Raw genomic sequence first — 58,569 nt, 5'->3', positions numbered from 1 at the left:
CGCCACGTCAATCAAAGAATGAATGTTGATCTCCCTGGAGAGCGGGAAGAGCTGACGGAGAATTATCCACCTCCTTCTCTGCTGCAGAACTCACCGCTGCATTCAACCAACAAAAGCTTGGAAAAGCTCAAGGGCCTGATAATATCCGATCTGAATACCTTTCGCACGCTTAGACCTAATCGTTGACCCAAACTCCCTCAAGAACAAGCTGGCTTGCGACATGGAAAACTTACGTTTCAAAAATACTATAAATATGACCCCGTAGTTTTTATCCTATAAAGCGTGAAGTTCAGCACTCGCAAAAGCAATTATTTTTTTTGTATATTATAAATTGAAAAGTACAAAATGTTGTTGCCTGTATGTCGCCTGCGTCGTTGGTATTACTCCCGTTGGTTCTTCTATAAGTGTACTATGCTTTTTAACTAAATTTAACAAGAACGAAAAGCGTGTCATCTTACTTCCCCGATTTATGACGTTTAAAACCTACCGATAGGGAATTAATTTTTCAGTAATTATTTTCGCAACGTTTCATATTGTGATGAACCAAATCAAATTGTCAAACAAATTGTTACACGTTACAACCAATATGAAACGTTACGATTAAAGGTTATATACCTAAAATTTGAAATATCATTTGTTATTTCAAACCACCATATGGCATGTCAAAGACCTATCGTCTTACAGCTCTGGATTCGAATTAAATAAAAAAAAAGGTAAATAAACTGACTTGTGTTGCCTCTAGATGACAGCAAAGATATTTTTCATGTTTGCAGGATCAACATCGATCAATATCAATAGAAACAGCTTCAAGAGTAATGACGAATACTGCCGTTCATTTGACGTACGTGCGTGTGCAGCGAGAAGTCTCTCGGTCATGAAACCAGGTTCAATTTCACGTTTACAGCGAACCGTGACACCCATGACTATTAGTAACTATATACAGTGTGGCGTTGCCAGACGAATGTCACTAACCGATCGTTATGAAGCCACATTTATTTCCCCACAGTCAGACACCGACTAACCCCTGAAAAATACACGCAGAACGTTTATATATCTTCCGAAAATTCCAAACAAAGAGATGAAAGAAAGACACACAACATAGTAACTAATGAAACGTGAGCATCCCGCAAGTTCGTTACATGGACGCTATACGGACTATAAGGTTTATGTCGAAAATCTAGCATCTCTTTGCATTTTTATGCATTTATAAAGGTTTTCCTATCGGCAAACTTATTTCAGCATTTCAAACACTCCGTAACCTTGCTCCGGCAATTTACAGTATTAGAAATGAAAGGTTTAAAGCTGATAAGTAATTAGCTTAGTTTGTAATCGAAGGAAAATTTTTTCAGTGTGCTCTTTTACAGTGTAAGGTAATATTTGCAAATATTATTTTAAAGACATCTTAGTCGGGAGACGTTCAAATGAAAATAAAATACGTACAAACATAAACAAAAACATATAACAAAATTTTTCGCTTGCTGCGGTCGGGAAAAAGGCAGTTTAAGCTAAATTATATTCGGCGACTCAATTCATTATCGACGTACAGTAGGCAAAAGTAGGTGTTTTCCAACAATCTTTCAGCAACAACAAAATTCCTTTTCAAGCCCTTTCTTTTCTCTGCAGTAATTTTCAAGAAATATTTATTGGTTGGAAAAAGCAGATTAATCAAAATTAGCCTGCAGTAAAAGCTCGTTTATGCGTGTTGCGAAGGGGAGTGTATGAAAAGCTAAGCAAGCTATCAATATCAATAATTAACCCAGAAGCAAGGTTCGCTGCAGAGTAATTGCAGTTGCAGCAATCAAATGTTTCGCAAATATGTTGGTCAAAATAATGACACTTTTTTGTTTGTTCCTTCATGAATATACATCAAGCAAGTGAATGCTAACAACTTATATTTCTATTCACACTAAATAGTAAATTTTTACACTTGAAAGTTACTTACCGACCATCAGAAGGCATAGTGGCGACTGGCTGTGAAATAATGGTGCTTATACTTGCTTGGCAATTAGCAATCATTTGTTGCTTAACATAAAAGCTAAAACCAAAAATAATTTATTTTCAATAAAAAATAGTATTGCTTAAACGAATAAGTGGCTAGACCGTCGGCTAAAGCATCAGTGAGCTTACTTTTTGTTTTGGAACTAAAACTAAAAATACTGTAAGCAACAATTATTTCGTGGTTATACTTGAATTTATGTTGATTTTCTTTAATACATTGTTAAAAGTATGCAATGAATTATATTTAAGTGAATTAAAGTTGTTTTTAAATATGCTTAAAACAACCAGTGAAGTGTACATAGTCATTATTATGTTTAAAACTTCAAACTTGTGAGTGATTGTCAAACAACCTTTAAGTGAAGATAAATAAAATATTAGCCTATTGGCACTTCAAAGCACGTTTTTATTGTTTGTTCATTGATAACCGCCAAAAAAACCTTTCCAACGCCAAGCAGTTAGAAAAACATGGTAAAACCAACGTTATTTTCTGCTGTGTTCAATAGATGTTTCTTTGGTATGAGTTTCCGTTAAAAAGCATTTGTCTTTATCAAGAGAACCGACAGTTCTTCTTATCATGGATAGACTTGTAAAAGGAGACATATATCACTATAAACTTGTGGAAACGCTTATTTCAAAGGTTAGAGTATAAAATATTGAGTACTTATTTATAGGCAACCTGTGCTGCAATACTACTTTTACGAGTAAAACAAAAACATGTGAAAGATTGTCCTATTTCATCAGAATACATTGTTTATCCTAAATCCTCTCTTTGGATCCTTTTAGGTATAAAATTAAAAGTTATAACGTATTACATAGGTTAAACTTTATTTATTAAATATTTTTTATTTAAGTCAACTTTAATATTACTGTAATTACGTACAATCAACTTGTACTTATAACGTTCTCTATATTTAATTTACCGCCTTTCTATTTCATAATGACTTTACACTAACTGTACTATTGGTTACTTTAATTGAACTTAGAAATTTATGAATGAAGTGTATTGAGTTTTGCAGGGTGCAAATGGACAGGTGTCATATTATTACTAATACTTGAAACCATTATGATGACGATATCATAATATATTTATACTAACTTTTGGTTCCAGCAAAACAGAAAGATAGCCTTTAAAATTACCTAGCAGTTGCCATTTATAAGTATAACAACTTGACGTCATTCCCTACAGCAGTAATGAACAGATTTATCTCAATCGAAAGAGACAGATGTTTTCGTTAAATAGAAAAATATTTGTCTTACTTTTATACGATTTGTCTTCAGCTCAGAGTGAATCTTTCCGTTATCAAAGTGATTTATGAATGTTTTGATAAGAAGTTTCTGGCATAGTTTTCATTTCTTACTTGTTTTACTGCCCTATACCAGTATAGGACCAGTTTAACAACTTCAAACAACTTAATTTGTTACTAACCTATATATATATTCGTACTGTATGAATTACTCAGTTAGTTGAAATTGCAAAGCCTTAAAAACAAGCACAGCTCAGTAACCGCGCTTATCGTGGTAATTTGCAACACAAGTTTATTTTGGCCTTCAGCAAATAAAGAGATCTTTTTAAACTGTAAAATTTAGGTAGTGTGCTTAATTTGCAATAATTATGTTTCACCAAACTCTGATTTTGGGTTTGATTTTGTGGGTAAACGTGGAAGGAGTTCCACGCTGTCCTCCTCTTTACATCATAGAGAGATGTGACGCAGCGTCAAACGCCAACAACAACAACAACAATGCGCAGCCAAGTAGGGAATATCGTTATCAAGTGACAGCAACGACACAAAGCTGGTCAGCTAGTCGCAGAGCCTGCCAACAGCTAGGCGGAGATCTGGTAGTGGCCGGAGCCAAAGACTTTGAAGCAAGAAAGTAAGTTTTAGTGCAAATTTGTTGTGTACTCAAGTTGTTCAATTAATCTTTCAAAAAAGTTCCAAGCTGTCTTTTGTGTTTCGTCTAAACTAACACATTTGTTTATCATCGACGGTTAAAGTCCTAACTAATGTCCTTTTTTTAACAGAAAAATCTTCAGCAGCATTCCACAGGGAAGATGGTACTGGATCGGGCTTTCTGATCCTCAACACAACAGACGATGGACTTGGTTGGACCAAAGTCATGGCAACGAGCATTGGGCCGCCAACGAACCCAACAATTTCCATAGCTACAATGAGTACTGTGGTGAAGTAGACAGCTCACGCCTTTACAAGACGAACGATTACTCATGCTATGCTAACCTCTATGGAGTCTGCGAAATTCCAGTCAACCAGCAGTAGAAGCCTGGCCAACCAATTTCATGTACGACAGGTGATGTTATGAAATTGTAGCATACAGTGAATGGAAAATTGTTTTTCAAAAGCGGCGTAAATGAAGTATTATAGAAGCAACGTTTGACTTATGTGACGTATATGTAACTTGTGTGGGTTTGTGGTTTTCGTTGGATTTGAAAATGTTAATAAAAACATACTGTACTAACAACAACACGCGACTGAAAAGGGAAAAATGCCGTATGGTTGAATATATAGCAAATATACATCTTTCCCAAAATAGGTAAAACCTTTACGAATACGTTTGAGTAAACAGCACTGCGATTGTGTTGTATATTATAGGACGAATATTTGCATTTTGTGGTGAAGTTTTTCCTTGGAAAGCAAAATGGTGTAATAATAAAATTTTGACATACTATGCTACCCTAAGTTTGTCAATAAATAATTTGTCTTTATACAATAGTTTCCATTTGGGCACTTAATTATTTTAATTTTAGATATTTTAAAATCTATAACTCTCTTTTAATCTTAAAAATTCTGGAAACCTAAAAAACTTTCTATTTACGATTAAATCTGTCTCATCTCTCTATAAAACAAAGTTGACCCACACAGTTCAAAGCGCTCGTGTTTCAACGCTAAAAGTAACAAAAACGTAACATCAATCGAGCGATTTTATTTAGGTAATTAAACATTTTCAAGCTTTTTATTGCAATATTGAAAAGCCAATTGCCGCGAGTTCTATACCACAGATATATACAAACATCTTTACCTGACTATACCCACGTGTGAAGTATTGAACATTCTGTATTACATTTTCTCCATCCACAACGACAAACCCTGTATGACAAATATTGTATATACGTTAGTTAAGCTTATATCTGCATGGTGTCTTGCTTTTAAAAGGTATTTGAATGCAAGTTACAAGTTTGCTAAATATCTTCCTAATTAAACCACGTGACGGTTTTAGATTATTTTAACAATTATAAGTTATAAATTTGTATGATAAGCAGTTTGGTTTCTATATTAAACAATCTCCTTAAATTTCTGTTTCTTAAACTTTAAATAAATTAAAATCAAACCGTTGCCTGATCTTCTGTAAACCGTAATCTGTTATCGCATTAAAACATATCCTTGATAAAAATCAAGTTATGTTCAATAATTTCAATATTTTAATGAGTCATAACTAGGGCCATTTTTATTTTGACCTAAAAGACTTTATTTTTATCAAATTTTGACTTTATTTTGACCTAACGAAATTGCTTATTTGTAGAGGCCACAGTTCTTCCTCCAGTTACCCAAACATAATATTTTGTCGATTTCAGACCCAAACGTAATATTTTGTCGAAAAGTCAAGGTGTTTTATGGATTATAAAAAGTGCGTCGTGTTTTTTGGCGATAGATTTAGGTAGCTTGTGTTATTTTGTCCTTGTGAAAAGGGCACTTTGCCTCGATTTTCTCCGCATGGTAAATTCTAATAAACAGCAAATTAAACAGGGAAGAAGTAATGTAACCCCCTTCACGCGGCCTTAAAGAAATCACTACAGAAAAGTGTTTCAACTTATTTATTGTAATACAGCATCATGTAATTTTTAACATTTTCAGGCTTGAAATTTCTGTCTTTTCTCAATAGCTTTTTGAAATAAAAGTTACTGCTGATCCAAGTGGGCATTGTGACTTATTTCCTGCTTTTATGGGTTAATATGGTTTAATTGTGTCGCAGTTCCTGATTTACAATGCTTCCACGAGGATTTTTACAAAAATTACTCTCAAGAAACACAAAAACTTTGTAAAAAGCCATAATTTGACAAATTTTGACTTTATTGAAAATTTTGACTTTATTATAAATTTTGACTTTATTTTGACCTATAAACTTCTTAGAAACAATCCCCTAGGTGCTGAAAACAACTTTATTCTTTGATTCGTGGTCAGACGAGGTCCTTAAAAAATTTTGACTTTATTGACTTTTGCGGGCCCTAGTCATAACTCAATGCTTGAGACAGGTGAAGACTTGAATGCCTTAACATTTGACAATGATGTTAAAAGATTCTGATTTGTTGCGACCCAACTCTTGTCTTGCCTTTTTCTTCCTCTAAAATCACCTGCCCCCGGAAAACTAAGCTTAAACTAGCAAACTTCTCGAGTGCTAAAACGCTGTAAAAACAACCAGCTCTTTAACTGAAAGGTTTGACAAAATACACTTTGCAAGTCCAGTGAAGTGGTTTAATTTTTGAAGCCGCTTTAAGTAAGTGAGGTTCAAAAAGTTCAGGTTATGCCAACTTGTTAACAAGCAGTTGTTTTAACAAGATTTAATATTTTTTTTACTTTTAAGCCTTACATTTGAAACAAAATTTAAATAAGCCTACATGCATTGTGCAAAGATAACCTTAGTCTAATATTGGCACAGCCCCTGACGAATATCAGCTACAAAGAGAACCTAAAGTAAATGCACGCAGTTGCATTACAATTATTACCAGCTGGTGTTTACCTTTGCAAATATATTTTTTTATTTTCTGGTTAAATCAAACAAACACATCAGAGTTACAAACACAGTATGCCAAACGCATAAAGAATACATTTCATGAAGAAGAGATATGGATTTTAACTATTGAACGGCCATTAACTGCTTTGCGTGACACTATTAACAGACTGGGTGCCTATAGCAACCCAGTTTTTAAAAATCCTTCATTATTGCTGATATTGACGCAGATGCATTTGAAATGGCTCAGGTGCTCTAAGACAATGCTATTTGTTAGTGTAGCTAAGATACAAGTAATCAGCATGACTTGAAGATAAAAGCTTTTACCGACAAAATTTAACAGTAACCATTTTATGTTGTAATACAGTCAACCGTTGAATGAACACTAAACCATGCCTAAGAATTCATGATTAAACCCTCGCACAAGACTAATAAAGACTGTTTATGTAATGTTATGTTTAAAGATAGGCGGTTAGGTTAGAAAAATTGTATACAAAAAGTTAATTTCGTTGAGCCCGTTTCAAGTTAAATTTAAATTAGAAGGAAGATATAGGATAGATTTAGAATATTACGTTATAAATTTTCAGTTAAGTTAACAAGAAACTGTGAAAAAAGCTTCAACCGTTCGATTTTTTTCCAGTAGAACAGTGAAGCCTATAATTAAAACAACAAATAAAAAACAATCAAACTTCATTAGGTCGCTATAGATATAACTTTTGTGTCAAAAACATAACATTTTGCACAACGTTTGTTGAAGACAGTGCAAATTTGAAACAAAACTATAATAGGAAAATACTGAATGAGTTTCGAGTAAATTTCCCCGAGTTTATTGAGATATAAGCAGACAAAGATGGTTTCAGGTCGCTAAAGACTCAGCTAGACGTTTAAAAATTAAAATAAGGATACCATAGTCATTCTGACTTACTAGTTCGAGGAAGTAATACAAAATTTAACATCAACAAACGTGTATAGCGGTAGTCTCGTGATCACATTTGGTCTTGTGATTACGTTTTTAATTCACGGGGTAATCAGTTAAATAAGCGTCATTATAATAACAACGTCACAAGAGCGGGATACAGTAACAATTGTTAATGATGTTTATTTAGCCGTCACGTTGTATATTCATCGGACTTCGGCCATCAAAGCTGCTTTCTGCAAGTGAACGCTTTGATGTATTTACCGTAGATTCTTCGAAGGACTTTCTTATATTTCACTATAAAACAAATTTTATTTACTTTTAATTGGGAATGCTAGAGTTTTACGTTTCATTTATTATGCTTGTCTGAATTAAGACAAGTATATAGCCTACTCAAAAGTGGTCTAACGTTTTGATAACTAATCAAAATGAACCTTGAACCTTTATATAAAAGCCAATTTTGTCATGTTGTAAATTGCATGAGATGATTGACCAGGACTGACAAGCTGTGTAAAGTGCGAAAACATAGCCCGAGTCTGTCCAAGTTTTACATATTGTAAAGAATAGAGTTCACAGTGTCATCTGTATTAGGTCGTCAATCAAAATGCTCCGAGAAAACTTACGAAAAAATTGAAATGTATTTCTTTACAATTCTCTTTTGTAACAGCATCAAGGCTTTGAGTTCAAAACAAAACTTTCTGCTTCATTTGAAAGTTTTTCTTGTCGAATTTAACCTCATGTATTTTCTTTGGTATAAAATCTGTTTTTAATTTACCGAAAATACTGCACGGTAGCAGTCTTACAGTGACACGCCATGATGGGTAAACAATGTAGTTTACATGGTCATATTAAAACTGCAATTAAAGTAAATAATAACGGTTTTTGTTGAACAAAAATATCTAAGCTATATTTATAAAACGTAAACCTTGGGAAATTTACCTGTTAAAGGGCAAACAAAATCTCACCAAACATTTTGTTACATATCGACTACAAGCCAAGAGCTATACAAGATTCTTTAAAATAATATATGCACAATGAAACGTATGTTCATTTGCAAGGTAGCCAATGTTTAAATATATCTTTGGCAACAATCGTCATTTGTGATTTTCAACTATGATCTCTTGCAAAACAGACACGATTATTAGGAAATCAAAGTTAAAATGTTAAAACCTTGACCGTGAGTTGAGCTACTCAAAGATTTTCATCAAATTTTTTTACATTTCACTTTATCCTTATCAATTCGCTTATTACGTGAGGCGAATATTGTAATACTATACAACAGGAATTATTTTAAACCCATGGAAAGGCTGCGAAATTTATTGACAGCACAATCTCTTCTAATAACCGGTTTTTCATCAAAATCGATTTGGTAACTTATACTTTATTGTGTTTTATTATACAAAAACAAAAAAATAACAGTTACCGCGTGTACCTCTCACATTTCGAATAAAAATAAGTTTAATATCCTTAAGATGAGCAGCACATTTACTTGTATATTTGCTCAAAAATGTTTGAGAAGACTGTAATTTTGCCTTAATTTTAATCAAACTTAATCAGGAACAAATGAAATTTCAAAGTCAAAAATTACAAAAAAACCATCATTACGTGAAAAATATTACTCGAAGTGCAAAAAAGATTTCCGATCAAAACAAAAGATCACATGACTAATTTATGATAAATGTTTTCTTTTCGTCACCGTTAACACTGCAAACATTGGCAGAGATGGACTGCTAAGTTGAGTCCTTAAGGGTCTTATGCTAATCACAAAATCATAATAGAAACAGTCGTTAAGGCAAAAACTCATAACACTCACAATGCTTATGTTGATCCATGCACTGCACTAGAATGCATAAGTGGTACTTTGGTAAGAAGAATAGAGACGGAAAACATACAGTGTACCAACCGAATACGTATAAATAGCCATGATCCAGTACAAACTCCAGTTTTCACTTGCAGAGTCGAACGTTGGTGAAAAAAAACATGAAGCTCTTGTTAGTTCTCTTGGCGTGCGTTGCCGTAAGTGTTAATTTCGAGATTTGTGCAATACTTCCAAATGAACTAGATTTTTATTGATCTGAAACTAGATATTTTGACTTGTTCTTTTTCAGGCTGCCAATGCTTACTCTTACAGCTACTGGTGTGGACAGCATTTCTATGTCTACCCTTCAAGCTATTGTCTCCGTTACCGTGTTGCCTTCAACCCATATTGGTGCTCCCTCAGTTACTACTCCAAGGTTTTGAAGACCTACCCCGGTGAAAAATGCGGCGAAGCTGGATGGACAGGTGAAACATTGAACAAATTAAAAATAATACAAGTTGATCTAAAACCATATTGAAAATGAATGAAACCAAACGTTTTAAAATCAATGTTTAACTCGTTACAACCCAATGCAATCGGGAAAAAGTATTCAAAAACGCACCAATACTTTTGCCAGAAACTCCCGTCGCCACTTTGACCGGTCAGGTTTCTAGCGCTTTGAAAGCTGAACTCACCAAGATCACCGGTGATCTTAACGCTGCCAGAACCAAGTGGTACAACGAAGTTACCGGCGTCTACAACAACTTCATTGCTGAACACCAGAAGTACATCACCATCTACTACAACTGGCTGTAAGTTCAGAAAGGTTTGCCCTGCGTAAATACAGTGTTGTATTCATAACTTTCTCAAACACTTGATAAATCAACTTGTCGTTTTTGGCTTGTCACAGTAAAGTGAAGTTCCCCGCCGAAGCTGCCAAATACAACACTGAAATGCAAAAGAAGTGCGCCGAATACAAGAAGAAGCTCGATGATCAAAAGGCAACAGCCGATGCCGCCTACAGAAAGGCCATTACCGATAAGATCAGCAGCGTCGCTGAATACCACAAGAAGGTCGTCAAGGCGTAAGTGGGCTTTGCAATAAATAAACAAACTCATAAAGCATTGTAAACAAAGCTCTATACAAGCTACCGCGGTTTCACGATCGGATTATTTTGTTTAGTTTCTCTGACTGTTTGACCACTCGTGCCACCAAGCTTAGCGATTACAAGGACGCCTCTGCTAAAAAGATTCAGGAATACGTCAAGAAATTCGTCACTGCCAAGTTTGCCATCATTGAAAAGAACAAGGAAAACTACAAGAAGGCTTTGGTTAAACTTTTCGGTAAGGTTAAAACATCAACTAGATGACATTTGATAACAAATCATAATCATGCTAAACTTACAATAAATTGGAATAACCATTGTTTCAAACGTATGATTTATTACAGTTTGTGTTTAAACAAATAGCTCATGATACGCTGAAAGCCTATTCTGTCAAACGTTTTGTACAGCAATTGGTGTATTAATATTGGTACAAGCTATTTTTCACATAAGGCTATAACGAATGATCATGATGACATTTTTTATAAGATACATGCTTTTGTGTGACAATTATAAAAATGTTTCCTCAAACCCATTGATATTATCATCACATAACACTTTAACATGTTCAGATGCCCAGCCCGCTGCTGTCGACCACGCCACCACCTATTACAGGGAACAAATGAAGATCAAGGTCTACGGTGAAAGCAGAAAATACCTCGACAATCTTACCAAGTACTACGCCGCTCTTGTCAAGGCTTACACTTGCGCTTACAGCTGTTCCGTCGGTGGTTGCCTCGGTTTCTCCAAGCGCAGCTACTACAGTGGATGGTAAGAAAATATTTTCAAAAAAGTTTGACTAATTTCATTAAACAAACATGATTTACTACATAAAATTTTTATAAGTATTTATTTAAGTTCCTTAGTTAATGAATGAACGCATCATATACTCGATACTTGAAGCACATTTGTATTTATAGCACTAGATTGGCTACTTTCAAGTCCGCTATTGGCTGCAAGTACTACGGTTTGGGTGCCTACAACTACAAGGTCCGTTGCGGAACCTACAAGAACTTGAAGACCTGCGACCTCGGTAGAAAACTGACTTGCTTACTCTGAAGAGAAGCATGATAATTTTTCAATATACTTTTGTTTATGGACGCAAAAACATATTTTCCTTCAAATATATTTTTGGAAACATAAATCTGTACCTGTAAATGATTACCCGGTCTTAACCACTTTTCAAAATGTTATCATTCTATTCTTTATAAAGCCGCCGTTGCCAAGGGTAACATCGATCAAGTTGTCGCTGATTTGGAAAAGAAGAGGGATGACACCGTCACCGCCCGCACTACCGCTTTCAACACCTGGAAGAGCAAGCAACAAGGTTTGAACACCCAATACCTTGCCGCTTACAGGAAGATTGTCTGCGACAGGCACACCTGGTACATCAATTACCTCACCAGCAGAGCTAACTGCGAGTAAGTTATAATGGCATTTGCATCACCTTTTTAGATCGTACCTTCATCTACAGATGGAGTGAAATATCTTTTTTTGATTTTGTGCAGCGGAGTCACCACATCTGCCGAACAAACTGAAATCAACCAAGAACGCAGCAGACTTGCCGGTGAAAAGACCAAGTTGTACAACGCATACAAGGCTAAGCTCGACAAGATCATCACTGACGCCCAAACCAGCTTCAACAAGAGAATGGCCGACTACAAGAAAGCTGTCGGTGACCTTATCACCAAGATTAAAGGTTACTTCAATGCCTGCACTACCAAGCGTACCAAGGCCATCAGCGATTACAAGAAAAAGCTCGAAGACAAACGTGACGCTTACAAAGTTGAACTTAACAAGAAGCTCGTTGCTGTAAGTTATTGCAGTGACTTATAATAAAAATATAAAGTAAGCCAGAGAAATTAAGCTTTAAAAACATCCTTGTTATTAATTAATTTCGTAATCTTGGTTCTATAGTCCAGGACTGCCCACTTGGCCCATTTCCAGAAGATGCTTGATTGTTACCACGGTGAAGGCTCCACAGCTTCTGCTGTCACTCAGTTGAAATCCGCTTACACAAACTACATCGTCGGTAAAACCAACACCATGGTCAGAAACTTCTGCACCGAATATCAAAAGAAGATCGACAACCTTGTCAACCATTACTCCTGCAGCTACAAATGCAGAGTCAGTGCCTGCTACAGTTTGCCCAGTTACCACTGCGGCAGCTACTACAGCTGGCACTTTTCCGCCCCCAAGGCTAGCTGCTACACCTTCAAGTACAGCCTTTATTGGTAAGTTTGCTCAACTTTCGGCAAAACCGATTTGCTTTTTAGTTGGCACAAGACTAATGCTTTCCTTTTTTGTTTACAGCAACAGGTTTTACTGTTAACTGACTACAAGAGAATAAAACCAACTTTCCATGAAAATGTAGTGGAACAGTAGTTGTCATAAAATATAACTAAAATAAACTCATGAAAGAATTGGTTTGTGATATAAATTGCCTGTCGAAGAATTTAGGACCTGATCGAGTTAGATAGAAGGAAAATTTAAAAAAAGTTTAAACCGTCGCTTAAATGCAGTTGCAATTATAGTCAGACAGTTGCATTTAAAATAAAACGTTATTACCCAAAACCAATGTTTTACCAAGAGTCTCCCTGCTTAGATTGTTGTTCTCGCAACTACATCACCAACATTAATATAGAAATCGAAAGTATAGGATTTTTGACTAATCTAACTTTGGCAATGGACTGTTTAACAATTCAATAACTTTTTAAAATAAGGAAATGGTAGGTCGATTGAAAGATTGGCAACAATGCAAATGTTTTTTTTATTTGTACACCTTAACCCCAAAGACCTAATAAAATTAATCTTTATATGCATGTAGCATTCTTTCTGTTATATTCTACCCCAATAGCCAATACCAACAAAAAACAAATCATCATCAGTTAAATTAATCCTTATTATTGTTAGTTATTTTCAGTTAATTCTAAATTTTTCCTTTGTTCTTTTTCGTGTTTGGGATTATTCCGGTTCATATATGTATTTTGTACATATGGTATACACCAGTTTCCGAAAAGTCAAGTTTAAAAATTTTACCAAAGCTAGTGAATAAAAAAAACTAAAAATACTAATAAAAATGCTATCGATTTATTTTAAAAAAGAAAACAAGCATGGATAAGGGAACATTTCAGCCGAAAATATTTAAATTGCCGATGTATATATGTGAAATTGATTGTTTTGTAGAGTTATAGAAACATTTTCTCACCACAAACTTATAAAAATCGTTTTGTATAACCGGTGTTTTTAAGGCGTTTTGAGGAACCGAAACGATTTGTTGAATTTCTCCAACGGTCTCTCAAAAAATGTTTCTCTGCAACTATAGCAAAAAAATACCAATTACCGTATATGCCTTTCACATACTTAGATAACATAACTGCGGTCTATTGAAACTTCTCAGCGGTTGCCAAAGTCAACCTTTAAAAGAACGCTGTGTATAATCATCATGAGATTGTGGTACAATGCTATCCGGATAATTCTCAACAGTTATCAATGTGTTATAAACTACGAGTGTGTTGTAAACAATTATAAATGTGTAATGAACTCGTTTAATGTTTAAATCAATGGCGTAACAATTTCCGAACTGAAGCTCCAATTGAACATTTAACCTATTTATGGAAGAAAAATATAATAAGCACGAAAAACACGTCTGTTTATTTTTGCTCAGTTGTCGCTTTCTTTTTAATTAAAAAACTAGTGCACTAACAAATTACCTCTTAAGCTCGAAATAGAGATAACTATTTATATGAATCCTGACCGAAAGATATTATCCTGTGCAAATAAACACATCATGACATTAAATCGTTGTTGTCGTTGTGTTGGCCAGATGTCTTTAAACCACCTAGGTCATATATTTTTAGTAAATTTCACAAAAATTTATTATGAATACGTCGATAACCTTTGCTAATTGCATTGAAAAGATTCGAGACACGGATGGTGTGCTGTGCTTACTCGTATCTTGTGCTTTGCATAACTGCGTTCAGTTACCATCGGCCATGTCATAGATTATTTATATGCTCACTTTCTCTCTTTCTCTCGTTGCAAAATTTTCATTCATTCTCACAGGAGAGTTGTGGGAATAGTAGCTCTTGGAGCTCCTAAAACAAGATTATTTACTACGTCTACGGTTCGTCACGTCAGTTCAGACGTGACGAAAGAGACGCTAAAGGGATATCTAGTCGTGACCAGGCCAAGTCAGTGATGTAATTATGCCACTTGGTTCTTGGTCAACCGGTTGCTCTTTTGTCGGTTATTGTGGCAAACATAATTTGATTTGCAAGTCTTTCCTGGAGTATGTGACTGATTCTACTGCCTCCAATCAGAACAAACCGATCATCACAAAAGTTATGCCTGACTTTCCAATTCATGTAAACTATGACGAAAAGAGGTGACAGCACACACCCCTGGTGGATTTCCATATTCATAGTGAACGATTTTAACTTGACATTGTTAAAACTGACACTTCAAGAAAATTGTACACTGTGCACACTAGCGTATTTAGGGGGGCGGGGGCATTAGTTAACCCTTAGAACGCTACTTTACCTGTATATTCTAATTTTTATTTTAGGAAAAGTTTAGACAGCCTTAATTTTGAAATAAAAACCGTTGTGAGCAATGATTATTTTTCTTAATACTGTTTCAAATGGCCATTGGTTCAGCTTTGTAAAGAATACATTTATTTATTAGAAGTTTGTGCAGATAGCAACGTTTCAGTTTCAGTTCAGTGAAGTCGAAGCGAGGAATAGAATCTTATTTTTCAACGTCAAAGAAGCAGAAAAAATAGTAAAAAATATGCCACATGTTTATCGGATGCAGTGTCGCAATTTGATATTGGACATGCCATTGACACTTCTTTGTTAGATGACCGAAAGCGTCTTGAACTGTTGGGCAAAGTGTGGTGTCCTTCTGACAGCTTTGTTTGGCCTTTCAACGTGCCCAAAGACGACAAAAAATGCGAAAAAAAGTATCTCGGAAAGAAACATATTTCTGGTTCAAATGAATCTTTTGCTTTCTCTCTTTTGAAAAATGGCTTATTTTGCAAGTATTGCGTGATATTTGCACTGAAGGCAGTTCGAGGTATCAAGCTGAGTCTTCTTGCGAAGTTTCCGTTGCAGAAATATGCTCCCTTAACAGGGAAGCATGGCTGTTTAACCAGTCACCTTCAAACGGATTTCCATGCACACTGTGTGGGAGAGGAAAATGAACAGGGACTTCGATTGAGAAACGACACTGGAAGCGCTGCTATGCAGTTGGACTGTGCTTTTGCAGAGAAGCGAGCGAAGAATCGAGAGTGCTTGAAAGGAATTTTCAAAGGAATTGAACACTTGGGACAACTTGGGTTAACTTTGCGTAGACACAGGGATGGTGGTGAGCTATCTATTGACATAGCGTTCAACGAGGGAAATTTTCGAGCTCTTCTCCATTGAATGATGCAATGCGGAGATGATGTATCATCATCCCCATATTGCAAAAAACAATCTAAAACATGCTCCTCGTAATTCGACGTACATATCTCCTAGTACACAAGACGATCTTATCAATGCTATTGAAGTCGCACAGAGAAAGGTCCTCGTGGAAGAAGTGTGCAACACCAAATTTTTTACTCTCATGGCCGATGAAACAACGGATTTTTCGAAACAAGAGCAGCTGATTGTTTGTCTGCGATACGTAAAAGATTCTTGCAGGTATGAAAGATTCTTTTGTTTCTCTCTTGCACTTGATCTCACAGGCGCAGGTTTAGCAGATCAGTTTCTTCGAATTCTGAAAGAATCAGGTGTGGATGTTTTTTTTTAAGGTTGCCCAAGGATACGACAGTGCTTCAGCTTTGTCAGAGAATTACAATGGTGTTCAAAAGCATGTGCTGTGTACATTGTGCTATAATAATCTCAATCTGTGCCACACTTATGCTACTTTCGTTCAATTCATCAGCTCCACAGTCATGAAAGCCACTGTCATTTTTTTGCAGAATCAAACAAAGGTATGTCAGTTGTTCAGAAAATTATTGCGTCGGAATGCCCAGAGAGCTCCCGAAAAAAAGCTGCAACAGCATTGCCAAACACGGTGGGTGGAGTAACAGTCTGTTGTCTTCAGCTTCTCAAGAATGATGGAAGTTACAAAAACGTTTTCTACTTTGCTACAATCATCTTTTGTTGGGATTTATCAAGCGATGGTCTCCTTAAAGAACTCAATTCACACCTGGCAAGACATACGACGACACATATTACAATTATCTCACTCGGGCAGAAATTCTTTACGGAAGTCCGATTGGCGTGCCTGGAAAATAAGCCCGCCAACTTCTTCGGGTAAATGTTCCCGCTGATACAGTCTCCACTTACTGGAGAAGAGCAGCGTTTTATCCTTTTCTGGTTAGCGCCGTGACTCAACTTAAAGAACGGTATAGTTTTCAAAGAAAAACAGCCCTTTCTTTGTAATCACAACGTGAGTGTCTATTGAGGTTTCCTATCGTGTTGTGTGAAACTTGGCTAGAGTTTGTATGAAATGTTTAAGAGCTGATAGAAAGCTAATTTGTAAAAGAAGTGTACGGTTTTCGATTTTCATTACATAGTTTATTTGTGAAATCTATTTTTTGCATATTATGTCTTGATCTGAAACGTTAAATAAATTAGTTATTTCTTTAGCCAGGATAAATGTTTTTATAATAGCACTTTAAAGTCTGAATGTAAGCAGTGTAGATTGTAGAACAGGGTTTCCCAAACTAGCGTCCGTGACGACATGACAGAAAATACAAAAAGTCAGACATAGATAATTAATTAATTGACACAGTGATTCGTAATTGAAAAAATTTCGAAGCGTTGGCAATCGTATATGCAACACCATCCGTCTCACTAGTTTGTCAGTAATTATGATTCGGTGTTATTTATTTTTGTTATGTTTGACCGGTTGCGCAGAAAAATTTGATTCGACATAAGACTGGGGACCGAGAAATAACAGATTCACAAATAGGGGTCCATGGCCTGAAAACTTTGGAAACCCTGCATATAGACAACATTGAATAAATACTATAGATCAAAGCGTAGATTCATATCCTATTTTATTCGGTAATGATTTAATTTTTAAAATAATTATGATATCTGTCTGACCCTAACTGCTTCAATTCTGTTCGGTCATGAATCGATATCACAAGAAACATTGCTTTTCGGTTTCAGTTTATTTTTAGTACATTATATGACAACTACTGTTCCACTAAATGTTCATGGAAAGTTGGTTTTATTCTCTTGTAGTCAGTTAACAGTAAAACCTGTTGCTGTAAACAAAAAAGGAAATCATTAGTCTTGTGCCAAATAAAAAGGAAATCGGTTTTGCCGAAAGTTGAGCACACTTACCAATAAAGGCTGTACTTGAAGGTGTAGCAGCTAGCCTTGGGGGCGGAAAAGTGCCAGCTGTAGTAGCTGCCGCAGTGGTAACTGGGCAAACTGTAGCAGGCACTGACTCTGCATTTGTAGCTGCAGGAGTAATGGTTGACAAGGTTGTCGATCTTCTTTTGATATTCGGTGCAGAAGTTTCTGACCATGGTGTTGGTTTTACCGACGATGTAGTTTGTGTAAGTGGATTTCAACTGAGTGACAGCAGAAGCTGTGGAGCCTTCACCGTGGTAGCAATCAAGCATCTTCTGGAAATGGGCCAAGTGGGCAGTCCTGGACTATAGAACCAAGAGCACGAAATTGATTAATAACAAGGATGTTTTTAAAACTTAATTTCTCTGGCTTACTTTATATTTTTATTATAAGTCACTGCAATAACTTACAGCAACGAGCTTCTTGTTAAGTTCAACTTTGTAAGCGTCACGTTTGTCTTCGAGCTTTTTCTTGTAATCGCTGATGGCCTTGGTACGCTTGGTAGTGCAAGCATTGAAGTAACCTCTAATCTTGGTGATAAGGTCACCGACAGCCTTCTTGTAGTCGGCCATTCTCTTGTTGAAGCTGGTTTGGGCGTCAGTGATGATCTTGTCGAGCTTAGCCTTGTATGCGTTGTACAACTTGGTCTTTTCGGCGGCAAGTCTGCTACGTTCTTGGTTGATTTCAGTTTGTTCGGCAGATGTGGTGACTCCGCTGCACAAAATCAAAAACAGATATTTCATTCTATCTGTAGATGACGGTGCGATCTAAAAAGGTGATGCAAATGCCATTATAACTTACTCGCAGTTAGCTCTGGCGGTGAGGTAATTGATATACCAGGTGTGCCTGTCGCAGACAATCTTCCTGTAAGCGGCAAGGTATTGGGTGTTCAAACCTTGTTGCTTGCTCTTCCAGGTGTTGAAAGCGGTAGTGCGGGCGGTGACGGTGTCATCCCTCTTCTTTTCCAAATCAGCGACAACTTGATCGATGTTACCCTTGGCGACGGCGGCTTTATAAAGAACAGAATGATAACATTTTGAAAAGTGGTTAAGACCGGGTGATCATTTACAGGTACAGATCTATGTTTCCAAAAATATACTTGAAGTAAAATATGTTTTGTGCGTCCATAAACAAAAGTATATTGAACAATTATCATGCTACTCTTCAGAGTAAGCAAGTCAGTTTTCTACCGAGGTCGCAGGTCTTCAAGTTCTTGTAGGTTCCGCAACGGACCTTGTAGTTGTAGGCACCCAAACCGTAGTACTTGCAGCCAATAGCGGACTTGAAAGTAGCCAATCTGGTGCTATAATTACAAATGTGCTTCAAGTATCGAGTATGTGATGCGTTACTTCATTAAGTAAGGAACTTAAATAAATATTTATGCAAATTTTATTTGGTAAATCATGTTTGTTTAATGAAATTAGTCAAACGTTGTTAAAAAGATTCTCTTACCATCCACTGTAGTAGCTGCGCTTGGAGAAACCGAGACAACCACCGACGGAACAGCTGTAAGCGCAAGTGTAAGCCTTGACAAGAGCGGCGTAGTACTTGACAAGATTGTCGAGGTATTTTCTGCTTTCACCGTAGACCTTGATCTTCATTTGTTCCCTGTAATAGGTGGTGGCGTGGTCGACAGCAGCGGGCTGGGCATCTGAACATGTTAAAGTGTTATTGGATGAGAATATCAATGGATTTGAGGAAACATTTTTAAAATTATCACAAAAGTATATATCTTATAAAAAATGTCATGATGATCATTCGTTATAGCCTACTGTGAAAAATAGCTTGTACCAATATCCATAAACCAATTGCTGTACAAAACGTTTGACAGAATAAGCATTTAGCATATCATGAGCTGTTTGTTTAAACACAAACTATAATAATTCATACGTTTGAAACAATGGTTATTCCAATTTATTGTAAGTTTAGCATGATTATGATTTATTATCAAATGTCATCTAGTTGATGTTTTAACCTTACCGAAAAGTTTAACCAAAGCCTTCTTGTAGGCTTCCTTGTTCTTTTCAATGATGGCAAACTTGGCAGTGACGAATTTCTGGACGTATTCCTGAATCTTTTTAGCAGAGGCGTCCTTGTAATCGCTAAGCTTGGTGGCACGAGTGGTCAAACAGTCAGAGAAACTAAACAAAATAATCCGATCGTGAAACCGCGGTAGCTTGTATAGAGCTTTGTTTACAGTGCTTTATGAGTTTGTTTATTTATTGCAAAGCCCACTTACGCCTTGACGACCTTCTTGTGGTATTCAGCGACGCTGCTGATCTTATCGGTGATGGCCTTTCTGTAGGCGGCATCGGCTGTTGCCTTTTGATCATCGAGCTTCTTCTTGTATTCGGCGCACTTCTTTTGCATTTCAGTGTTGTATTTGGCAGCTTCGGCGGGGAACTTCACTTTACTGTGACAAGCCAAAAACGACAAGTTGATTTATCAAGTGTTTGAGAAAGTTATGAATACAACACTGTATTTACGCAGGGCAAACCTTTCTGAACTTACAGCCAGTTGTAGTAGATGGTGATGTACTTCTGATGTTCAGCAATGAAGTTGTTGTAGACGCCGGTAACTTCGTTGTACCACTTGGTCCTGGCAGCGTTAAGATCACCGGTGATCTTGGTGAGTTCAGCTTTCAAAGCGCTAGAAACCTGACCGGTCAAAGTGGCGACGGGAGTTTCTGGCAAAAGTATTGGTGCGTTTTTGAATACTTTTTCCCGATTGCATTGGGTTGTAACGAGTTAAACATTGATTTTAAAACGTTTGGTTTCATTCATTTTCAATATGGTTTTAGATCAACTTGTATTAGTTTTAATTTGTTCAATGTTTCACCTGTCCATCCAGCTTCGCCGCATTTTTCACCGGGGTAGGTCTTCAAAACCTTGGAGTAGTAACTGAGAGAGCACCAATATGGGTTGAAGGCAACACGGTAACGGAGACAATAGCTTGAAGGGTAGACATAGAATTGGTGTCCACACCAGTAGCTGTAAGAGTAAGCATTGGCAGCCTGAAAAAGAACAAGTCAAAATATCTAGTTTCAGATCAATAGAAGTCTAGTTCATTTCAAAGTATTGCACAGATCTCGAAATTAACACTTACGGCAACGCACGCCAAGAGAACTAACAAGAGCTTCATGTTTTTTCACCAACGTTCGACTTGCAAGTGAAAACTGGAGATTGTACCCGATCATGGCTATTTATACGTGTTCGGTTGACACACTGTATGCATTCCGTTTTTGTTATTTTTCTAAAGTACCGCTTATGAATACTGCTCTACACAAAACTTGCCATGTTGGACTGCAACAATTTGCCGGCGTTAAGGGTTTATGCCTTAACGACTGTCACTAATATGATTTTGTATTGTCAGTTTAACACACTTAAGGACTAAGTTAAATAACCAATCTCTGCCAATGCTTGTTCTTTCAAACGCTGCCATGAAGCAAATACTATGTCATGTGATACAGCTGTTTTAGCATCGCTTACATAATCAGAAGTTGACTATACGTATTAGATATGATCACAAAACAGTCACATGTTTGATAGTTTTTATTTTTATTGTTATTCTAACTGCTTATGCTTAAGTAGTCTCGTGATTCAGGTTTTTTCAACGCTGCTTATCAATACTACTCACCGTACACAAGCACAAGACTGTCACATGTCTGATATAAGTTTAGATTTTATTTTTAATGTTATTGCGATGCAGTTAAACCCTTAACTTGCCAAACTATTTTATTGTTTCATTGGTTTGATTTATTGCACAATGTAGTTCATTATAAGTAGCCGAAGAGTAACTTAAATAGCTAGTATGCCTAACCTACACGTTTTCATCCATAGATTGGACACATTAAAATGGAAAGATCTTAACCAAGACTCTAAGGAGATAGTGATGTAAAAAAAACAAAGCACTTTCATCTAAACCAGTGGTGCCCAAAACTTATTTCGCTTGAGAGCTGCTTCTAAAACGTTGGCTCAACATGGTATAATAAAAAACGTTTTTATATACAATTAATTTACTTGCACGTTATACATATGCGGTATAATCTTTTAGTTCAAGTGGAGTCCGTAAAACATGGAGAAGCTATTGAGCGATCTTCTTATACAATTGCGTGTGTCTTGTGTACAATTGCGTAATGTCTTGTGCGCGATTGCGCATACTACTACGCATAAGGAACAACCGATAAAGTTACTCACCATCTAAACACTTTTTAAGTGATTTGCCATTGAAGCGCTTTGCCATTCGACTGATCGGTCACTATTGACATATTAACCATTTTTGTTGTAGACGTTGCCCATGACATCAACAATACTAATGCAGATATTAAAACCGCAAACCTTTCTTGCTTACATCCAGTTTTCTTCCTATATAGTATATACCTTTACATTGTTAAGGTCAAAAAAATCTACGTTTGTTTGGCTAAAAATATCGATTATTCCTTGTAGAGTACAAAAACTGATGGCAGTAAAAACGGTCACGTTGTTTCCTATAATTCAAAGCTTCAATAAAAGGATATACAGAATGACAATTGAACAGCCATGGTTCCTTTGAATATATATTGAACATAGAAAAAGACAAAGAAAAAATAGTATTTCTCCAATTAAGTAAAAAGCCTGTTCAACAACGTCACTTCTTGTTCATAAAGAATGACAACTTGATTTTTTAAAACATAGATTTATGCAATCATTGACTTTTTGTAGGCAGGTTGCAGAACTTATTTTCAAAGCTGGAATACCCCAAAGGTCGCAATAAAAATCCTAATGAAATGTTTTTCCAGTTTTTTTTTTAACAATAATGCCGAAACTATAAGAAATACTCAAACTAAGCATTTACAGAAATGTTGGATGTTTTAACAAATTTTAGTTTGTGTGAAATTCGTCGACAAATTATACATATATCTACAATATAGTTTTACTGTACCTTCATATTCCGTATTTTGTGTGGAAATGGCGCATATATAGCTAACATATAGTTGTTCAATGATAATACTATTTTAATGTTAAAGTCTAAGAAAACAATTCAATTTACGATCACTTCTACAAGTACATGAGAATGATTTGAGTAACTATAAGCAACCGCCCAGAGGTACTGAAGAGCTTTTTGGTGTGATAATGCGTCATATCTGATCAGCACAATAGCATTGCAAAATGTTCAAAAAAGTTCAACTGATGATACAACCACAGAGTCATATTTTATTGGACGTTTATTAATGAACCTATTTTTATTTATTTGCTTATTTGCTAATGGCCTGCAGCGATCCGCAACCTTCTTACACGAAAAGTGTTCTTTGAGTCCAGTTATCAAGCCTAAAGAAGTGTGACATCATATCACGAAATACAAATCGAGACGGCAAAAGATTTTGGGATATTTGCAATAATTATTTGCTAAAAAGTGTCGTAATGCTCAGGAACGGTCATCGCTGCAATAACTACAAGCATTTTAGCCATTTACACTGCCCAGAGTCTGAGCTGAGTGAGCTTTTGACGTCCTAGTTTCTGCTTTATCTAAATATAACAAAGAGAGCCCGAATGATGGAAGGATTTAGCGTATTTTTCCCGCATGGCAAAACTGAAAAAACTTGGAACAATAACTGACTTCACACGAGTTACATTTAAAAGCTGACTCGATTTAAATGACTCGGTTCGAGTAACCTTTGGAAAATAACTCAACTTAACAGTAGTTACATATGTAGCATATGGTTCTGTATAAAATGCCTTAAAACTAATTCTTTTATGTACATAAATACAATGTTAAGTGTTTTTAACGCTATGAAAACACTGAACTTAAAATGGGTCATTTGTAAACGAGCGGCTTTTACTCTTAGCATCATGAATAAATAGACTCGCATCGCATTGAGTAAATAACTGGATTTGTTTCAACTCAGCTGTAAGGTTATCGTTACTTTACATGAGATATGATTGACTTATTACAACTTTTCCCGTATGGATCCATAAAATTTTACAAAAACATTCTTTTACTGTAAATGTTTTGATTAATAATATGTAGGTGTAATTGTATCTATACGATTATTTATCACCTATTTTATCGAGGCGCAATCGACTTGACTACCGGTTCCCTGGTTTTTACACATTCATAAAAGATACATTAAATAAATAAAAAAGACATTATATATATGTTCAGTGATATGAATAATTTTCAGTTTAATTTTAATTTTTAGTTGAATAAGTGATTACTGTATGAGCAGCATATTACCAATTTTTTGTGCAATTTAGTAAAAAAAGAAAAAATCACATTTTGAGTAAACAATTTGACGTTTTGAATAAGGAATTGAAAAAGTAACTGGAGCCCCGGTAACTAATTCACAACCGTGTTACTCAATCGCAGTTAGATAGATCGGTTTTCTGCTATAGCACTTGTCATGTGTTAGAAAGTTTATGATTTAAAATAAATTCATTAAGGTTCAAGAACATATAAAACTAATGGAAAACACCATTATTTTCCAATGAAAATGAATTGGAATAAATCCACCTAAATTTAAACCAGTTTAAATAGGTTCATAGAAATTTAAATAATAATGTTTCTCATAAAAATTGAAAAATATATAAATGCTGAAAGTATACTTGCAAATTCATCTCAAATGAATAAATACTGGATACCTAGTCTTGTGTGCAAGTAATAGCTTCGTTGCTCATTATACGCCCCAGTTCCAAAAACAATTTCTAATAAAAACAAAATTGCTTTAAAAAATTGTTCGTTGCAGTTGTTTGAGTCTAAAGACGCTTGACTTGTAAAGTGTCATTGAATTTAAAAACCAATTCTAAAACTAATTTTTGAATAACAATTTTGTGTTCTGCAAAAATTAAAAAATGTAAATGATGTAGTTAACAACCAAAAGTTGACTTGAAGAAAAATCTAGTTAGATTTACTCGGCTTTATTTGAGATTTTATAAAGCTATGTTTAGATTTTTAGTTGGTTGTTTCATACGGTATTGGCTACAAACTGTATGTATTTATTTCCAAAAAAAATGGAAACAATTTTTATTAACTTTTATACAAATGTATTTGAAGTAATAATTTTTAAAATTGGTAACAAAAAGTAATTTAACAGAAAAACAACTTCAACAACGAACAAACAAAACAGCCACAGACAAGTATCTGACTTTGTTCCGATCTTTATTTATGATTTCTCTGATTTTGTTCGATTCTTACGTATTTTTTTAAAATAACTTGCTTTGACCGATCGAAGGACAGCATGGTAGGTGTTGTTTATTAGCCTTGATATTCTGATAGCCGTTCACGCGTTCCATAGTGCCAGGTGGCCCGGAAAACTTGGATAGAAATTGGCTTGAAAAAGTAGGAAATGTTTTTTTTTTGTGCCCAAAAATCCATGTTTGACTTTGGGCCTATGTAACGGGAAGTAGAAAAATTATATTTTAGCCCTATTCCTGTATTAGATTAGTGTAAGGCAAGTATGTTGACATGCAAAATTTCAGTTATCGCACGAGGGCAATTTTTAAGTAATTGCACTTTTAGTAATTTTAATAAACAAAGAAAGAAATTGACCCTTTTATGAAACCAATTTGACCTGACATCACAAGAACTTGTAACGACTTTTTTATTTTGACCAGCAATTTAACCCGAAAATGCAGAGACGCGATGAAAAAATTATATGCTAAGTAAAAGTACTTTTAGTCTCTGATATTTCCATCACAAAATGTTACTACAACTTAAGCACGTCAAAGTTATGCACTACTGTAATTAATAGGCTTTACTAATGCAGTCATATACTAATACATAAGCGAGCTAAAACAATCGAACCTTTTTGTAATAGAAATGATTAGAAAACAAAATTATAGTTAATTGAAAAAAATATGAATTTTAAGATTAATGCTGATAAGTAAAGATAATTAAGCATTGGAGTTTGATGAAGTAATTATCAATACTGAAACAAGGAAGAATTAAAGATTTTAGAATTAAAATACATCTTTTTCCGATGATTGAATTGAAAACTAATTATTTTGCAAAACCTGACAATTTTCGAAACATTCCCGATAAACTTTTATATTCTTGTGAAAATTTTCACCAGCACAAGACGGTGATGCGAATATAAACTTGCTTCGCCTCACCAGTTAATGCTATCTGGATAATTCTCAATAGTTGTTATGCCTTCTATAAAACAATAACAAGATTCGAATTGAATCTCAAATCGAAGATAATTGGTAGGCTTAGGGTTAATTAGCAATTGTAGTATAATATTATTTAACAAATACGGTAAAATAAATTCAAATGAAAACAATAGCAATGTTAACACGATCCTGGTTTACAATTTGTGCACTCGTGCACAAACCTATTGTCATCAATACCGTTGTAAAACAAGCAATTTCAGCAATTTCTGAGGCTCGACTGAATTTGAATCTGTTATACATGCCGATGGAAAGGTTTTGGCCCAAACCTATGACAAGCCTACACGTTTGTATGATGGTATCAGAAACATGACGCCAACTAAAGGAAGAAGAATAGGGTCTATACATTGAAGCAATACAGCGACTATTTGGAAAAGTGAAAAATTTACTTGTATTATCTTCATTATATATCTATATGAAGGCATACAGAATGTTTTTATAAATATAAATACGTATATGTTTTATAAATACTTAAAAGCGTTGCTGTGGTCAGTTGGGCAGTATTGGGAAAAGTTTAGAAAAAACGTGACTTGAATTGTGCTTCTTGAAGCAGTATATGGTGATTAAGCATTTAGCTTGTGCCGCTAATCCGTTTCGTAGAATGAAGTTTTGCATTAGTCACTTTGAAAATATGAACGAAATTTTCCGGGGATTTTAAACAACGAACAACACGTTTGTCGGTACAAAACTCTATCCTGTAAATCTTTTTGCAGAGCGATATGTGTTATGTATAAGCCTAGTGCTTTCATGTTGTTGATCGCAAACTATATTGGATCAGGTACCGGTAGTCTTTTTTCCGGGGTTTTCAAGGTTTTCGCCGGTATACTTTCCAATAAATTTTATTTCTTTTCTCAGCAAAGTAAAAAGTGATTAAAAAGCTATAGTTTGTGAAGGCTGCAAAAGGCTTGGATATTTTTATTATTGTATAGTATTCAACGGCTGAATTACAAATGTTTTTACTCGTTGTTTATAAAAAAAAATAGGGCTTACGCCCTACGGTACAGCGATTTACTTTAAAGTGATATGTTTTGCTTCCAATGAATGTACACAACTGTTTTACAATTTTGAAAAGAGGTTTATAAGGTCACATTGAGTCAGTCATAAAGGGTCGCGGTGTGAAAAAAGTTAAATACAACTGCTAGCTAAGCCAAGCCACATATATGTGAGATAACATCATTCTCTGTCTATTCAGGTTTAACAAAAATATTTGGAAAAACTTGTATACTTGTATATAGGCCTTAAGTGTGTTAATACTTACGTTTATTTTCATATCCAAATAGTGTCCAAAAAAACCAACAATTTCAATCATAGGCTTTGAGATTTTTAATGTCGTATATGAATTTCAAATTAATTTATCGGTTCATGCAAACCATTAATGATTGATAACAGAATATAGGCTAATAAGAAATTGGAAATTGGATCGGATACTTATTGTACCTTTTTCAAGTGGTTAAATGACTATACAATTTAGCTTCACGAACATGCATGTAGGCATATAGTATACTATATAGTAAATAAACCGAGATAGTTCTTATCGTTTTCGACGTTGTGTAAAGCCACGTGTTTTAAAATTACTTATCATCATTTTAATGAAATATAAATGATTTAATTTTGCCTATTTTAAAAAGATTCTTGTTTTAAATAAGCACGTACCGAAAAAGGAAGTATATTTTCAAGCACATTTTAAGAGTAAAGCCGACAACTAATTATAACACGTGTGGTTAGCAACGGGATGATGTCATGGTTATAGCAAGTAATAGACAAAAAGTCTCGAAAAAAAGCGACGGAGTTTTGGCAAACAGAAATAGAACTTAAAAGCGGTTAAAAATACCGAAATTATATCTCTGATCTTCAGGTCTAAAACTACTTCACAACACATGATCGTGCTTTTTGTGTGTAAATATAGACCGAACATTCGGTTTGCACCAGAAGCAAGAAGGGCATGCTAGTATTAGTACAGGTTTATGGAATAGTCCCCGTATGGGTTAACCAAAATAAATGTGGTTTGAACCACGCCCTCGGGACGTAAAAGCACATTAATTGTAAACACTTTAGATGAAAAACCGCGTGGTAGAATTACATTTTATCCACACACAATGTTAATTCAATGTGCTGAACATAAGATAGATAAAGTTTTCTGGCCTGAAGGCAAATACGTCTGTTTATAAACGAATTGTCGTTTTCAAAAGGTGCAAATCACTGCATAAAATGGCTATGTCACTGCAAAGTATGCAGTGATTTGCAGTTTAGGGACAAAGCTTGTGACGCACCTTTAAGCATGCTAGGAGTTACAGAGATATTCCTAACAAATCAAGAACTTTCGGGTCAAAGAAAGATGCTATAAAGTCTCATGGGAAAATATCTGTATACTTTATCGATTGTCAGTCAGATTTGTTAGATATTTAAAAACTAAAATTTCTCAAATTTTTGAAGAGGGAAAATATAAAAAACGTTTTTTTAATAAGCCAGAATAAGTTTAGTTTAAAGTATAAATGCAAGGATACACAATTATTTTATTATGCATTAAAAGGATCATTATTTTATCATGCTAATTTTTTGCTAACTGTTACACATGATCCATTTTTATAAAAAAAAGTTAAACATTGTTTTGCAGAAAGTTTACAAAGCGCAAATAAGAAATAAACACACTGCCTTCTAAAAGATTTTTGCAGTTTGCCTTTATGAAGATGGATCGAGAAACTATTTTGGTTTTAGTAATTTTCGTCTTGAGCATCGGGAGAACGGCTAAAAGTACGGCTCTTTTGTTATTTATCAAAACAAACACGTTTAAAGCAAAGCTTATAAACGAAACAGTTTATTATTGTAACATTCCTACTTCTGGCCTGTCGCCATAGCGAAATTACTTTAATAGCTATGATAACAAGTTTTCTGCTTTGTATATGGCCATCACAGATAACATCTACAGCAGCCTTTCAGCTATACGATTTCACATTATTCTGATTTTGAACTTCAACCAAAATAAACCTGACAAACTTGTCCTGACAAATGTTTAAAAATGACCCAACTAATTGTCTCAGCTATGACAATCAGCAACTATTAACTGTTAATTCATGACCATAGGGTACAGTATTATTACATCGACTATCAAAATCTAATCCCTGTCTACATCACAGGTTGTCACGCTTCCGTCGACTTGGAGGAAGAAGGAGAGCTGGAAGGACTTCGGAAAAGACGCAACGTCGAATCCGAGGGTGAAGTTCGACAGACGAAATTTCTTCGCGACTACTTCACGGCATGCATGGAAGCCATGGTCAGTTTTTGCGATAACACCTGTACAGTAATCTATGCTATGAGCCCTCTGAATCGTTTTTTACGCCGTCCTTTGTTTTTAAGTTTGTCTTTGTTTAATTAATAATTGGTTATATTTGTTTGTCGTCATTCCTGTTTACTTTATGTTGTTGTCGGAGAAATTATCGATACGCGGTTTAAAAGCAAAGTGACGCGACATGATTTCATAGATTCCAAGCGGAGAGTCTCCACAATTCGCCTGGAGGACAAATGTTGATTTTACTGTGCTTGATAGCCAGTGGTTCGCCAACACGGCTCAGGTGTATTGCAGGTAAATGAGGCAACGTATTGTTTGTGTGCAACACAATCCAGATTTAAAGGCAGTCAAAGAACACTTTTAACCGAATATAAGTTTCCAGGGAAGAACATTTTTATTTGAATCAAAGTTACCCTAGAATTTTGGTATATTTAAAAATTATGCTAAAATATTTTTTAGACTTGGCACATCTTGCCGTGCTTTTAATGCTAACGTCATCTTTACAGCGCTGCCGGTGGAGGATCAACACAAGAATGTTGGCAGGAAAGCATCAAAAGTTTTCTGATCACCGATGACGATAACGTTTTGAACTCTGCTCAAACATGTATTGCTCAATATGCGGAAGACGTCAATTCCCAACCTCCGAGAAGTAAGAACTTGCTTTAATTTCCGCTTTTTCCTGAACTGTAAACAATTACAGAGATAGGAAGCTCTATATTGTGAGAAGCTGGATGCAAGTCTCAAGTTTGTTTCTCTCTTGTTGCACATGGAGTTTCAATTTGTAGTTCACTTTACGTTTTAACTTATGCGTAAGTAGGAAATACACAATCTCTGAAAAATAAATATACGGTCCTTTGTATATTTGCAGATCGATATGAAAACTCCAGATCAAAAAGATCATCGGCGTCGAGTCCCATCATGCAGCAGGATAGTGTCGTCGTTGAATATTCTGAATGTCTTTCTACGGCTGTAACATTCGAAACCGGCAGGAACAGGTTGAATTTTCAAAGGCTGTCAGCATTTGTACGAAGCCACACACAAGATCCGTGAGTAACAGCTAACGGCGTATTTTAATAAACAATACTAAACTAGTTTTACCAGTATAATTGTGCAGACGTTGGCCTGCTGTGGATTGTAGATTGCTACCATTGTGAATTCTTGAATGCTTATACCCGACTAAATTTGTCCAAAATAAGCATCGAGTTTCTTGCGGAAGATAAAGATTCTCATTGTATTTTTCATGCATTCAGATGTGACTCTGTTCCAGTCACGCAAAACACCCAAAAGCCGTCCTGGCCATTCCGATTTGTTGCCTTGAGCAAGCCCGGTTCTGAACTGAGGTCACCGCTAGACCGTTGCGGAGTCGACTTCTTTCCACCAGGTGAAAAAATATTTAATAACGTAAAACACAAAAATCTTTACAAAAATTTTCAGAAACAGAGTAATGGCAGATTGTTATATTGTAAATATTACGGTTTTATGTCACATATATCCATAATCAGCTCAAAATATTTTTTAAATATCGTCGTTTTAAAACTATATACATCTTAAAAATATTTTTAACGTTTCTTAGCTTTTGCGCTACAATAGCCTAAATGTATTGATATAAAAAGTTTTTAAACACAACAGGACGATTACGTAATGCCTGTTTCCTCCGCGATAGACTATTAACACGCTTGCGTAAGTTACGTGACACGACGCCGAGATAGAATATTGTTTTGACATATCTGTGTGAATTTAAGATCCCTACTGGTCCACGTGGGGCGCGTGGAGCGAATGCCCGAAGAAGTGCGGGATGCATCAGCAAATGCGAAAACGAACTTGCCGTGATGGTCAAAACCCCTCCCGTTTATCGAACGCGTGCCCTGGTGAATCGACAGAGGCTAGAGATTGCCCATCACAAGCAGAATACTGCACCACTCCACAGCCCCAAAAGGATTGTTCGCAGACTGTGGTCTACACTCCGTGGACAGACTGGTCGAGCTGTTGGAATAACTGTACGCAGACAAGATGGCGACAGCAAGACTGTGAGTCACGGTACGGACACAAAAGTGGCGAACAATGGCAGGCACGATCTTGTAGAGGTGGTAGATGCCCGTCACCAAACGAGCAACATAGTTACGGATGGGGAAAGTGGGTCAGTGGACCTTGCTCTAAAACTTGCGGATGGGGAAAACGGCAGCAGGTTCGCCTTTGTTTGTTCAATGGGAGAAGTCCGGTGCCAAATTCCCTCTGTCCAGGCGGTGAAAACTTCAACAGACAGCTGATTGCGTGCATTAATGATCGTTGTAAGTATTAGCATGAAAACGTTCTTCATTCGGTTTGAACAAAATGTGAATGCTCGTTTTCATGCCATGGTTAGAATGATGGCCATTTTAACGTCATACATTAGTTCAATTTACAAATGCTCGTACGTCACACACATCACATGCATGGCCGCAGCAAGACCGGTGGAACTCTGTTGACTCTTGCGGAATCTGTTTTGCACGTCTTATCAACTTTCATGTAGTGTCGGGCTTAACACATGATATTGTACTCATGTGCTTTGGTGCTACCGTATAGCCTGTATTGCCTGACTCTGGCAAAAGCGCTTTCTTGCAACAAGATAATAGGCCTACATTTAACTTATAGTGATCATCAGCCATTATCATCCATTAGCCCATAGAGAAATCGGTTTTAACTGAAAAGTTTTAAGAATTGAGTTTTAAAAGGTCGAGTTGTGTACGGTTGGGGGCCATGGTCAGCTTTCACAAGATGTCGGCCACGTTCCGGGCACTGTGGCCATGGCGTAAAGCGCCGAACTCGAAAGTGTCTCCAGTTCACTAACTCTTCCCGTGAGGTGAAGATAGTTATGAAATTTATATACAAAATTGGTTAGATTAGATTTTAACAACAGTATTGATTTTTCCCAGGTTCCTTCCACTAAATGTCATGGTAGCAACGTCATAACCATATCCTGTACTGTGCCCTGTCACCCCCAATGAAACTTCAACAAATGCTTGGTGATGAAAACACCGAACATTCTTTTAACCACCAAAACGACGCTGCTTAAACGCGGTATATTAACAATATATAACAGCCAACAAAGCCGTTCTTGTTTGAGTTTAGGCCTACTCCGTCGCCGGTATCTCTTAAGCTTGTTTTTATTTGAAATTTTGAAGTAGAATTTCATTAATTAAAGTTATTTTGACTTTGTGAGCATTAGATATTGAACATAAATTATTTACAATTCTCTGTTTGATGCCCGTTTGGCTGATTTTTAATTTTCCTGTCCCCTTTAACTTCAGTGTTTCATTTGTGAATAAAACATCATAATTCTTGAATTGACTTTCTTGAAGTGTTTAAGGCATTTTTATTCGCTCGTCTTATCACACAATGCAACAGTAAATGCGCAAGACAGATAACAATAAAAATAATTCAATAAATATTAAGATATCGGAACTTTTTCCATTCACAGAAATAGTAGCTGTATGGCAGAAAACAAATGTCAAACGTGTCAGATTACATCTGAGTTTCGCTTGCGAGTAACAAAAGAAGCCTGCATGTTTTAAGCCCTTGGGCTTTGCCACTTTTTTCTGCTCGGTAATAGTTCGTGAGCATGTGTTTTATGGTTCTTCAACTACAACGGTTAGCATCTTAACTTTCGCTCCGCACAGTTAATGGCGAAAAATAAACAATACAATACAAAAAAGGTTCAGATCTTGGTGAACAAAACCACATAGGAACAGACAGGCACAACATGCAATAAAACGAAAGATTAATATTTGCATATATCAGAATTCAGCCGATATGAAGAAACTCTCTGCCTTTAAACTGGACTAAAACAACAGGAAAATTGCAAGCGAGATATTGCACAATCAATAAAATAAATCTAAGAGCATTTCCAAATATTTTCCAGCAAAGATATTTCCAAAAAAACCTAGAAATTTGTAAGGTACACTACAACAGAGAACATTCGAATTAAACTTAAACCAAAGGATCAAGCCATTGTAGGTACTTGCGGTTAAAGGGAGAGACAACATTTCAATCCAGATAATTAATCAGCAAGTCAACTACCATAAAACCGAACAAAAAACTTGACTGTCTGAAAAAACTTGTTCCATACAAGATTACCGCACAGAAGACTTCGACCGTTTATAAGCAAATGCTCTTGAAATATGAAGTGCCTACTACAGACTATCCACATCCGATGTTAAGCGATAAATGAAAGGCGTAAAATGGTATGACGCTGGTCCGAGGATTAAAACGACGTCTACAAAGGCGTGTACACCCGGTGAAACGATGACGATCTTAGAATAATAAAAAGACAACACATTTAGACACAAGATTGCACGGTCCTGGCACACGTTTTTTGCTAAAAATAGAAATCCTCATTCTGTAATCATTCTATATGCTGTATAAAACATATTACAACTAAAACGCCTTATATTATCTAATTCAGTCGTGAATGAAGAGAACCAAATAGAAATCATATTGCACTTGGGTCAGCTGAAGCCTCGTGTCACGTGACCGCCGACAGAAGGGTCCTTTCTTCCATTTCGATGACGTCACCGTTAGCATTCAGTTTTTCATATCGACCGCGAGGAAATATTCTGTGCACAATGTGACGTAATAAACCAGAACGCAGGGAATTGGCCTGGCGTACCGTGGCGCCATCTGAGCTTTCTGAAGAAATAGATGCCTCGTCGGTAGATGAGGCCGGAGAGTCGTTATCTTCACGGTTGACAAATCTCCACATGCACAGTGCATTCAATGACAAGCTGATGGCCAGAGCACCTAAAGCGGTGCTCAATAGCGCTATCAGCCGGCTACAAGTAAAAAGGATTTAGTGTGGGAGGATGAAATCAAAACTGCAAGACTGTATGCTACACTGTACATGCAATTACCATTGTAGCATAATTTGAACTTTGGCGCGATTATAAAGTATTATCAATTGATCATAACATAACGACCGTAATAATTTAAGTTCATCCAATGACAATTAAATAAAAACAAAAGTCTTATTCGAATTTTGTAGACATTGCTGAAAGCTTGACATAAGATTGGAAGTATAGGTATCACATCAATACGGACCGTTAATAATGTATTGTTTTCCCGCTAAGCTTGTCATATGGTATACTTGTAGTCGTAAGAATTCACTTACTATTGATATTGTCTAGAGTTGACATCGGGGGTATCCATTTGTGTCGTAGACCAAAAGTTTCTAGCAAGGCACTGGGAAACTTGATGAAAATCAATCACAAATTTAATAAGACTTGCAATTCAATTGTTTTATATGAGGTGATACAATTCATAAACTAAGCAGAGAAAATATTTGATAAAATACTCTGAGCAACCACATAAAACAACCACAGTGTTTACCATTGAGTAAAGTGCTGTAAATTGAGGTATTGATGTGAGCATCGCAAGCTCCAGTGACAGAATCGCAGAGACAAGTATCACTGCAGTGGCAAGAGAAGCTGCAATCCCTCCCATATCTTCCAGCGGGACATCCTAAAATAAGGAAAGGTAAAAACGTGGAGAGGTAGAATGGCTAAAATGAGCAAGAAAGAAGAACATAAAATATTAATTTACCAAACTACAGCAAAGTGATGCACCAATCTAACTGCAGTAATGATAGTGCAATGAAGTTTGCTATAAAATTTAAATTGCATGTAGTTGAATAGCGAGACTTACTGACAAATTTCATATTGAAACATCCAAAATATCATACAAGAAAATAAAATGACAATAAGCATAAGTGCCGTGTTTTACGGGAGATTCGGGGGCAGTTTTTCAAGTCTACTTGCCTTGATCACAAGCTTTTCCCATGAATCCAGATAGACAAGCGCACTCCCCAGAGACTGGGTTACAAGAAGAATTGTTTTCACAATAACATATCTGTGAACAATTGGTGCCATATCTTCTTCGAGGACAAGGAAGACTACAATCATCACCATACCAACCAGGGTAACAAAAGCATCCGTCTAAGTGACAGTAAAAAGTATGCTACTGGTAGTAGTAAATGGTAGACTAGCAAACACCTTTTGGGTGGGAAATGACAAGTCACATACGAGTGCAGTCGATGTGGAATTACTATCAACACAAATTTCGCAGCTTTTGTTTATTTTTTGTAATATAAAGTTTACATTGCCAGTTGTTAGTTTTGCGAAAAAACTAATAAAACTGGCCAGATATTGTGACATGAAAAAAGCCAAGCTGTGATAAATTTTCAATAAACATCAGCAACTCAATGCATGAGAGCTTTCTCAGACAAGCAATGAACAGCAGTTTAAATTTCATACTTTGATTGCAAGATCCATGAGCTGAGCAGTTGTGAAAAGCACATCTTAAGACGTCACATGCTTCACCATGCCAGTTGTTTTCACAAATGCAGCTATAACATAAAATTACTGTAGTCCCATGTAGGCTACTATTGCAAATTCGTTTTTTCATCTTTGTAAGGAAATCAGTTAATGAGGTAAAATGAGATACTCTTTTAAAAATATTTCTACGTAAACAACAAAGGAAAGCGAACGTAGAAGACAGTAGCGTAAATTAACAGGATGTGAGGACGGCTACATGCGTACATACAAAAGTAAATGAACACTACAGTACAGTGGCATAACAAAAACTTGCCACCTTTTACTAATGAGCTTTCCAATGCAATTTTACACACCTTCCATCAATGCATTTTCCATTAACGCATACCGGCTCACAGTCAGGCGAATGGGCGCAGATTATCGTAGTGACAGAACGAGGACATCGCCACTTGGGGGCACCCTTACAGTGGTCAGATGGATAACTTGCAAGTGAGCCGTTCAAAACAAGAGTAGCTGAACCACCGCCATCTAGATTAATAGCATTTACCAGGTGGAACTCATCAATCAAATACCTGTTTATAAAGCATAGTGCTTAACGTCACAGCAGGAATAACTTGCTAAATTGGTAGCAAAAAATATGGCATGTTTACTATGTAAAATAAATGGTAGGCCTACGTGTATTGCGTCTACAATTCACAGGCCAACAAAAAAAAATTTTTTTCAGAAGGCATGATATGTTAGATCGATTTAGGGGTATATCAGGGGCGCTGAGTCCGAAAATGCCATTACTTTTGCTGAGTTGGCTCTAGGTTTTGAGATATTGCTTCTTCCTACATATACCATGAAAAGTTAGAATTGTATGCTAGTGAGTAACATGGGTTAATAAAAACTGAAGCCATGGGAATCAGCTATTTAGTTTTTCCCAAATGTTGAGTTGTCTGGCACAAGTTTCTCGCTTGGGAGGTAAATAAGGCCTTAGATTAGTTTACATCATCTCCCATCAAGCACTAACCTAAGCTTTGTAGCGCACTGGTAAGGCAATAGTTAGTTTTATCCTGAAAGTTATCAGTTAAAGGCTATTTTTCTGAATAGACAGCTTACGCTAATTATCCTCTCACTTGAGCTGAAGAATTATGTCAAATGACAGGTCATCACCGACAATTAGTAGGCTCAAAGTTAAAATGCTTTTTTAAAGTCAGGATATAGATAGTGTACCTTACGCCATGACTTTAATTTATGCTTTAACATTTTCAGAAATTTCAATTCACGGGTGTTTTAAGTATATGTTATAAAAATGACTGGTACAGATAAATGGAGAAAGTGTCGTAATGACCCAGATGTGTTTTGCTACATCTGTGGCGAGTACACGATGAAGAAGCAGCGATTCAAAGTGCGAGATTTCACCAAAGCTTACAAAGCGTACTTCGGCATGAAGTTCGGAGATCAACATAAAGGCTGGGCATCTCATATGGTCTGCAAGCATTGCACTGAAACTTTGCGCTTATGGATTTAAGGTAAAGTTAAATCTATGCGATTTAGAAACCCTATGGTTGGGTGCGAAGCTAAAAATCACCATGACGATTGTTATTTTTGCATGAATGACATGTCAGGTTGGAACCAAAACAAGAAGTCATGGCACTACCCCAACATTAACTCTGCTTTACGGCCAGTTGCACACTGCCCTGAATGTCCTGTTTCAGTTTTTACGTCCCTACCAGATCTGAATTCAGATGAAGCTGCGATGTTGGATGTAGTGGAAGATGACGATGGCAATAGTAGCAGCTGTAGCAATTGCAGTGACACCGACTCCTCAACATCTTCACAAATGCAGAGTAAACCGAAGCCTTTTACTCAAGATCAGCAAAACGACCTAGTTCGTGATTTAGGTTTATCTAAAGAAGCATCTGAAGTGCTGGCTCCTCGCCTCCGTGATCATAACATTCTTGATTCGGCAACAAAAATAACGTTTTACCGGGACAGAGAAGAAATGTTAATGCAATTTTTCTCTCGAGAACATAGTTTTGTGTACTGTCATAACAACGAAGGACTTCTTTCATCTATGGGTCTATGTGAATATAAACCAGAAGAATGGAGGTTATTCATTGACAGCTCCAAAAAAAGTTTGAAATGTGTGCTACTTCGCAAAGGAAATAAGCCTGTCTTCCAATTGTCCACTCAGTCGTTTTAAAGGAACACTACCAAAGTGTAAAGATGGTCCTGAAGAAACTTTCTTATGCTGAGCATAACTGGGAGATATGCGTTGATTTGAAAATGGTCAACTTTCTCTTAGGACAACAAGGCGGCTACACCAAGTATCCCTGCTTTATTTGTTACTGGGATAGTCAGGCCACTGATCAACACTGGATCAAAAAGGAATGGCCCATACGTGAACAATTTGTGCACGGAGATAAAAACATTGTAAATGAACCTTCAGTCGTGATCGCATCATTTTACCCCCATTGCACATCAAATTGGGTTTGATGAAACAATTTGTCAAGGCCTTACAAGATGGTGCTTGTTTTGATTACTTGTGCAAAGTATTTCCTGGTCTTAGTATTAAAAAGCTGAAAGCAGGAATTTTTTATGGGCCACAAATACGAAAATTATTTAGAGATCAAGTTTTTCCATCACATATGACTGAAGTTGAGAAGGCAGCCTGGCACTCTTTCGTTGCAGTTGTAAAAGGATTTCTTGAAAACACAAAAGCAAGCAACTATGTGGATCTCGTAGAAGTGATGCTTACGAACTTTCAAGCTCTTGGATCAAGGATGAGCATAAAAGTTCACTATCTACTCAGTCACTTGGATCGCTTCGCTGAAAACCTCGGAAATATGAGTGAGGAACAAGGTGAAAGGTTTCAACAAGATATCAAATTAATGGAAAAGAGACATCAAGGTAGATGGGATACTCACATGATGGCAGATTACTGCTGGTGCCTAATGCGAAGCTTCAAGCTAATTTGAGTAAATAATTAGAGTGCATCTAAGAACTTCACTAATACACATCCTGAGAAGGATATATTTCTTGGTAAAGTGTTTTGCTAAAGTTTTGTTTTGTTAAAATGAAAAAATTGATTGCTTGTTCATTTCGTCTGCTTTTACAAATTGTCGTCTTTCTTGTGTAGGCTTAGGCATACTTTGGTTTGTTATTACCGAAGTACTGCTATTTATTGTTCACTTCAAGCAAGTTTTAATGTGGTATTGGAAGCTTAGGCTCACAAATTGCAATGTGTTAGGAGAATCTGATGAAAATACGAATAAATGGGGTATTTTCTGTGTTGAATATATGGAAAAGAATAGATTTATGCAGCACTTCTTCATTTAGCTAATCTCATCGTGTCTTTAGCTTTTGCTCATTCTTGTGGTTTTAGTGCAGATAGACTTACTACAACATTTAATATAGGCTGTTCCTTAAGATAAAATGCAACATAGCTTCAAATTTAAAAGGTGCCAAAAATATCGAAATTCGCTAACATCTTAAAAACTAGAGCCAATTTGCAAAAACTAACGGCATTTTCGAGCTCAGCGCCTCTGATATACTCTAAAATCGTTCTTACCTTCCATGCCAAAATTTTTTGTTGGCCAGTATAATCAGTGAAACTGTATGTTTTAACAAAAAAATTATAAAAAACATGAAAACTGACAGTTAACTTTAAACATATCATTAAGGGTACAGAATGCAATCAACATCAGCCAAAAGAATTTCAACTAACTATATTGCAACGCAGTGCTAAGTGGCCTATACAGTACACCTGTCAGCTTGTAACTTACTTGGCAAAGGCTGCAAGGTTTACCCCTCGCACACCGGTCTGGCCGTCAACTTGAACAAACACTACACTGCCTTGTTCGTCATGACCTATGGCTGTCCTTGCTGACTGTACATCGGCAAAATGTCTACAGAGAAATCATAAATCAGTTTATCTCAGCTGTTTCAATAGGATTATTTTATGATTTAGCAAGGCTGTTGAAACAAAGCTAATAGAAAGCTATTATATATAAGTATGCCGATGAGTTAAAGTAAGTTGTATCATATTCAGGAGTGAGTTGTAATATCCATAAATTGTTAAACCTCAAGAAACTTATAAAAAAAATTTCAAACAAGCTAAAAAGTTTTTAAAATTAAAATTAATGTTTTCATCATTAGCTGAATAAGCAGTTAACGTTGTTCAAGATGAAAACGGTTTCCCTGACAAACCTTAACGTTCCCGTTTCTTCTGTGTCTTCTTCTTCCAAACTCACAGCCTCATCAACATATGAAGTACCTGTTGTAAATGGAGTGATTTGTAAAACCAAATTTAATATCAAATATGCCTTTCAGGAAACACCCAGTTTAAAACGTGAGCAAGACAGCCATAAAAGCATACGTGTTATATATGCATATTCAGAAATTGGAATGACATTCCAACTTAAAATAAGCATCGTAACTCAACCTAAGCACAAAATATTGAATCTTCTTCTATGTCACAATTGAGTTTACAGATTAGTTTATCCTTTATTTGAGAAGTTAAGTTTCAAGGTAACTACAGAATATGTTCTTAGAAATGTCTAAATACAATTAAGTACTAATAAAATTCTGAAGTCGACTTACCATTCCGAACCAACCATATTACTCCACCAACCAATTGTAAAAAATCTAACGCTTTTACGTCTCCTTCTGACAAATACCTGAGCATATCACACAAGAAGCTTTGACACTATGAAAATATCGAAAATAAGACATAATAAAAATAGTAATCTATGTATTCAACGCAAATACAGGTAAATTGAAGTCAGCACATTCAGACACTAATAGTAACACCAAATTAGTAGGTTTCAGTTTCATATAAGCTAGGTTTGTTAAAAGTTAAATCAATCATGTTTTTTCTTTGAATAAAAAGCAGAAGTAATACCCAACTATAATAGTTCCATTCCTTGTGATACCAAAATGTGCATTTTGTACACCGTGTGAGTCTCGCGCAAGTTTGCCGTCACTTACAACGTTGCCAAGACAAGAGCCAGTTGTAGTGTTAAAGTATCCGCCATTCTGAGCAACGATGCATTTTCTACAAAATCCTTAGAAATTCAATACAGTTGATTGTACATAACTACTGGAACACCAGTATATCTGCCAGCCATATCAAAATCTGGGAATGCATGACTCAGATCGGAAAGGTGAAGACATTTTAGTAGTTAAATGCACAGTTGTATGGCTGCAGAGGTAAGAGGAAATCCTTTGATCACATTTCATACGTCATTTAGTGGCCTACCGCAACACTGATGTTTTCTCTACTGTTGCTGTGGAATTGCCATTACAACCTTCACCAGCAGGTTCCACAACACTAAATGTCAGACGTGGATTGCGAATGGTAGTGTAATGTCCGTAAACATGATTCTTCTCATAAGTGTAATAGGAATTCAAGGGAATATCAGCCACAAAATACCTGGTTCATTTTTTAAAATGTATATATCTTACCTAAATGATTAAACAAAGTATACAACAATTGCATAATTACGACAACTTGCGAAGAAAACTTCAAAAAGTATACATTGTATTATTGGCATATTACAACCAACATACATTAATATTACCTTGTAGTGGTGGCTGGAAGTTTCTCAGAAGAAACATGGGCAGTCCAACTTTCATAAGTGGAATTTATGCCGGACTGAATTTCTCTCAGTTGCCTGTGAGAATGGCGAGAACCATGGCAACCTTGATAAGGATATAGCAAATCGTCGTTCATAGATCTGTCAAAGTTAAACACTTGGCATTGAGTAAACCTGACATTTATATATTATACGAATGAGTTGTAACGACTTATATTTAGCTAAAATATGACACTTTGCTTGGAAAGTGCTTTAATGCTACAATTCCATGATCAGAGCAATAGGAAACGTGATGTTTGTTAACATGGATCACTATGAACTAAAACGAAGTAATTTTTGATTTTATTTGTAATTTAACTATTTTAAACAAAAAAGCGAAAAAGTTTTTTATAGGTTAAAAAAAAACAGATCTCTTTTAGGCCAGGCGATCCACATTCATGTTGTTTTCATTGTTTTACGTTTAAACTTTGTAAGACATTAACATTTTGATTTACATTAAACATTGCCCATTATCCAATCAATCACCATATAACTTACAAAAATTATTGAAGTAAGATATTCTGCAATTTAGCAACTCCTTGAGCACTTTCTCATATTCTTCGAGTCAGTGTCGCCCGTCACGTGACAATTTAGCTGGCATTGATCATGCGACAAACACTTCACTTTAAATTCCATTTGTCACTTGTTTCCTTGGTATTCGTTGCACTTTGTTTTGTATATAAGTTTGAACTGAAGTAATAGGCCTAAACCTTACAAATTTATATAAACTTTTGTTCTCTTCTTTATTTTTTTATCTTGTGTGTTTACCATTATTTTTATACGAGGCTGTTTATGTACTTTTTTTGTTTATGTTACTTTGTTCACCGCCAATGAGTCTTCAATTGATGTTTTTTTCGTTCTGCTCATGTGGTGGTCACTCTGATTAATTAATTCTCTGCACCTGTCCCCAGAAATTGGAGCATGCATGCACCGTACTATCAATTCGATTTAGAATGCTGGCCAGTAATTTTACAGTTTATCTTGAAACTGGTGGTCGTGTGCTAACGGTACTTTTATTTTTTATTACAGTTTCAGTGTATCTAGCCTTTGAATCATTTATATTTTAAGATACATTTATGCTTATATTTTAAAACTTATAATTTAACTTTTTACAGAAACTTTTCAAGCCATATTCCGTGGTTTCCTTTTCTTCATTAAACCAGTATTCAAGTGTGATTCTGCTGCCATCCCAACTGCAAAGTAGGTCAGATTTCGAAGAGAAATCAAGGTGCAAAGACACAAATTTTGGCGTGATGGCGTGCGCCGAAGCCTTAATTCCTATTTTATTTATTATAAAGTGGCATTCAAACAGCCAGCTTTTATTATATATCGGTGTAAAGACAAAAAAATCAGTGTGCACATTGATGAATCTAATGCGTACAGTTGGCGCACTTCCCACTATGGGGCAATATTGCACGAGAACATATACGTGCACCTGGCAAAAACTATCCAAGTATTACACAATTATTACATTCCTTCAAGTTATGTAAATGTATCATAAATAGCTTAATTTAAAACGTAAAGCATAGGATATTCAAAATTGGGTCTCCTTCACTTTGGCACTCCCATATCAGGATCGAGTATTGAGGAGATATTATGTCATAATTTCTTTTTTGTTACCTCATACAATCATAAAGCTTTCCAATTGAGACCTTCATATCGAAGTGCAAAAGTATTAAAAATAAAGAAAATTGTTCACTTTAAATAACTTACTCCAAACTCCAAACGCTTGACATCAGCAAAAACAATGTGATTAATAGCAGCTGGAAGTTGAAAACAGATTTCATTTGCAACTTTAAAAAACACTGCAGGTCACATCATAACCTGAACAGCAAAAACTGTGAAAATTAATATAAGAATTAAAATCCAACAAACGGTTTTGAAATTGTTGAAATAAATTACCTAAGTCTATATGTAGCACACAGGGCGATATACTAGGCCAGACAATCATGTCTTAAAGTACAAGTACTACTGAACTTGAACTAACCTAGCTTATAAACCGAACTGAAAAGTGTAAAAGTACCTGAAGTATGGTTTTCTACTTCCGTAAACAGGGGGCACAGCAGGGGCAACTTTTCACACTTTTTAGTTTTTTTTGTTACATTGAATTTTTGGTCATTATAGGCTACATAAAATAATGTAAAAAGTACTGTTTCATATTAATCTTACAACTTATTTTTAGTTTTAGACTTACTGTTTTTTTCCTTATCCATTGTTAACTGTAATTGTGTTTAAAAAATTAAAGCATTTTTTGGCTGAGAATTTAAAAAATTTCTGTGCAGGGAAAAGTTAAGAAATATGATTTAGGGAATGATTTTGCATAAAATTTTGTTTATTCTATTGTTAACACAAATACAGTTTTTGGAGCAGGATGGCACTATATTTCTAGCAAAAATATTGGTTTTATATTTACATAATGTAATGTTTACAGCGGCTACTTTGCACAACACATTTTATTAAAGATAGGCAGTCAGATTAGGGGAATGGCCTAAGCAAAAAACTGATTTAGTTAACAAATGTTTAATTGAAGTTAGATTTACTGTGAAAGTAGAATTTAGCTTAGTATGTTATAGCATTTACGTTAGCTTAACAAGAAACAGACCTTCGAATGTATAATGTTTTCCAGTGAACTAGCCTAGTTACAGCCTTTTATTTCAGACAGAAATTGTCTAGAAAGCATAAATGTGTGCTTGGATCAAGTATATAGATACAAGAATTACACTGAAGAAAATTTACAGAAAGCAGTGAACTGGGGTCTAGCCTATCTCTAAGGAAAGTTGCAGATGAGTTTGGAATTCCAATGCGAAGTACCAAAAACAAGCGTGATAAACAACATAAATATAGCTAAATAAACAATTTTGAGGTAAATCGGCGTGAACCACGATTCACGAATACGAGAACGTTTGGAGTTAAATCGTGCACATTAACTTGGTATTTTTTATTGGACCGCTTGGACCGCTTGGACCGCTTGGACCGCTTGGACCGCTTGGATCGCTTGGATGGTTTAAGCTCGCTTGAAATCATAGATTTCGATACATTTATAGCCTAAAGTGCATACAGTTTTAAGAGCGGTCGAAGCCAAGCCAGTCCAAGCAAATCTGTATAGGCCTACAGTATTTTGGAGGCACAGGCCTATTCTGTTTAACGGTGTAGTGCCAAAACCTATTCCCCGTCCAAAACTTTATGGCAGTCCTCGTTCTGTCACTAAAACGGTTTTACTACCTTGAATGATATCTGTTTTACCATAACCTATATTCATGCCAAACAACACTGTGCGCTGTCCTGGCCATCCTACTAAAACCTATTATTTCATCTTATTATACATGAAAATATTCTTATTCTTTACAATAACGCTAAAGGGTTGGCATTACAATCTTTATCCTCGGATTGATGAAAAGTCTTCGCACGACTTAAACTCGACGATGACTCCTCATCGCTCCAGCTCAGGTTGCTGAGTTAACCTAAATGTAACCCTGGAGTGTCCCTGGTATCAAAGCTATCCCACGTATCAAGTTTGCCCCTTCTCAACTTCCAACTATACTAGACCAGTGCCCATTTTGACCATATTGTATTGTTCTTCTCCTCTTCCTCACTTCCATCTTTTATCCTTTTCGTATAATCTCACATTTTCTCAAGTCTGAACTGAACTTTTGTACGGTTGTAACTAAACTTGTGAATAATAACATCATTAATTTGCAGCGCCTTGGGTGGCATTTTCTACTAACATTACACCATTTCCTCGAAAGTGTTTACCAACTTCTGATTGACATTTATTGGTGTGCTTTTCGATAAAGGCTTGAACTGATGTTTGATATTTGGTTATTTGCCCAGAAATACTTCGTGTGAAAACTCTTCTTCGTACTTTTCCATGTTGTTTTCTTGCATGTATTGTGACAAGTAATTTTTATTGGAAACGTCTGTTCTTTTTTTCTCGGTCGAACTTATTTTCGAATGTCTCATTGTTTGCTGTAATCAGCCGCTGCTTATCATGTCACTTATTTCAATTCCCCATCACATTATTTCCCCAACACATTATAAAAGCTTGCGCTTTTATCAGAAAGACAGTTGACCAAAGCACCAGAACGAGCGTCAGTTGGTCTTGGTGAAAACGGCAGCTTAATTATCTTGTAGGCTATTAAAACGTATAAAGAATTTCAAATAAACGCTCTCTTTTCTAAACATATTAGTTGCGATCTGTAGCCAAATAACAGCCACAGTGTCAGAGTATTGTAACAGCACATAATAACCAGAGTCTAGATTCTATTAGCAGGTTGATTTAATAAAGAAACTATTTATGCCCCAACAACCTCTTTAAACTTCATAATTAATAAGTTAAATGTTATAGATAGTAAGTGAGATTAAGATTAACATTAGCATTATAGAGTAAAGTTTAAATTGCCATTACGGTTTTCCTGAAATATTTTGACAAACACCTATTGGGATGTGGCCGTCTGCATGATAGCCTACGGGACATGACGCATCTGATTTCAAATGATGTTACGTGTTCATTTCGGCAAGCACTTCATTCGCAGAATAGCCAACCAGTAAAAAACTGTTACAAAACTTAATTTATTTTCAAAAACTATATTTGAGTAATCGTATAATGATCACCATAACAAATGAAGATTGGAAACGCAAGATTTTATGATGAAAAGGGAGTGACTATTTCACCGAAGTAAAGGGCATGCAGCCCGTTGTTACATAGGCGGTTAGGTTAGGAGAACAGGTGTTCAAAAAGTTGATTATAGCTATTTAAGGTTTTGTTGTTGTCTTAAGTTAAATTAAATCAGAAGCCAGATTTAGGTTAGGTTTAGGGTTGCTATGTTGTAACATTTAGGTCTGTGTTAAGTTAAAATGAAACTGTGAAAATTAAGTTTGAGCGCACAATTTTTTTCAGTGAAATAATGGTATCCTAAAGACAACTCGGACAAGTAATTATGACCCAACGAACGAATGTAAATTAAATGAGAAAACGGAAACCTAAAAGATAATGTTCACTGTCTTGGCGCTTGTCGCCTGTGGTCAATGGAAGCCCGGTTCTGGAATTCTAACCGTTTAACGCGGGTTGCTGTAATAAATAAAAAAGTAAAACAGCGATATTCTTTACAACTAAACAAAGTTGCAATAAACCTTGACTAATGAAGACATTTTTGAGGTGCCAATGTTTTAAGCTAATTAGCCAAATTTTAACAAGTTTTCGGATTAGTCTTGAGTCTGACAAAAGCAAAACAATTTAGGATAGCCTCCTCGGAGAAATCAAAACTGGACTAGCTGATTATACGAGTAAAAACAAAATGAATAGCGAGAACAGATATGTTAATCATCAAGTGTTTCGGCCGTGTTCGGCCCATAGTACTTGAGATTAACATTATCGGCTGCATGACAATGTTTGGTATGGTAGGCCAGGATGTTTGTATGCTGATCTCCTGGTGCATGCGAAGGTCAAACCAGGCCTTGTTGTAATTAAATGCCAACATTCAATCATCGTCATATTGCTTATATGACGAATTCGTCAAATTATACACAAGAGAATACCGGTATCAAATATCCGCATCAGTGAAGCAGATTGACTCCAATAACTTATAATTACAGTTACATAATTTACAATCAGGGCTAAGATATTGGTAGAAGCCTTGAGTTTCAGTCGCGAATGCGTAGGGATATAGCCTAATTGTCAACGCAGAAACAAGAAAACCGACAGTCCTTTCCACATTCCATAGATGAACGAATAACAAAATTCAGTAAAGCTTGATAACGTTGGTCGTAAAGTTGAAAACCGCTCTGAAATAGACAGCAATACATAAACGAAACATTGTGTAGCCTGTTTGACTTAAAGCAACATTTTACCTTCTGAAAAAACTATATAAAGGTTAGCCTTCTGAAAAAAAAACTATCCTAACAACCAGTTGTAGCCTATTAATAAGGTACAATTCGGTCTTCCTACTTTGATTAAAAGCTTTTCTCACAAGACCAGATAAACGAGCACTCTCTCCGGTGGTTGAGTTACAAGAAGGATTGTTTTCACAGTAACATATTTGTGAACTGTTGGTGCCATATCTTCTTCGAGGACTTGGGAGACTACAATCACTACCATGCCAACCAGAATCGCAAGAGCATCCGTCTACAGTAAGTATAGCATAATCTAGACGCTGTTTCATAAATTTTGTGTATCAAATACATGTACACTAACTTTAGAGCACATATGTATTTGATAAGTATTTAGAATTAGCCTGATAAGAACTTTTAAAGTGTTTAGATTAAAATTGTTCAGAAATTAATAATTAGGTATTAATTATAATAGCCTATTTACTTCGATTGCAAGACCCATGGTTGGAACAATTGCGGAAACCACATTTTAACACGCTGCATGTTTCACCACGAAATTTGTTTTCACAAATACAGCTACAACACAAAAGATCTTAGTGTAATCTCCTAATAATGACATACAATTTGTTATTGGATTGGTCTAATCATAGTCTACTAAAGTAAAAATAATGGAGGAATCTTCATCGTATTTCTAAAACAAATTTGTTTGTATGAGTTACTTTTTGCTATTTTGTCAACCCTTTTACAGCTGTCACAAAGAGTGTACGAGTACAGTATTTTTTTAGTTGCAGTTTCAATTTTAATTTCGATGTGAGTCCAGCATAAATGTCAGTGCTTTATTTGATATTTGTCACTGCATCAGTAGACGCCACTAATTTTGCATCTAATATACCCCGAATAATTACGTTATTCCTCGGGCTTTTAATGTGGAAATAAAAACTTAATACTTTCAACAATGTTTTACATAACCTTTGCTTGTAAGAAAATCTAATTTCCTGTCTATAAATAACTGATCGCAGGAGATGGATTAGGCCTATATCCCAAGAAAAAAAGATGGTATAGAAATCTTCTCAACAAAATAGCTTCAACAGCGTATAGCGGAATTAATAATCACAGTTCTAACTTTCAGTTTATATTTCCATTTACACTCACCTTCCGTCAACGCATTGCCCATTTTCACACGCCGGCTCGCAGTCAGGCGAATGAGCACAGATTACTGTTGATACAGGTCGCGGGCACCACCACTTAGGGGTGTTCTTGCAGTAATTAGATGGATAACTAGCAAGTGTGTCATTTATCGCTACTGTAGCTGATCCACCACCATCAAGGTTGATAGCATTTACCAGGTGGAACTCATCAATCAAATACCTGTTTTCAAGAGATAATGTTGGAGAAAGCAACGCTTTGTGTCACGAAGTTTAAATCACAATCGTGCTTGCTGACAAATCGTTTCAAAACACAGAATTGAAATCATACACGCAAAAATTAGAACCATTAGCTCATTCCGTCTCTTACAAAACGTATAACCCGATAACACATTTGAATGCAAAATTGGAAGTATCTTTTAATCTGTAAACATACTTAGCAAATGCTTCAAGATTCACTCCTGTTTCTCCAGTCCGTCCATCAACTTGTACAAAAACTACCTGGCCATTGCTGACATGACCGATGGCACTTCTTCCCGTTTGTACATCGGCAAAATACCTTTTCAGTTGAAGCAAGAGAATTGTTTATAAACTATGATTGATTGATGATGAATATGGTTGTTTTGCAGACCTCAATGTTCCTGTTTCTTGCGTGCTTTCTTCTTCCAGCTGAACAGCCTCATCAATATACGACGCACCTGTGGGAAATTAAAAAAAAAACATTACCAAGTACAAATTTCACCGAAACATCTGCATAGTTTGAGATAAGCAGCTGGATAGAGAGAAAGGGCGCAAGCAAGCGTTTAGTTTTTTTTAAACAACATCAGTTAGTTTAAGGTTTGGTTTAGCTTAGAGGTTGTACAGATTAGGGTATTACAGATTATAAAATACAGCACTAAGATAGCGTGGTCTTTGAATTCGACAATTGAAAGCCACCACAACAGACATGGTCATTAGTAGCATTAAAACTGACCTACCATTTCGAATCATCCATATTACCCCACCAACCAATTGCTGAAAATCAAGTGTTTTCACGTCTTTTTCAGACAAATACCTACGCAAGACAAACATTGACGGACAATGAAGTAAGTCTAGTGCAACATATACCCAAAAAGACAGTGCTAATTCATTCATAGCTATCAGTTGTAAAGACAATACCCAACTATAATAGTTCCATTCCTCGTTATACCAAAATGTGCGTTTTGTACTCCATGTGAGTTTCTAATTAGTCTGCCATCGCTCACAATATTACCCAAACAAGCGCCTGTTCTGCTGACGTAGAAGCCTCCATTCTGCGCAACTATGCATCTCCTGTATAACGCAGCATGTGTAGGCTTGAGACGCACAATCAGATTAAATCATTCGTATAAAATATTTAGGCTACACTTGTACTTAACAAAAGACTCTTAATAAAAAAAAGACGTACACTTAAATCCAACAGATTGTTGGAAATTTCAGCAAGTATGTTCCGGTGATAAATTTACCTCGTTTTGGATGTGTCTTTCACCGTTGCTGTGGAATTGCCGTCACATCCTTGCCCGGCAGGTTGGAGAACGCTAAATGTTAGACGAGGATTTCGAAGGGCAGTGTAGTGTCCGTGTACGTAGTTTTTCATGTGAGTGTGGTTTGAGTGGAAAGGGATGTGAGAAGTAAAAAATCTGTCACGTTTATGTGACATAGTAATAGATGAAGGGTAATTATGGCGACTATGCCTATACGTATTTTACTGCTGGCTATTGCACAAGATTTGGCAAAAAATATAGCTATATGAATTTAACAAAGGAACAATATTTTGCCTACAGTTTGTATGGTGAAAGGTATAGCCTATGGCGCAGTATGTCCACAATATGGACACCCAGACTCGAAGTCTATATTTATTATTTCACACTGTCATTTTGTTAAACACTTTAATTAAACACGAAAAGTGAGGCCAAAAAGAAACGCCTAAAATGGTTACATGTTTAAATCGCACATGTTTATTTTGTTTTGTGTTTAAATGTTGTACGTGTTTACTAACTAGGTGTTTATTATCTTTGGTGTTTATGTTTAAATGTTGTACGTGTTTACTAACTAGGTGTTTACTATTTTATGCGTATTGTCACTTGGCAGTCAAAATTTCCAAAATAGCGTTTATTACAGCAGCGCAACAGAAACAAGGCAGGTACAATCACGGGCGCCGGAAATTTTTTTTGGCAGGGGGCAAAATTCGAAAAAAGGACACTTTTTGAATGTCATTTTGGAAATAAAGAAAGAAAAGGGGGCGATGGCCTCTCTGCCCTTTCTCTTCCGGCACCCGTGAGTAATAATAATTGCTGCAATAAGTTTAGTGTAAAATCATTACTCATAATGTTCCATGTTCATATTGTTCACATACTTCTCAAAGAAGACGTATTAGGAGGACTTATGATAACCTTCTTTGACTATCCTTCAAGAGATGAGCTTGTAAAAAACCCAAAATAGGGTAAACCTTTGGGTATTGCAATTGCTAAGCATAATAACAACCGATAAGTTGCATTAAATAGCCTAACACCACCCTCGAATCGTTGTTACATCTGACGTGGATTGAATCAGCAACAATGAATGTTTTCATGGTTCCGGCTTCGTTGTAAGAAACAAGCAAACTTGGCGGTGTTTTCTTTCTGGAGTTTAAAGTAATCCGTAATGCCTAAAAAATTAAAACAAAAATGTCAATGTATACAAATTGTTCTGTAAAGCCACATGTTCTGTTCAATTGTTCTGTAAAGCAACTACAACTCACATTAACAGTCTGAATTGCATGAAAAAGATTTGTTTTGCGGGTCGGCCAAAGTTGTTTTTGTGACCTCAAAAAGAGATTAAGTTTTTTCTCTGATGATGGATCCTATGTCAAAAGTTTTGTTAGATTTTTACACTATTAATAATAATGACTCTATTTTTCCCTCAATATATATTAAGTGTCTCAAGATCTGAACACATTATTCCTCAACAAAGCAATAAACTAATACACAAACAACCAAATTAGATTTTTGTTAATTGCTGGATGAATGCTCAGATTGCTCACCTCAGTCTCATGGCATTGCTGCTCAACATTGCTGTCACATTTGTTGTCTAATGTGGTTAGCATGCTTACGCAAGCCTCTTAAATCGTATTGTAATCAAATTGATAAACGTTTCTGAATTTTTCCTCAATCTGCATAAGTTATCATCATATCAATAACCATGTTGCAGCCTCTAAACATGATCTACAACTGTATTCTCTTAAAAATGCATCAAAATCTAAAACACCTTATCATAGTTTCTTTCAAACACTGACAAAAGGCATTTGTCCTAATAATGAAAAATTTTCAATGATTCCACTAATGCATCCATCTTTACATTAAACTAATTGCTTCTTGGTGAAAGACAGACATTGGTCTTAAATACCTGTTTTAGTAGACCGTATTCCCATTCTGATTCTTCCTTTTCTAAATGTTGTCTAATAACTTCAGTAGCCTTTTTTGTCCATTCTGAATCTACAGTGATTACAAATATAAAACTAAACAATATAGCTTTTAAAACAGTAGTGAGATGTAATTATTATTTAAGCTTTTTGATAAGGTATCAGAATCTTTCTTCTTGGCCTGAGGAACGTCTTTAGAAGACTCGGACTCGGCAATGATTCCTCCACTCTCTGCAGTTTTCCACAAAAACTCAATTTTCATTTGTTTATAAATTGAATTTTATAACGTATTGACCAACCCTGACACTGCTTACCGGGACCAGAAGAGTAAAGGTTAATAATGCCTTACCCAAGAACATTACAAAAGTAGTAACACTGGACATTTGCAATAAGTCCGCATTGTTTGAACCTGGTGCTAAGCCAATCCACCACTGAAGCAACACTTTTTGGCATGCACAGTACATTTTAAAATTAACTCAATATTGTTAATAATATAAATTTCATGTGGATCAAAAATATATAATTCTGCATCACCTGCCAGTCTTTGTAGTTGAAGGAAACCTAATGATGAGGGTTGTTTACTATGTGATGGCACAGGTGGATGGCTTCTCTTCAACATAAGTTTCTAAGCTTTTCCAATAACTTTCTACAGAAAACGCCTGAAGAAACAGCTTAGTATAGACTGTTATAGCCTACTGCGTACAAAAATATTTTATAATGTAGGAAATTTATCATTACAATTATTACAACAATTTTCTTACTACTAAATTATCAAAATCAAATGCTTACCGAAGGCCAATGCCTTGCCCAAGAGCATTAAAATGGTATGGCACCACCGGGTATCGAAAACATGCTATAAGTAGGCCTATTTGTTATTGTCTGTAACTCTGTAAACCTTTCTGCCTGCATGGAATATAGGCCTATAGGCCTAGCTTGTAGTAACAAACCTGAACCATACAGCGAAATACGTTACACCAGGCTACCTATATAGGCTACAGAAAATAAACTGTGACAATAAGCTACAGCCCTACGAAACGTCATAAAACAATTCGCTGTCTTTATGTAAGCTGATTAGCTGAAAAGAGGATTCAGATTTTAGAGATAGCTTGTAGCCGTCTGAAGGTGGTAAATGCGCGCCCACATTTTTGACAATGGTAGAACTTAACATATTATTTCATAGAACTTAAAATAATTTTGAAATGGTAAACTTGCTGAATAAAAAAACAAATAAAAACAACAATTGCTTGTTCTAATGTAAAAAAAATACGTTTAATGTAATGTTATGAAAGTTTTTTTTATTTTAATATTTTAGATTTTGAGTTATTTAAACATGGAATAAATAGTTATAACCTACTATTTTCAGATACACATTCTACATTATATGAACAAACGTTATTCAGACGTTCCGCTAACTGATGGTGAACGCTTGTCATTTACCTTTCAATCAAACGACGAGAAGAGAACGCCCACGTTAGGCCATGCCCGAGTAATTTTAAACTTTGATGGGCAAAGTATGGTAATTGGTTTTTCACCCTCCATTCCTGGGTGAATGGCTTTACTTGAAAACCAATCACAGCCAGTGGCGTAGCCGGAAAAAAATTGGGGGGGGGGGGGGGGTCAAATATTTCATGAGATTATAAAGAGAACTAAAGTCAACCCTCGATTTAACGTACAAATGCGGACCAGCAGCAGTCCGTTGCTGGAAAAAGTCCGTTAATCGAAAATAACGTACTCCCACTACTGTACAGTGTACAGTCAAGTACTCTGCTATAGCGTAGACCAGGGGTGGGCAAACTTTTTGTACTGAGGGCCGCATTAGAAAAAATGTTGCAGCCGGCGGGCTGCACACTCTAATTACAAAGTAGGAAAATTTACCCGGTGTGTAAATAAACGCATATTCATATTAAACACAATTTTTGCATTTCACACTCAGTTACGTTTAAAGCTACGCAACCTTCATCACAAAGGCCTACGGTAGCCGCTACCGTATTTGTATTTTATGATCAAACAATTGAATCAAACAATGCGTGAGAAGTGTACCGCTAGTTGCTGAAAGCATGTTGCAATACATGCGCGACTGGCGTGTGTGTGTTTACGCACTGAAAGTGAAGAGAAAAACACACTCGTAAAGGGAATAATATTTTGTCATGTAAGCTGTTTAATTAAAACAATAAGTGATGAGTAGGAGTTTCTGCAAGTGCCGGCGGGCCGCATAAAATGGGACCGCTCGTACATCATCAGGAGAAATCTTCAGCACTTCTTCTTGATATTTCCGAGTCGAAGGCACAAAATGCGAGAAAAACCAATCAGTGAATATTGCAGAGTTAAACCAAGCTTTCTTAGAGTTGTAGTAAACTACTGCTGGCAGGTCACGCTCGACGTTTAATCCCTTAAATGCCCGTGGTTTCTTCGATTTGCCCACCACGGCTAGCTTCAGTCGGTGAGTACCGGTGGCATTGGACCCGACCAGGACCGACAGCCTTTCCTTGCTTGTCTTCTTCCCCTTGGTCTTCTCCTCACCCTGACGGACTTGAGAATTCTTCGGGATAGAACGCCAAAAAATTCCCGTCTCGTCTGCGTTATATACTTGAGATAGGGTGAGGCCTGCGTCACTAATCATCTTTGTTAATTTTTCGCGAAGGGGGGCCACACTTGCCGTATCTGCATCACCAGCCTCGCCATGCAGAACCTCGTTAAATAATCCGTGGCGATTCCGGAATCGCCAAAGCCACCCATCACTGCCCTTAAAATCGGTTAAGCCAAGACTGGTAGCCAGTTTAGCAGCAGCTGCGATTAACTCTGTCCCACGCACATTCACTCCACTGGACCGTTGTTGAACGTACCACTTCATAACTGCTGCGTCCAAAGATTGTTCCTTACCCATCTTCATATGTTTTCTGTTGCTCACTTTACCACCCTTGGAAGACGCCGCATCAACACAATAAGACGTAGCGTATTTCAACAGCTTGTCCTTGCTCTTCTTAATGTCTGAGACTGTTTGTTTTTCGACACCATACTGATCGCAAACACTCGCAACGCTGGCCCCTTTTTCAAGCTTTTTGATCAGTTCTAGTTTCTGCATCACCGACAAGTTCACACGTTTACGTGTTTCATTTGGCTTAGACATAATGCACCGTACTAAACACAGGCAGGTTCTAACTGATTCTAAGGTGCACCGAATGAAGGCTCTTGCTAACAGAGTACAGAGTACGCTGATAGATCACAATACGCTGGTATTGTGACGTTGTGAGAGACAGCTTTCTAATCGTTTCACGCATTCACGCAAGTAGCCTGGCGAATTCCAAAACAATAAAAACCGTTCTTTTGGTACATTCTTTTACTCATAGATCTGCGCATATTGAGTCCGTTAAATCCGAAGTCCGTTAAATCGAAGTCCGTTAAATCGAGGCTTGACTGTATACAAATTGTTGGTTTTAAGACACCGCCACCCGATGTAGAAACCTATAGACACAAAATATGGGGGCGGGGGGGCCAAGGCCCCTTTCACCCCTTTGAAATATAGCCTACAGTAAGGCCTGAACAATACAATTTAGTGTTCAGCCACTCCATATAGGAAAATTTTTAAAACGACTTCAAGTTGCCAACTTTAAACCTAAGAATTGAGTCCGAGATACAAATTTATACTGAACAATAGCTCGTGTAATTGGGTAATGCGAACAAGTCTAAAGCATATAGTACCGAACTGTTTTTGATAGATTCTTTCTAAAGCAACTCAAAGTATAAGATATAATTCAATAAAACTCATCAAAATAAACACATTCCTCCTAAACACCTTTTTGTTTGACACATTTTGTAATCTTTGTGTTATGTGTTTAACATTTAAACGCCTAAAGCGTGGAAAAAGTGTGGAATAGGCATAAATCATTATTAAACGTGTCATGGATTGTGGTGTTTAACCCATAAAATGTTTAAATTTTGTCAAATTAACAAAATCTATACACTTAAACACATAATTAAACACTTTAACATGTTTAAAGAAGTAAAATTGTGTTTAAATTTTAAACACATGAATGACAGTGCAGTCTCTACCTAGAGTTGGCTGCAGGAAGTTTATTATAGGAAGTATGGGCAGTCCAGCTTTCGTAAGTAGAGCTTCTGTCTGACATATTGTCTCCCCGTTGACGTTTGAGTTGACGACAGCTGTCACAGGACTGGCTTGGAGATGAAAAGTCATTACCTCCAGACCTTAAACAAAACAACATGTTTTACTACTTATACATTTTGCTTTTGTTAGTTAAATTATTTTGCGGTTCTTTGAGGTTTTTTGTTCTATTTTTTGTCTTTTTTCATCTGGGTGATTAAATATCAGCAAAAAAAACACATGACGTTCTGTGCAACTTCTAACACATTCTGGTATGCAGCCATTAATTTAAACACATCACATTTGCTTGTTACCAATGTTTAATAAAAACGCGTCCAGTCAAAATGTTAATTTTAGCCCAACCAGCATTCATAGAACTTCGCTAGAGAGCTGGCGAGTTGGTAAAATGGAGAATTTAAAAATGCTGGATTCATTTTCATATGCGACAAAACATGTTACTTACCTCAAAGTCCAAATAACTGGCATCAGTAAAAATAAAGAAATTAGCAAGTACAACTGCAACATAATTGTTAGTTGCGTCATATTTTGTGGTATGTTTTACTGTTGGCTTCAATTTAGCTGAACAACTGTAGAAAACCTGGTTCACTCTAAAACGATCCAGCTAAAACAAGTTAAGTTATTGCCTATAGTTACATCAAAATACAGTTGCATAGACTACACATACACGTACATAAGGACAAAAACTGTACAAAATAATTTACATACGAATTACAATTAAGCCTATACGAAAACAAAAAAATTCAAATGGTTTTTAATGTCTGACACCTTGCGTTTGGAAAACTTAAATGTTTGTTGTTCAGTTAAAGTGTGCATGTGCAATTGAAGAGTAAACAAAATGAGTTTTTGCCAGTTGGCAAAATCAACCACTTTTCGTTTAATTAAACGCAACCGTAAACCACCAATTAGCCGCCTTGTGGTTTTAACGCTATGACGTGTTTTCATTAAAATTGTGCGGATAAGGGTGGATCTAAATCTCAAGCGTATGAATTGAAAATTGTATGGCAGTGTATCGGATTGGTGAAAAAAAATAAGCATAATCACTGTTTGAAGTCCTTAAGTCCGCTAAACTTATATAAACCCAGATTAGTTTCGCAAACTTCCCATTTTTTGTTGATATACAGTGCCGGACGATAGCTTTATTTAAGTAATACCAATTAAGGTATTCAAAAAACGAAAACCTCACATAGAAATCAGAAACATTACATATTCCTTTCTGCAATATCCTGTTTTTTTGTGCTACGACTTACTAACCGTTTTGTGCGCAGGAAAACCTTCTCTAAAACTATAAGAAACATAGCAAAACATAATCAATTCTCTCTTTCATGTATAAGGTTCACGTTATAAATTATGCTTTCGTGATACTTTTGGGACCCTGTATAATTTTGCGATTCAAAATACTGTAGTATGCACACAGGGAAATTACCCAGCTTGCTATATATATATTCCACAAGATAATAAACAGTTCGAAAATGTTGATGGCCATATAAGGTAAGCTATTGGAGATTTATTAGTTATTGAGAGAACTTTACTGCGATTGAGCTTGTAGCCAATATACTTGGCAATTGCACCCTAAGTTTGTTTAAAAATCATTTACCGTATCGTATGTGATACCTTATAGCCAGTGGTGGGATTCAAATATTTTAACATCTGGTTTTGTCACCAGCAGCTTGCCATATTGACCCAGGGCCGATATAATATAGGTCTATAGGCTACATGCGCTTGTTAACAAACCGGTTCGCGGAGGTCATTAAAATTCCAAGAACTGGTTCGCACAAACCGGTGCGAACCGGCTGAATCCCACCACTGCTTATAGCTTTTATAAGCTATTTTTCTTGGCTACAGAAATGTGAACAGCTGCTAACCAACTTCGAAAGGCAATAGGTGTAGCTGCCTCATGCTATATCTAGTGACATCAAATCCAAATCCACGAGCTTCCCATTGGTTGGAAAATCCTTTGTAAATAAACCTGGATAATACATCATTTGTAGCATCTATCTTTCTGCAAGTGGCTCATTAGTACAATAAACTAAAAGAGGAAATGATGACAAGCATTTAAAAGCAACCGATGATGACAATTTTTACATCACGACTCAAGAAACTCAAAACAAACAAGACGTTTACAAAAATAACGACGAGCAAAACGTTGTCCATTACGTCACACCATAAATAAATGAGGTAAAACATTGTAATATATTGCAGTAAAATAAAAGTCATGAAATGAAATCATTTCGCAGTACACCTGAAAAAGCAAGCTTATGCTTTCCAAAGATCGTGTTGAAAAATATAAAGTTAATCTTCAGAGTGCCAAACTATATCCCGTTTTCTACTTCAGTTTAAAATTTGGTTAACACGGTTCTGACAACATCAATGAAATAAATAAACGCACAAAACAAATTATTATGTAAGCAAACAAGCTCAACAATATTTTGTACCGTAGAAACATATGCACATACAGAATATATGATTCAGCAATATACCAGCTTGTTATATAAAGTTAATTAGCTAACACTCTAATTTTAGATGACAGTAAATGAGTGAAACATGTAAAACATTGCTTAATTTAATATTATGCTGACGAAAGCCTTATTTTGTAAAAATTACCAATTACTAAAGTTATATTAATACAAAACAGAGAACTGCTACGATAAAACATAAATTGAAGATGAACGCGGGAGAAAACGTGTGTGTATAAGGTGAATGTTTTTGACACGGTATATGAACTTCATTCAATTGTTTCATATAAATGACTGGATTTCATTTCTATATTTTTTAATTATTTTGTATAAAAAATTATC

At 36.0% G+C, this 58,569-nt stretch overlaps 7 protein-coding genes across 18 annotated transcripts; 3 read left to right on the top strand and 4 right to left on the bottom strand.

The window, feature by feature from the left end:
* Positions 1–3,474: 3,474 nt before the first annotated feature.
* Positions 3,475–4,476, top strand: LOC143452703 (C-type lectin domain family 4 member C-like). Its single transcript, XM_076953755.1, has 2 exons — positions 3,475–3,870; positions 4,019–4,476. Exons 1-2 carry the CDS (start codon positions 3,611–3,613, stop codon positions 4,269–4,271), a joined length of 513 nt encoding a protein of 170 aa, XP_076809870.1. The 5' UTR covers positions 3,475–3,610; the 3' UTR covers positions 4,272–4,476.
* Positions 4,477–9,534: 5,058 nt separating this feature from the next.
* On the top strand, positions 9,535–12,977 carry LOC143452700 (uncharacterized). Its single transcript, XM_076953752.1, has 11 exons — positions 9,535–9,670; positions 9,763–9,937; positions 10,090–10,264; positions 10,363–10,536; positions 10,635–10,795; positions 11,127–11,325; positions 11,475–11,587; positions 11,768–11,975; positions 12,063–12,366; positions 12,472–12,788; positions 12,868–12,977. Exons 1-11 carry the CDS (start codon positions 9,635–9,637, stop codon positions 12,884–12,886), a joined length of 1,881 nt encoding a protein of 626 aa, XP_076809867.1. The 5' UTR covers positions 9,535–9,634; the 3' UTR covers positions 12,887–12,977.
* Positions 12,978–17,703: 4,726 nt separating this feature from the next.
* On the bottom strand, positions 17,704–21,172 carry LOC143452701 (uncharacterized). Its single transcript, XM_076953753.1, has 11 exons — positions 21,015–21,172; positions 20,748–20,922; positions 20,421–20,595; positions 20,149–20,322; positions 19,890–20,050; positions 19,362–19,560; positions 19,100–19,212; positions 18,711–18,918; positions 18,320–18,623; positions 17,898–18,214; positions 17,704–17,818 (listed from the first exon to the last, which is right to left on the bottom strand). The coding sequence occupies exons 1-11, from the start codon at positions 21,048–21,050 to the stop codon at positions 17,800–17,802; spliced, it is 1,881 nt and encodes a 626-aa protein (XP_076809868.1). The 5' UTR covers positions 21,051–21,172; the 3' UTR covers positions 17,704–17,799.
* A 7,338-nt stretch (positions 21,173–28,510) lies between these two features.
* Positions 28,511–32,662, top strand: LOC143451786 (uncharacterized). Of its 2 annotated transcripts, XM_076952519.1 has the most exons (9): positions 28,525–28,804; positions 29,188–29,324; positions 29,533–29,633; positions 29,846–29,988; positions 30,208–30,385; positions 30,590–30,720; positions 31,082–31,627; positions 32,051–32,178; positions 32,252–32,662. In XM_076952519.1, the coding sequence occupies exons 1-9, from the start codon at positions 28,735–28,737 to the stop codon at positions 32,321–32,323; spliced, it is 1,506 nt and encodes a 501-aa protein (XP_076808634.1). In that variant the 5' UTR covers positions 28,525–28,734; the 3' UTR covers positions 32,324–32,662. The 2 variants fall into 2 exon arrangements, with proteins under 2 accessions (XP_076808635.1, XP_076808634.1); XM_076952520.1 differs by lacking the exon at positions 32,051–32,178 and having other exon boundaries at positions 28,511–28,804.
* LOC143451785 (N-acetylglucosamine-1-phosphodiester alpha-N-acetylglucosaminidase-like) lies at positions 32,663–43,387 on the bottom strand. Of its 7 annotated transcripts, XM_076952513.1 has the most exons (15): positions 43,286–43,387; positions 42,976–43,100; positions 41,209–41,364; positions 40,888–41,060; positions 40,535–40,692; positions 40,229–40,334; positions 39,836–39,902; positions 39,412–39,534; positions 35,998–36,213; positions 35,624–35,715; positions 35,129–35,305; positions 34,701–34,832; positions 34,483–34,561; positions 33,819–34,147; positions 32,663–33,628 (listed from the first exon to the last, which is right to left on the bottom strand). In XM_076952513.1, the coding sequence occupies exons 2-14, from the start codon at positions 43,047–43,049 to the stop codon at positions 33,841–33,843; spliced, it is 1,860 nt and encodes a 619-aa protein (XP_076808628.1). In that variant the 5' UTR covers positions 43,050–43,100; positions 43,286–43,387; the 3' UTR covers positions 32,663–33,628; positions 33,819–33,840. The 7 variants fall into 7 exon arrangements, with proteins under 7 accessions (XP_076808628.1, XP_076808631.1, XP_076808629.1 ...); XM_076952516.1 differs by having other exon boundaries at positions 32,663–34,147; positions 40,229–40,305; positions 40,530–40,682; positions 40,887–41,060; XM_076952514.1 differs by having other exon boundaries at positions 32,663–34,147; positions 40,535–40,682; positions 40,887–41,060.
* A 3,317-nt stretch (positions 43,388–46,704) lies between these two features.
* Positions 46,705–57,774, bottom strand: LOC143451898 (N-acetylglucosamine-1-phosphodiester alpha-N-acetylglucosaminidase-like). Of its 2 annotated transcripts, XM_076952667.1 has the most exons (11): positions 56,217–57,774; positions 55,702–55,857; positions 49,718–49,891; positions 49,392–49,544; positions 49,211–49,287; positions 48,865–48,931; positions 48,670–48,792; positions 48,241–48,456; positions 47,573–47,664; positions 47,207–47,383; positions 46,705–47,043 (listed from the first exon to the last, which is right to left on the bottom strand). In XM_076952667.1, the coding sequence occupies exons 1-11, from the start codon at positions 56,294–56,296 to the stop codon at positions 46,937–46,939; spliced, it is 1,422 nt and encodes a 473-aa protein (XP_076808782.1). In that variant the 5' UTR covers positions 56,297–57,774; the 3' UTR covers positions 46,705–46,936. The 2 variants fall into 2 exon arrangements, with proteins under 2 accessions (XP_076808782.1, XP_076808783.1); XM_076952668.1 differs by lacking the exons at positions 46,705–47,043; positions 47,573–47,664 and having other exon boundaries at positions 47,213–47,383.
* LOC143451900 (uncharacterized) lies at positions 50,124–52,733 on the bottom strand. 4 transcript variants are annotated; one of them, XM_076952670.1, is made up of 5 exons: positions 52,441–52,733; positions 52,186–52,310; positions 51,636–51,724; positions 50,992–51,093; positions 50,181–50,898 (listed from the first exon to the last, which is right to left on the bottom strand). In XM_076952670.1, the coding sequence occupies exons 2-5, from the start codon at positions 52,268–52,270 to the stop codon at positions 50,719–50,721; spliced, it is 456 nt and encodes a 151-aa protein (XP_076808785.1). In that variant the 5' UTR covers positions 52,271–52,310; positions 52,441–52,733; the 3' UTR covers positions 50,181–50,718. The 4 variants fall into 4 exon arrangements, with proteins under 4 accessions (XP_076808788.1, XP_076808785.1, XP_076808784.1 ...); XM_076952671.1 differs by adding an exon at positions 51,274–51,402 and having other exon boundaries at positions 50,190–50,898; positions 52,186–52,733; XM_076952673.1 differs by lacking the exons at positions 52,186–52,310; positions 52,441–52,733 and adding an exon at positions 51,274–51,443 and having other exon boundaries at positions 50,124–50,898; positions 51,636–52,178.
* Positions 57,775–58,569: the final 795 nt, after the last annotated feature.

This window comes from Clavelina lepadiformis, chromosome 4 (genome assembly GCF_947623445.1).
Source record: "Clavelina lepadiformis chromosome 4, kaClaLepa1.1, whole genome shotgun sequence".
NCBI lineage: Eukaryota > Metazoa > Chordata > Ascidiacea > Aplousobranchia > Clavelinidae > Clavelina > Clavelina lepadiformis.
Note: the sequence above shows the minus strand (reverse complement) of the source record. Positions and strands in the feature narration are given on the sequence as shown.

Coding starts and splice junctions, on each gene's coding strand:
- LOC143452703 (XM_076953755.1), top strand. CDS start 3,611: ATGTTTCACCAAACTCTGATTTTGGGTTTGATTTTGTGGGTAAACGTG. Junction 3,871..4,018: donor AAAGACTTTGAAGCAAGAAA/GTAAGTTTTAGT, acceptor TTTTTTTAACAG/AAAAATCTTCAGCAGCATTC.
- LOC143452700 (XM_076953752.1), top strand. CDS start 9,635: ATGAAGCTCTTGTTAGTTCTCTTGGCGTGCGTTGCC. Junction 10,265..10,362: donor ACCATCTACTACAACTGGCT/GTAAGTTCAGAA, acceptor GGCTTGTCACAG/TAAAGTGAAGTTCCCCGCCG. Junction 11,976..12,062: donor ACCAGCAGAGCTAACTGCGA/GTAAGTTATAAT, acceptor GATTTTGTGCAG/CGGAGTCACCACATCTGCCG.
- LOC143452701 (XM_076953753.1), bottom strand. CDS start 21,050: ATGAAGCTCTTGTTAGTTCTCTTGGCGTGCGTTGCC. Junction 20,323..20,420: donor ACCATCTACTACAACTGGCT/GTAAGTTCAGAA, acceptor GGCTTGTCACAG/TAAAGTGAAGTTCCCCGCCG. Junction 18,624..18,710: donor ACCGCCAGAGCTAACTGCGA/GTAAGTTATAAT, acceptor GATTTTGTGCAG/CGGAGTCACCACATCTGCCG.
- LOC143451786 (XM_076952519.1), top strand. CDS start 28,735: ATGAAGATGGATCGAGAAACTATTTTGGTTTTAGTAATTTTCGTCTTG. Junction 29,325..29,532: donor CGGCATGCATGGAAGCCATG/GTCAGTTTTTGC, acceptor ATGATTTCATAG/ATTCCAAGCGGAGAGTCTCC. Junction 30,386..30,589: donor CGAAGCCACACACAAGATCC/GTGAGTAACAGC, acceptor TCATGCATTCAG/ATGTGACTCTGTTCCAGTCA.
- LOC143451785 (XM_076952511.1), bottom strand. CDS start 43,049: ATGAAATCTGTTTTCAACTTCCAGCTGCTATTAATCACATTGTTTTTG. Junction 40,335..40,534: donor CAAGGAATGGAACTATTATA/GTTGGGTATTAC, acceptor ATATTTTCATAG/TGTCAAAGCTTCTTGTGTGA. Junction 39,903..40,228: donor AATATGGTTGGTTCGGAATG/GTAAGTCGACTT, acceptor CATTTACAACAG/GTACTTCATATGTTGATGAG.
- LOC143451900 (XM_076952670.1), bottom strand. CDS start 52,270: ATGTTGAAGAGAAGCCATCCACCTGTGCCATCACATAGTAAACAACCC. Junction 51,725..52,185: donor TCAACTACAAAGACTGGCAG/GTGATGCAGAAT, acceptor TAATCACTGTAG/ATTCAGAATGGACAAAAAAG. Junction 51,094..51,635: donor AATACGGTCTACTAAAACAG/GTATTTAAGACC, acceptor CTTTTGACATAG/GATCCATCATCAGAGAAAAA.
- LOC143451898 (XM_076952667.1), bottom strand. CDS start 56,296: ATGACGCAACTAACAATTATGTTGCAGTTGTACTTGCTAATTTCTTTA. Junction 48,793..48,864: donor CAAGAAACAGGAACATTGAG/GTCTGCAAAACA, acceptor TCAACTGAAAAG/GTATTTTGCCGATGTACAAA. Junction 47,044..47,206: donor GAGAAAAGCTTTTAATCAAA/GTAGGAAGACCG, acceptor TGTCTATTTCAG/AGCGGTTTTCAACTTTACGA.